The sequence below is a fragment of the Saccostrea echinata genome, unplaced genomic scaffold, assembly GCF_033153115.1.
Source record: "Saccostrea echinata isolate AGI-Se365-2 ecotype Australia unplaced genomic scaffold, CSIRO_AGI_Sech_v1 ptg000028l, whole genome shotgun sequence".
NCBI classification, from domain to species: Eukaryota; Metazoa; Mollusca; class Bivalvia; order Ostreida; family Ostreidae; genus Saccostrea; species Saccostrea echinata.
This window is the reverse complement of record NW_026889777.1, coordinates 10,386,487-10,458,575: the sequence shown is the minus strand read 5'-3', so window position 1 is coordinate 10,458,575 and position 72,089 is coordinate 10,386,487. Positions and strand designations below refer to the sequence as shown.

Genomic DNA, 72,089 nt, shown 5'->3' with positions numbered 1-72,089 from the left:
AGATCTAACTGCAAAATTATTCCAAAATGCACCTCCTATTTAGTAAAACCATCGAAATTTACTTTACACTATTACATATTTTGACCGTGTCATACATTTGGTATTCTACGATTTTTATGACGTAATCGACCGATTACATAGCTTTATTTGCGTTAGTACAATTAGGGCTTCGAAATATCTGACCTGTCGTGACATGTAGTGGTCAGGTGTTTGCTTCTTGATTGGAAGGACAGGTTCAGTTGAGTTTCCGGCGATGCATCAAACTGAAGACGTATAGAATATGTAGCCACTGTTCAATTGCCAATCACCTGGCATAAAAAAATACAAGTCTTGTCTTTCGAATGAGACATTAAAAACCGCAAGGTCCAGTGTCACGGTAGGCGGTACGATAAAGGTCACATTGAAGCAAATCTTTTCAATTGACCTCAAAAGAAGAAATCTGTGAAGAATCATTGGATGTGACAAAGGATATGATGCACGAAGTTCTAAAGGCGACAAGTGTTGCATTTACATTGTTCGCGAATTCATTTAGATTTTCATACCATATGAACAAATGAGGCCAGTATCATTGATATAAAACACCATTCTCTGTCAAAATGTTCATAATCTTGAATTTATCTTAAATAACAACACTCTGGTACATACGTCACTTACTTTATGTGAACTGCCCCAAATTTTGACCTACTCACGGCGTTAATTGTGGAATTTTTTGTTAAAATCCGAGAAGTCTTAGATGACAATCTATTATTGTTAGCCTTATATTTTCTTTCTATAAATATCTTTTCAAGTGAATAGTTCTAAATAGATCTTAACCATCTATTAGAAACGTGTTAGGAATTAACAAAAACCGTAAAATTAGCTTAAACCTGAATTTTTCGCACGTATTGATGGGCAGAAAGTTGTATATTTGAAATGAAGGTTAGCTCAGTGACAAGAAAGCGGGTTATGGAGACATTTTTATTGACTTAAGACTTTATTCTTAAATTTGGTTATTTTCTATGGAATAGGCCTCTAAGACCTTATAATCATTCGATCGACCTTGCCTATAACTAGCTCAGTTTCTATTTGGTCTGTTTTGTTTTAGCAATGTGCACATTTTTCAGAAACAAAGCTACTTTAAGAAAAAATTACAATGTGCTATTTCCTTTAAAAGATGAAATTGCCGACTAACAAACCATAACTTCAGCCTTCTTTAGCATCTCTGTCTGCATTTCATCATGCAAAAGTAATTTTTGGTCGAAATTGCAAAACGATTGCATGCTACAACCGCATAAAGGATAACAAGTCTTCTTAAAATAGACACGCATTATTTATAGCTCACGAATTATATAGGACTTTGATAATTTGTTTAAAAAAAAGAGAGATTATGCTGAGCTTGACATTTTAATCCATGAAACTTTAAACGAATTGTAGACTGATAGTTTAATATTCAGGTCTTTGGATCACTTCGATCCGACTGACAAACTGGTGGTATAAAAAAATAATGGTGTGGAACGTCTCAGATAGGGAAACTTCTCATGTCATGAAATCAAATGATTTTATATTCTATTTGTAACTATTTTCACATAAATAATCTTCATTACAACAAAAATTCACTCTGACATTGAGATGGACGTTAAACAATAAAAAAAAAAAAAAAAAAAAAAAAAAAAAAAAAAAAAAAAAATAAAAAAAAAAAAAAACCACTCCGAAATTTCATAAACATCCAAAGATATGCTGAGGTCAATTCCAAATTTAGCCCACTTTTTCCACCAATCTAGATTTGGGCTCTAATCATTTACACTATTTGTAAAGAGGGTACAACGAATTGAATTTTTCCCGGAATCTATTTGAAAATCTCTAACAATTTGATTATTAGCACTCAGTTTTTACAAATTTTATCTGATTTGATTGTTTAGTCTTATCAAATAAACAACATTTTAACGGTTTTTATCCTAATACTTAAAAAGAAGTTTTTAATACAATCTGGAAAAATTTCGTCCAATTGTAGGTCTTTTTTACATTACTAAACAACATGATGACCGCTGTTAAAGTTGTTCAAGCGGACGCTTTTTCTATATTTTTACACGAAAGGAATTTTTGGAAAGTAACAATTACGACTCGTGGTAAAAATCAATTTCAAAAACTTAAAAAAATTTGCACATACCGCGAAATTATTCCCTGTTGTTCAAACACAGTCTGTATACATGTGGATGACAAGAGACTAATGCTAATTTCGAGTGAAAAAAAATGGGTCAATTTTGGAATTTATTACAGAATATCTTGGGAAGCAAATGGAATTTCGGAAGGAACTTTGGTAGTAATGTTGATTAATGTTGAAGCGATCCAAAGGCCTGCATTTTATATAAAAAGCACCATCTTGTCTTCCTTCCGAATGGCTGCTCATAAAATGAAAAAGAATAAAATTGCAAAGCAAACACGTCCTTTATAATTTATCCATCTCTACCAGAGAACAGAAATTCGCTGACAAGAACAACCACACCTGCCAATTTAAAATGGAAAAATCGGAGGTCAGGGACGAGTTTTAGCAAAGAACTTCAACTAAAATCAAAATTTACTTTGCAATTTATCTAGTTTTACATTGATTAAATTGTGATTTCAATTTGAATGAGAAGAATTCGGAAATTTAAATTTATATGTGTAATCTGACAAAATTCTTAAGTAGTTGAAATTTTATAACCATTTAAAAATGTCTTGCACTTAATCGTAAATTCCTTTGTAAAACATTGCCCCTGGTTTCGGTTTTATGGTATTTTGATTATTTTCGTGAGACATTATGTTCACTGGAAAGGAAATTTGATTTCTCTAAAAATGAATTTATTTTTTTTTTTACTTTTATTGGGTACAAATGTCAACTTTTTATAATATCATTTCTAAGACTTCAAAGAACCTGAAATCATATTGAGATGCATAAAATGAAAATTATTGCAAGAAAATATTTCAATTTCAAGCTTCATTTTGAAACCTTTTTAATTAAATAATAGATTTAAAAGTTAACATTCCTAGCTGAGGATCGGATATCCTTAATGATAAATTGTATTTGCTGACAAGGCCATTGTATCGACCATAGATATGACGAATTTAAACGAGACTGCGGATATTCATGTTTAATCAACTTGTTTTTCAATAGCTTACCTCGTGAAAGAAATTGTAGAGCATTCTCTTGCGTATCAACTCAAATGAGAAAATATAAACCCCGTTTGCAAGTGATGAAGGTTTATTGCTGCATAAGTAAGGTTGACTTCAAAAAAGGATATAAAATCATACTGACTATAAATAAAAACCTAATTTCTAAATTTCATTTTAAAGTAGCGTTACAGAGCTAAGTAACTGAGAAAAAAATGGTATGTAGATGAGTAGGAAAAACAGATATAGTAATCTGAATTTTTTTTTCTAACATTGAAAAAAAAAAGATTCCTAGAGCATATTTATTTCTAATGATGGCTAAAAAATCAAACAAAACATTATTCAATTTGATTTTAAATATATAAGATGTTGAAATAAAACCAAAGAATCATGCATGATAAAGAAAATTATGAATCGATGTAATCAACTAATTAAGATAATCATCTTTCAATATCCTATTTTCCTTTGAACATTATTTTTTCATTCTGAATGATGGCACATAAAACGAACAATTAATTCTCATTAAATATCCATTTGAGAAACATTTACCCACTGAATGTCCATTGTATTAGAATATGGGACAAAGGGATCTAAATCTTATGTAAAATTACTGTTTTCAGAATCTAATTCCCCACAAATTTTAGTCCAAATTCTGTTTAAACCCAAATTAACACTTATAAGCATTATCTGATACAAATGACATGTTTTTTGCATGATCTAACTGGAAATAGTATTAAAATGTAAAACATAGAGATAACAGTCACCTGTTTAAAATATTCCTCTTATAAAGCTCGAGCTATAACTGTTAGTTCTGTTCATACAAAATGATTTCTTTAACCTCTACAAAAGTTTCCATACAGTCTGTTCTAGAAAAGCTAGCTTCTATGACATGATGAATCTTTTTTTTTTTCCTTTCCTTTCCTTTTCAACTGCAAGCTTTATTGGGCCATGAGCTTTGCTGAAATATCAATAACTGCAGATGAAGGTCTTTTGAAGTAAACATTTCAGTCTTTGGTGACAGAGGCAATACAATATGATTCTTATCCTGAAAAATAAATTTCATTTTAGTTTAAACCTGAATGGTAAGTGGACATGGAAAAGTAAAATTGTAAATATATAATACCTGTTCTATACATTACTATCTAACATTTTAATTTTTAATGATTTGACACCTTTCCAGTTAATTTATGAAATATGACTATTAGTCTAATTAGGCTTCAAAAAGTTATCTTTTTGAAAATTCTATATCATGCTAGCAAGTTAAAGGAAGGACCATTTGATTTTGAGGGCAGATTTTGGAAATAATCTTACCTAGAAGATGTTAAATAAAATAAATAATTGTTCTCCACTGGAAAGATTTTTTTCTTTTGTTTTTTTTTCCACTGAAAATAAAATAATAATCTTGCTGTCATAATTTGTCTTTGGTGAGCTAGGGAATAAATATTTTGTCATTATTGAAGGCTAGAAAATACCCCCCCCCCCCAACACCAGAATCGAATGCTATTATTTTTTATTTTTATAATCAAATAATTCATTTATTCCTACCTATTCCATTGGTTGCAACACAATAGAAATCTTTTAATGCATATGGATCCATAGGAACATGCTGCTAAGAGTTGATCAAATCAAGGTGGGAGAGGTTATCTACTGACATACATTGTATGTAAACTCTCTTGATATCTGTTTAAATAAAAATAAAAAATCAGTCATATAAATATATATTCAATTTACAAGTAAATTTTATAGATAGTCTTTGAATATGTACAATAAAAGTCAATTAGTTATTATAAATAAGAAGCTTGAGCATCATAATGAAAAGTCAGTGCCAAAATTCCAAAGCAACTCATGCTACATCTTTTACGATTTCAATAAATGTTAGCAAAACCAATTTGGTTGTTATTACTTTACTAACAAAATCGAGGTCAATTTGTATGTTGAGTAATATGAGATAAGATAAAATATGTTTTATTACCATTTATTCAGTGCCCATATAGGCATATAGGAATAAACTTAAGAAGGAAAAGGCTTAAAATATAGGTAATAAAGATCATTTACAGACATACTTACATAAACATGTACAAGTAGATATAGGACACTTGATTTATATATTGTGGTAGGGGGTATCAACATTATAAGGACAATATATGCATCGTTAAATCTTTTACATGCTTAAGAAGAGTATGAAAAATGACTAGTTTTAACATTAATATATGCTTTTCATATAACAGTTTCATCATTTGAAGCAATATAATTTTTCATCTGCTAAAGTTTATTTTAGTATAGATCCAAAGCAATAGGTCTAAGTTAAATTGTATGCAAATGATTGAATGGCAAAGAAGATATTTAATATTTAATCAGACCTTGTTTGTCATAATGCCCAGCAATCTTCCATAATCGGTAATCTCACATTGTTTTTGAATTAATCTCTCTCTAAAACATCTTCCTTCCTTTATCTAAATTGATATAATAAAAAGTGCTAATTATCATTTATTATAATTCCAAAATTCTAAAAGAAGACAGCATACAAGCATCCATAACAACAACAAAAGTTAATGAACAAATGTGTAGTCACCACAGTGTTCAAACTCACTCAAGAAAAGGAGTCCTGATTTTTTTTTTTTTTTTTTTTTTTTTTTTTTTTTGAAATAAGAATAAAATTGGTGAATTTGCTGTCTTAAGAAAATCTATGAACAGATTTTGATCATGTCTTTTTTCCACATTGCTTCATTTCTAAGACTAAGTACGAAACCCATCATTTTCTTAATAAGTCATATCTTGCATTGACCGTTCACGGTAGCTCAGTCGGTAGAGCGTTCGCTCCGTGATTGGGAGGTCGTGAGTTCGAATCTCGGCCGCGACAGACCTAAGTCGATAAAAAATAGGTAGCAACTGTTCCTTCGCCATGCTCTCGGCACTTTGAAGTGAAAGTTGCGGGTCCTTCGGATGAGACCTTAAAAACCGAGGCCCCGTGTCACGGCGGGCGTTGGCACGATAAAGATCCCTCACTGCTCAATGGCCCTGAGTGCCGAGTATAGGTCAAAATTTGAAGCCCTTCACCGGTATATGGTGACGTCTCTACATGAGTGAAAAATTCTCGAATGGGACGTAAAACAATATACAATCAATCAATCAATCATATCTTGCATTGCACAGACACACATCATACGGAATTGTTTATCATTAAGTTTGTCACTTGGTTAGTGAAGTGTAATTTGATAGTTTGTTACTAGTAAGCAAAAAGTAATTATATAATTTATCATAGATATGTCACTTCTAACAATATTATAGTTCCATATTCATAATTGAATGAAAATTTTGACCCCACTGAGTAAAGGCATTAAAGCAACCCCGAGAAAAAAATAATTTTTTATGACGTCACGTACGTTAACACAATACAAATGAATCTCGATGAATAAATGTTAAAAGTATTTTTTATACACACTAAAATACTTTGTTTATATTAAATAATGTAGAGATAAATAGATGTGAAACTTATTTCGTCATAATTACACTATCTGAATGTAGAATGATACCTAGCTTGATCTTGCTGTACTAATTGAGATGACGTGACTGCTGGCTAATTTGACACGCAGTTTCTCTTACTTGGGACGTGGATCAAGCTATTTTCCTATCTTGTAAACATAAGAATGGAAAAAAAGCGTGCTCTGACCGAAGTGGAGACATGTTCTTCAATGAATTAAAAGATATTTTATGGTCAAATTAAGTTGAAAATGTGTAGACCTTCTATAAACTCGTAGTAAGGCACACTTGTATAGGAACGTACTAGAATGACAGGTATAGCCACTCGAAAATCTCAAAAGTTTAACAATATCAGCCTCACTTTGAATTATGAGTTTTTAAACACGTGTAGCTATTATCCCTACTATTTTAAAAAGTGCCGGGAACTAGTTGTTCACTGCTGCTTTATTCCGTAATTTTACATTATTTCAATGTATACTACGTCCATGTAGGAAGTTTATCTAAAGACTGCTAAAGTGTATATAATTACCGCACATAAGGAAGTTGCTCCCAACACTTGTCTTGTTAAGGAATTTGTCTCAAAGAAAACACAATCAATTTCACAGCTAAAAGATATCCGTATATCATTGAATTTTTACGATATTTGTAGACGAACATATTTGTCATCTGAAAAACAGCTAATGTATGTGATTTCGAACTCAGCATATGCAGATAGCAGAATTCCAATTCATCAAATCCCATCCTGTTTAAAAGAATATCAACACTGTATTTATTTACTCGGAATATTTTAGGGTGTATTTCTTATGGGTGGTCTTATCCAAGTTCTTTTATTTTCCCTATAATGATACATTTCTCACAGGGGTTATAAATACTCCAAACTTCGAAGTCATGACTTTTTCATATTTCTTGAAGACGTCGCTGCCTACTAACAGATAATGGGTTTTAGAAATTGATTATGCATCTTAGATATATATTTTAAAATAGTATTAGAAAATTAAAGGACAACATGCGAACTATCTATCCATCCGATTTCAGTTGACCGCAAGTGATAAATGAATTAGAAAGACTACATGAAAAATACGTTTTAGTTTCAGCTGACAAAGCTTTTAACGATACAGTCTTTCTTTGTAAAGCTCATTATTACATGTACAACTACATTTTAGAAGAACTCGGTTTTAATTTCATATCTGGTTATGCAACCTGTACTAACATTTCCATTTCACAAGAATAAATCCTTCAAAAAAACCTTTCAGATTTAAATATTTTTAACATTCGAATCAGTTGAATTGAGTTTAATTTACTGTACCTATACTGTCTTCCAAACCTTCATAAAAATCCTAACAAAGATATATTGACGGGTCCAAAAAATGTTCAGCCAACCCTTATCCTTACTCCTCACCAAAATATTACCTGCTGTAATGGAGAAAGTTCAGACAAGGTTCTACAACATATTCAAGAAGTGATGTTTATCAAAGGTGGATTTTAAATAGCTCCCAAGAATTTGTGGAAAATTTAAAATCTGAAAACTTTCAAACTTCAATACCATCAAAACATGTAACTTTTTCTATTTTTAATCAACCATTTCTCGCCATAAATTTATAAGAGCAGGCTTTTTGACATCATGGACAACTGCATCCTCAATAAAAATGGAACTAGTAAATATACTTACCTTGTCATTGGGCTTTTGCAAAAAGTATTTTGTTTAAAGTTACTCCGAATCCACGTACAAGTACTCTGAAGTTGAAATTTAAAGATGCTGGTGTTCCTCATTGACAATATTTTTGTAGTGTTTTGAGATCATGATCAAGTCTTCAAACAATCTTTTGGAATTCAGAGAGATACTCACTGTACTCTTTTATTTTCCTAACAGTTATTTTTTATATTCCTATGTAGCAGAATTTATTCAAAAATCTTCTATACGAGAAGACGAAAACTTTTGCTGTGGCCTTCAATTCGATATTTAGATATATAGAACGAATTTTTATCAATTAGCAATTGTTATTCATTCATATGTCAACTCAATATACCTGTAGAACTCGTAATAGAAAAAAAACTATAAATTCTGCCACATTTGTTTCATATTCGAATGTTTTACCGGATATAGACGATAATAACCATCTCACAATTAAACTGTATGAATGAAAAATATGGAGATAACGAACAGTATTCAAGCTCAAAAGTCCATTCAAACAATACAAATCAAGAGCAGAGCAAACAAGGACCTCTCAAACATCAGAGATGAGATCAGGTTTCATGGAGGAGTGAACATCTCCTGGCGACCGGTCACACCCGCTGTCTGCTGCTCTTCATGATCTGGAAATAACGGGAAAATCCGTTGGCAATTTGATGTATAAATAATGGCCTAACAATAAGTATGGAAAACGTCAAACAGCATTTGACTTGTATTTGCTGACAAGGTCATTGTATCGACCATAGAACTTACGAAATGATGACTTTATACGAAACTGATAATATTCTTGTTTCATCAACTTGTTTGTCAATAACTTACTTTAGAAATTGTTCATACGTAGAGTATGCTCTTGTGTATCGAATCAACTGAGAGATATAAACCCCATATGCAGGTGATGAAGTTATATTGCTGCATAAGTAAGGGAAGTATGACAAAGGAGATGACTTCAGCTTAATTTTCTTTTGTTAACTCTCCGTATTTATGTAGTGATATTCCGCTATCACCTGCATACGATTTTAATGCCTCCCAAATAATTCCATACGCACGAGCATGTTCAGAGTATGATAATTTTTAAACCAAAACTGCTGAAAAATGAGTTGATGTTAAAAAGATTTCAACAACCCTATTGAAAGACGGCTTTTCTCAAATTCAACATTGTCTATTAATACAAGCTATAGGTGACATACCGATTGTAATTGTTTTATATTAAATTAAACTATGAAGTACTCCATAAACCTGATCAATATATTGAGCTCATCTCGGTTGTGACCGGTTGACAGGGAATGTTTACTTTTTCTAGGCACCTAATCACACCGCAGGTTTTCAAGGGATCTGTGTTTTTGCCCTGTTAAAAATTGTTTCAGTGAACTGGATTAAAGATTAGTCACTGTTCGTTTACATTATAAAAGATCTTCTCTTCGTAAATAAATTTAATAGCTTGAAAGGATCTTACCAAATGTATTCTAGCAATTCCTAGAGCATGCAGAGTTTTGGTAATCATCTAGTGCATTAATTGTCCCGTGATATACATTTATTACCATTTTATGTAGTTTGAACAATGTTAAAACGCACCCCTGTTTGTTTTTTTTTTTTTGTTTTTTTTTTTACTTATTATTAAGATCTCAGTACAATAGGAAATGTAAACATGTACTTCATTTCCTTCAGAAAACCGTTTGAGTATAAACTGCTAACCGGAGCCTACACGATACATGACAATTTCGATAACAGTAAGTTTATGTTAGATAATTCATCTAGTTATAAGTATATTCTAAATATCAAATCTTTTTTTTTTAATTATTTTTTATTATTATTCAACAATTGTAATATATATGAAACTAACGTACAAGCTCCGATATTTTACACTGAAATAAGACTGCAACAATATATGTACTTGTTGTATTTGTAAAGCATAAACAGAAAAGTCTAAAATGGATAAACCGGATACTTCTAAAGCATTGTGTGAGTACAAAGCTAGATTTATCACAGAGGGGGAACGGATGGCGAAAGATATCCTACCAGCAAAGTTTGTTGAACTGGATAATATTTACCACGAAATAAAAAATTTAAAGCTGTCCAAGACAAATACTGAAAGGAAAGAATTGAACATTGAAAGAGTTTTAATCAACAGTCTGGGAAACAATTCTACGAGAAGCAACTTCTCCTCACGATTGCATGCATCAGCAATCAATGAAAATGCTATAACCTCTAACCAGATTCTTTTGGAAGTAATCGAGAAACTTAAACCCCATATTGATGATCTGGTAGGTAGTTCGTGTGAAATAAAGATGTGGATTACTCTCCTGATTCCACGAATTCAAGACGGAAATAATTTTGGCGTGTCTGTTCAAGAGGCGGTGATGGAAGAAGCCTCTACTATTGAAATGAAAGCAAAGTCCCTCAAAGAATCTGGAACAGATTATTTTTTCTTCAGAGCAAAGATGATTTCTAAAATTATAAAATATCCAGAAATCACTGATTACAAAATGGCTGTGATGGAGTTTGATTCCAATGAATTGCAAAATCAGATAAACCTTTGTCGAGATATGAGAAATATGTATGCCAAACTTCACGATCTTGTGATTAAAAATTTACATAAAATACAGAATCCCCGATCAGATCATGCAGGGGATTTGTACTGAATAGCAATGCCAACAATTCAATACACTTTACCCCCTTCATATGTCTTTACAGAAAACAGTCCTCTCTTTTCTCAATCAAATGGAATTTTTTCTATAATCATAACAATGTTTTAAGATAGAATTTGAAGAAAATAGAATGAAAGTAAAGAAAATTTTGTATAGTAGATTTAGAGAAAAATGTTTTAAGACAGATGATAAAAACAAGGAAAAAAATGGATATACGAGGGGTGATCAAAAAGTTCGCGAACTAATTGAATTACTTCCATAAAAGAAATAAAATTAGGTTTCAGTGTTCATTATTTTTTAAAGTAGTCCTCTCCGATTTTAATGCACATCTACCACCGTTCTGCTCATACGCGAATCACGTGATCCAGGCGGTCACGTAACATGCTCTGTAGCGTTCTGTTCACAGAAGCTGAAATATTTTCCGAGTCTTATATTTCTTACTATGCAAGTTATTTTTTATAACAAGAACAGTCCATTTGTCAAAAATAACCAAATCTCGGCAATAGGATGGGTGGATAAGGATATCCTTCCCCAGAATGAGCATGGTGACCATCACAGCCCGAGTACTCTGTCTAGGAAGCGTCGTTTATCCAATGTGGATAAAGTATGGGCGCCTTCTATTTTATCATATCTGATATGTTTAAAGTCTAAAGTAAACGATAATTTAGGGATTCAATGATTATATTATTGTTAGGATATTCAACTATTTTTTTTACTGTAACTTGGCGATCTTTCATAACAAATTAGTCAACTAGAGACAAATCTCTTTCCCCGCTTGCTTTCACTGGGCAACAGAACAACTTCATTTTTAATCATCTCTCTTTCTTCACCAAAACAATCAATCCAATTAATGATTAAACTTCTGGCAAGTCTTTTGACTTCATTAACGTTGTACAAATTATTATATGCTACTACAAAGGAATTTCCAAGATACACGTTAAATTTTACAGCCCTTCGTTGCTCGAGTGCGACTGATTCAACCATCTTTTGTCATAAGTCACTCACATATTGACGTCATTTTCACATTGTGACGTCACAAACATGGAGCAAAACATAACATGACACCTACTATTTATAGAACATACAGGGTGTTTCAGAAAACTTGTCCCGACTTTGCAGATTCAATATAAAGTTAGACAGTATTAATGTAAGAAAATTTTTGCAAAAATGAAAACCACATAGCCAAACAATTTTATCAATATGAAAGATGGAGTGATGCTGAATCAATTATTTTTTTTAAAAGGCATTTTTAAAGTTTGAACTTCAGCAGCAGTTTTCAAAATAACTTCATTTTTTATGTGTTCAAAAAAGCCACGTTTTTAAGTCAGCATCCTCATTTTGTCTCTGTAGTCCTGTATGGCTTATATTTTGACATCATTTAGAAGTCTGTTTCCTAGAAAGATGGTTTTCATATGAGTACTTCTTTTTTTCAAAATATTATACACTAGTATTGGTGATTTGGAGATTTCCTTTTGTGTTGATTAGTTCAAAACATCCATAGATCCATTTTTGGAGGAAAAAAACCCTGACAACCTGATTTTTGAAGATGTAATCAAACTTCAATGGAAAAAATATAATGAAATTATTTTTATATTGTTTATATCACAATTATATTGCCGGAAAATGTGCTATAAAATACAGTTATAATTTTGTAAATATTTTATTATTGTGCAAAAATGTAGACATCAAAAGTCGGGACATGTTTGTTGAAACACCCTATGTATGACTATATGTGTGCCAAATTTCATTCTGATCTGAATCATGGTTTTTGTAAATATAGAGATAGTTCGCGAACTTTTTGATCACCCCTCGTATCTTTGGACCTATTTTGGTTGTAAACTATGCAAATGATAAATTTCTAAAATATTAAAAACATGTCAACTTTCTATGATGTTTAAAATGTTACCTTTCTGCAGCCATCCTTATTATTCTATACAATTTTTTTATCACTTATAATCCCATTATTGTTATACTTTGAATAAAAAATCAAAATTAAATTTATTCATTGTACATTTATAAATGTGACTTAAGTTGTTATTTTCAAGATTTTTGATAAAAGATCATTTTATAATCTGTTCTTAAGAAGAAGAATACGGGCAAATTATTTATCTTAGATTTTCTGGATTCACATTTTGATCTGTACAATTAAAGTTTTTAAACTTATTTCTTTTTTTAAAAGATTCACAAGTAATATATAGGTATACTATACATGAAGCCGTATAAAGAAGTAAATACCTTTCCTTACTTAAATTTTTAAATCTCTCATGATTAAAACGTTCAACAGATTTAAACTTATTTTTCCTGTATACATGCACATGTGGAAATATCAATGAAAGGTTATTTAAAATATGAAAATGTAAAAGTAAATAATATATCAATGTTGCTTTTAAAAATGCAATAAAATCCAATTTACTCTTACAATCACATGGCTTTCCAAATTACCAATAAAAAGGAGAAAATAAAATAGATATTTTTTCAAAAAAACGTTCTAATATTTCATATTATAGATGCTGAATTATTTTTTGCATGTAGTTAGCTTGATATTGATAGTAAGTTTAAAGCCTATAATTTGCAATATAAGATATTGACAAACACTTTGTGTTGTTGTAATGAATACAGTTTATTTTTTATCTCTTCACCCCCCCCCTTTTTTTTTTTTTTTTTTTTTTTTTTTTTTGCTGATAAAAGCAAACACTTAAGTATTAAGGGGATCTGATTTTCTGACAATACACATTGTATTTTTCCATTTCAAAATACTCTAACTTTATATTGTTTCGCTAATGCAAATGAAGTACACCCATATTGGAGGGTGACCTGGCCCTCAATACAAGTTGCAATGGGATTCAATGGACTCTACTTTTATACAAATTCCAATTGCGACAAGGGTCATATATACAAATGTAAAAAAAAAAATTGTATGAAATATAGAAATCTAGGAATTAATTACACAGGAATAATGCCAGATCTTTGATTTATTTATTTTTCTTTTGTCAATGCTTATTTCTTTTTGATTTGAATATATAAAATAGCTACATCATTTACAACACCCATCACTGCTTATTAAGTTAAAGCTTTTTACAGGCGATTGGGAATTATTAATGATATAAATTTTCGTGTTTAAAACCTGTGTATGAAATGATGGCAGTGTAAAAGATCCTCTGCAAACGATTTCAGAAATACAATGTGTGAAGTAAAGTTAAAATTATCGAACCTTTCATTTATATATTATATTATATGTATCATACTTATATAAATGAATAAATAAATAAAATAAAATGAATTTTGTGGCCCTAAACTTAAACCTAGAATTTCAACAAGTTTAATCTACTGAGCACTAATGCTCGATATCAAATTATAGAAGTTTGTTAATTAAAATAGAGTTGTTGTGCAGCCTTCATTGTCTTATTCATTCAAATCCTGACTATATAATAAAACAATTATGGACTCTTTCGGTGGTGAATATGGTTTGTTATTCACCAGAAAAATATCAATATTGACCTCAGCTTCGCCTCTGTCAATATTGATATTTTTCTGGGGAATAAAAAACCATATTCACCATCGAGAGAATCCATAATTGTATAGTATTCAATCTCAAAAGTCCAATGAAACGATACAAATTTGGAGCAGAGCAAGCACGGACCTCAAAATTTACTGGTGGGATCAGATGCTATGGAGGAGTAAGCATCCCCTGCCGACTGGTCACACCCGATATGTGCTCCTTGTCAGGACCGGGGGAAAAAACCAGAAATATCCGTAGACAGTTCAGTGTATAAATAATGGCCTCACAATTACTATGAAAAACTTCAGTCAGCATTCAATTTAATGATAAATTGCATTTGCTGACAAAGTCATTATAACTACCATAGAATTCCAAAATATTGACTTATATGGAAAAATAGACTGTCGATATCCCTGTTTAATCAACTTGTTTGTCATAAGCTTACCTTGCTTTAGGAATTGTTCGTACGTAGATAATGCTCTTGCGTATCGAACCTACTGGAAGACTTAAACTCCATGTATGCTAATATTTTAATCATTTGTTACTTAATTAGAGTCATCAGGGGCCAGCATGATATATCTTTGACTCTTTCGTATCTCCTAAAGGGGAAATAGTTTGAAAAGTACTAATCTGATATAGAAATATTTTTTAAGTTCGTATTTACTTTGTCAGAACGAGGAATTTTAAAATCTTCAAAAAAAAAAAAAAAATATTGAAATACAAAACAAACACCTTAAAATAAAATCAGCAGACTCCGTTGCAAAACGAACGTTCGCCTATGCAAAACCAATAATCATTTACTGAATTGACGCAAGACGGCGCAAAAAAGATGAATCCGGTCCACAATTAAAAGGTGAAGGTCAACAGGCGGAAATTCACATGCATTAATTTAGCTAGAATGGAAGTTAAATCTAAAACGTTTACTGTGATATACATTAAGGTGGATTTCATCTACAATGTATGCTTAGAAACGTGTCTGGAAATGGAAGGAATTTTCTTATGTTTAATTTTTTTAAGCTGGCTTAGTGCTATTCTGAGGACTTGACGCCAGAGGCTATAATTAATAAGAAGGGATCCGCCTTTGAACAATTGTTTTTGAATATGAATATTTAGCTGACATATGACTCTATCATGTGCCTTTTTCAAAAATTACAAGCTAAGTAAAACACATGTGTTTCACAATTTATTAGTCCATATATTTATTAATAATTATTAGTGGTCCGGGTCCTTCAGATGGCGCAAGAGTCTGTGAATTATGGAAAGCCATATATGTTTATGCATAATTTGTTTTTTTAAGGCTCCGGTCAGATAGTATGAGAGCCCCACCTCCATTTTTCCCAAAAATATTGTTTCACTATATATATCTAGTATATGAAAATGATCATTGAAAGGCCGATTGCCCTCCCCCCTTGTGGTTTATGTTTAAGTATTTTTTGAAAAAAAGATCTGGTTAAAAGAGTTTGAATCAACCCCCCCCCCCCTCCGTTACAAATAGGATTTTCGAGTTGGAAATCCTCTTCTTTTGCTTGCCAAAGACATTAAAAGTAAGTAGTCTTTTTTCTGTTGCCTTCCCACCCCTTTGAAAAACGATATTACAATTGTACGTCCCTAGTAGATATTGAGATATTTCTATAAAATATGGAGATAACGAACAGTAGTCCATTTAGACACTAAAAATCGGGAGCAGAGCATATTCGGACCTCCAAAACCATCAGAGGCGGAATCAGGTGCCATGGAGGAGTGAGCGTCCCCTGCCGACCGGTCACACCTGCCGTGTGCTCCTTGTCATGATGGGGAAAAACGGAAAATTCGTAGACAATTCAGTGTGTAAATAATTGCTTAACAATACGCATGAAAAACGGCAGTCAGTATTGACTTAATGATAGGTTGTATTTACGTGTACTGACAAGGTCATCGACCATAAAACGCGCCAAATAATGACTTCAAACGAGACTGATGATATCATTGTTTTAACAACTTGTTTGTCAATAGCTTGCCTCGTTTTAGAAATTGTTCGTACATAGATCATGCTCTTGCGTATCGAATCAACTGGGAGACAAAAACCCCATATGCAGGTGATAAGAGAAGTACGATTGAAAAAAAATTGAAGACATCACGATGTTGTTAGTTTACCATTAATTTTTTTTCTAGTAAAATATTTACGAAATGAATTTAATAGCTACCCAATTTATACGGTATAAAGTGGGTTGGGGCAGTTTACGCTTTTTAATCCGCGTAGCTATTAACTTCATTCCTTATGATTTAATTTTCATTCATTTAGTGTAAGAAAGAAGACGATTGCCCTTAAAAAAATGACTTCATATTGTACAAAATTTAAATGTAAGGTCAGACGGATCGATTCGTTTTTGACGTAAGTCATTGTGACGTAGGCAACCCAATTTATACGATATAAAGTAAATTTTTATCCAATCAAATACCGCGTTATAACCAGAATTAAATTATTACTTTTTCTAATTGAAGATAAGTACTTTACCTAATTAGGAAACATACTGAACTTTCTAATAATACAAAAAAGTATTAACACCTAACTCCAAGGATACAGCAGGTTGGGAACATTCGCTCATTCTTTATCTATATTATACTCACCTCTTTTCCCGTTAAGTGTGATTAATTTGGACTATAATTTTCATAAAATCTATATCTAAAACACAATAGAAAGGGAGATACAAATCATTTATCATATGTAGATATAATTAAAATATTACAGTTTTAGCCAGAACCAAATTATTAACATACTCCACCTTTGCTTTTCAAGGCTCTTGTTTTCTTCAATCAGAAAAAAAGAAAATTAACCTCAACTCGAAAATCCTATTTCGGGGGGGGGGGGGGGGGAGTATGGGTGAGGGGGCTCTTTTTCAAACTTTTCGGTCAAACTTTTTTTAAAGGCACTAATTTGCCAGAGTTCGACCAATTACTGCAAAAAATGTGCAGGGACCAAGCAGCCAATAAATGATTTTTTTACATTAAACTACAGCTTGCAATTGACTATTCTCCCATAAAGTGGGGTGGGTGCGCCTCCCCACTAGTACTACCGTCCTGTTTGAAAAGGCACTATAGTGAAACTTGGAAAGGCGTTATTTTATGTTGATAATTATATAAATGATATCAAAATATCAAAGTCATCTTTATTCATGCAATAAAAATATTCTCTATACTCCTGCACATCTCGCAGACAACTGTCTGCATTCATGGGTATATTTAAAAGAAGTTAACATTCGTGAAATCAAGGATTTAGACAGATGCGCCCTAAATTGGGTCTTTGCTGGTCATATATATTGAAAATTCTTTTCAAATATGAAAATCTTTTTTTAGCTCTTGGAAAAAAAAGTAGGCAAAATATTTGCATGGGTATAATGAGCAATTAGCCTTCAACCAAAATTGTGAAATCCATGACCATGGATAGAGCTACATGTGTAGGTGTCTGGCATCAGAAAATGGTTTAACGTTGAAAATATACATGTATAACACATTTAAAAATCCTTTTTCCTGGATATTAAGCTAGCTACAATCTGTTTAAAGATTTTTTTTTTTGAAAAATTAGCACTTTCATAATAAATTATGTAATTCATGCCCCAAGGGTCAGCATTTCAGCCCCCGGTGTGGGCTAAGTTTGTTCTGTATTGAAAAAAAAAGAGTAATATCGTCGTTTGAAAGGTGTAATAACGCCTTTATGAAAGGCGTAATGTCTTTTGATAGACGTGATAATGCCTTTTCCTTTTCAATTAAGAATTTTAAACTTTTATCGGGATGCAAATACGGGTTGGTCATGTGACCAAATGACCAAATCCCATAAAACCCTTCGGGCTTTATGGTAGATTTGATCGCATGCCAATCCGTATTAATTTTACTAAATCAGTCTCAAATATAAATATAAAGTATCATTTTAAAATTTTATCGGGATGATAGGTACTAAAGTTTTTAAACCCATAAAATGATTTTTTTTTCAAACCTCAACGCACAGGCACTTGTTTCGGTAATAAATTTTTAACCCATAGTATAATACTATGGGTTAAAAATTTATTACCGAAACAAGTGCCTGTGCCTCAACGGTACAAATTGAAAGTGTTGAACTCGTCAACCACTAATGACGTCACAGAGAAATTACGTCAATCGTTTATGACTGAACAATGAATTTATATAAAGACCCGTGACGCACCTATTTTTATACAGAATTAAATACGCATTGCTTAGATAGTGTCATATAAGGGAAAACATTTTCAAATGTAAATTTAAGGCGTTATGACGTCTTTTCAAAGGGCGTCATGACACCTTTTTCGCGTTATTACGCCTTATCGGAAAGCATTTAATATATACACCATTTTAATATTTTTTTTTCTCCTTAGATTGATCCTAATAGGTTTTCGTACTTTTAAATAACTTATCACGAATGAAAATGATTATTACAAGTTTTTCAGATAACATTGAAAATAAGAAAAAGTTGATTTATCATGAGGAAATAACATTATATCCTAGTCTAACCCCCCCCCCCCCCCCCATGTCTATCAGGTTAATATGTGAACTTTTTTATTTGCGTTTTATTAATTGTATTCTTATCATCATAACTGATGTTAATTTATTAATTGTCAGACTATCATTTAGAAATTTCACTTTTTATTTTGTTACTTATACCTTTACTAAATTATATGCCTTCTTGGCCTAAAATTGGAAATTACATGTACTTAATTCCGGTGTTTAGTATATCCCTTTTGATCAGGATCAAATGGGTGCTTGCGTGTTTACAAAACAAATCAGACGAAATCCGTTTCATATAGTAAATGGTAGACAGGTAAGTGCGCAACAAATTGACATTTTTGAGAAGAGAATATTTGTTAGAAAACATCCTAGCATATGTGTTAAAACACATAAACTATGATTCTTCTTTAAATAGAATATTCTCATTTGTTAATTTATTTATATTTCATGCTGATGTTTTTCTTCAAAGTTCATGTATATCAGCTGTATATGACATAAACGAAATTTTTCAGTCAATAAAATGGCATGTTACAACCAGAATTACTGCATTATAGAAGTAGAATTTTACAACCTATATATTTTAATATGACTTTAAACACTCATCTATTCTAATATTTTATAGAAAGCCAAAACATCTTTGAGGAATGACAGAATTTAATAATTGTGTGATCAACACAACTAACAGCCAAGGGAAGAGTTGTTTTGAAGCATTTAATACGAACTTTCTGAAATATCTGAAAGCTTATGAATGCAGAAGATAAAGGTTTAAGAAAGGACTAGTTTTGGACAAAAACTTTATCAAAAATATTTTCATCAATTTCCGGTGATACTTAAGCATGAGTAATTGTCATATAGCCCTCTTGGAGGCAGTTCACATGGGTGACAGCAGTCGTGTTGTGAACTTACTACATGAAGGATGTGAACAAGCAGTGATTGATTCAGCACTTTGTTGGGCAAGTCGATATGGAAATATAGAAATCTTGAGGCACCTGCTGAGGACAGGAGGGGACCCCAATGCCAGGGTGTGGGGAGGGTTCACTCCTCTACTATGGGCTGTAATGTACTCCTCAAATGCAGATGTAATTCAAATTCTCCTGCAGGCAGAGAGTAATGTTGACCACTCCTCATCCAGATATCGTCAGACTGCACTACATGCTGCAGTAATAAGAGGAAATGAGAAGTTTGCTAGCTTGCTCTTGGAAGCTGGGGCTAATCCTGATGTTCAAGACAGAATGTTCAAGACCCCCCTTCTCCACGCCGTCCAAAAGTATCAACCATCTTGTGTAGCACTGCTTATAAAATATAATTGTAATGTAGACTTATCAGGCTGGGTAACAGGTCTTAGTACTACACCACTGACTCTTGCGCTGATACAAGGAGATTTAGAGATAACAAAAATGCTGTTACTGGCAGGGGCCAAATTCAACAACCCAGCTGTTTATCACTCGTACACTATTGCACAGTACTACAAGACTGTGGAGGACAACCTTGATATAGAGGTCCGACCTGTGTATCTACAACAGCAGTGCCGTGTCTGTATAAGACAACTCCTCAAACCACACTTCCTGCAGAAACTAAGGGAGCTTACTCTTCCTCGTCCATTAAAAGGCTTCTTAGAAATATCAGAACTTGACAGTGTTAACGAATCCATGGCTTAATCCTTCATGTTTGTTTCAAATAATGCATTCATTATGAAACTATGAAATGATTTACATGTTAATTGTCAACATTACTTACAATTTAAAGAAAGTTTAAAGAGACTCAATTTTGTTGTAGTATAGTGGCCACATTGAAGTTACTGTAGCAATTAACCACATGTATATGATAAAAAATACAGACAAACTTCATGGATATACAAATTATTATCATTTTCACTGTAAATCAGAATTTAAAGTTATCTGCATAATATGTCATGCAATAAAATTATATTGCAATGTATTTTAAAGGTCAACCGTGTCACTCAGGAGATTTAATGCCATCTGTTTTTATCTGTCATCGTTAGCACACTTCCATATAGGTACTCAACTCATCTTGAAGATGTAATCTACATTTTTGAAGGTACCTGAAGCACTCTCCTAGAAAAGGGAACAAATTTATGATACTGTACTGGTTTGCAATTTTATAGAACACTGAGTCTAACAAAAACAGTTTCCCCAAACTAATTGGCATACCTTGAGCAAGCAAAATGCCAAATTTTACTCCTATATATGAATAAATCTCAAGACATCACAATGATTCAAAACCCATACCTGTGTTAGCACTAGCAGAGCTTGCAAGATAAGTATACTTAAGAACGTTTGTGAATCATGAATGTATTTAAGCTGACATGTTTTGTAATTTACTTTAAGTACTCTTGCCTTGATGAAATAGTGTTTTTTACTTTGATCACAAAGTAGCATATATTGATTGTAAAGAGCTTGTTATTGAAAGAACAGCTACAAGCCTGAAGGGTGGTGGCTAAAATTCTTACTTGACATTGTCTCTACTCTGCAATAAAAAGCATAATCAACCATAAAAAGAGCAAAGTATTCATTATACATGTAATTGTTTTATTTGTGGTTTCAAACAAAACTGTAAATGTGACATTTAAAACCTATCACAGATTCTGGTATATTGTATATTACAAACACTCCATATACAAAGTCCTCACTCCTGAAAGTATACAAACAGTACATAAAATGGCCGTAATTTAACGTACACAGCCATTTACTGTGACCACAAGAGTTCTCCTTCCTGAAAGTAAAGAGAAAATATTTATAAAACAGGTTTTAGGATAGATTTACTGGTGAACTTGATTATCAATTGCAGCTATTAAATATTTACATGAAAATATGAAATGTCGATAAGACTGCTTTCTAAAACACTTTTATTTTTACACTCCCATTCACATATGAATGTGCAAAATTGTAGCAATAAGCATGCAATTGATATATTTTTTTACAAGACAAGGTTTAGTTTCCAGAAAAAAAAGGATTATGTACAAAATGAATTATGTACAAATTCAAATAATTAAAAAAAAAAAAAGAATCTGTCATTTGTTTAAAAAAAAAATAGTTCTAGGATTACTTCCCCTGAAATCTGTTTTCAGAAATGCCAACATTTTAAAAATACATGCAGATATAAGAAAGTTTAGGGGAAATGTGTTAAAAACTTACCAGCAGAATTCCGATGTTCACATAGCCAGAGGCCTTGCCAGGTACCCAGATTAAACTTGCCATCAGTGATGGGAATACTAACACCTGTACCTATAAATGCTGCCTTCACATGGGCTGGCTAAATAAAAAGTAAAATTTAGGAGATGAGTCAAATGAATGGGAGAAATATTACTCAATAAAAAATTTTTTCTTGTGAATATTTGATATTAATTATATGAAAGCATGTTTTTAAATTTTGATAGCTAGTGCACTGTAAAACATGCAAGAAACTATTAAAAATACTGTCTGATTTTGTTTCCATCAGTTTTAAACAAGAGTGATTTTTCATTTTGAGCTGTGAACTTAAAGTATGACCCTGATCTGACACCATACAAAATTTGATAATATTCAGCATTTATTGATGTTTTTGTTGCTTTTAAACTGTTAATAGCTAACTGCAATGTATTTGCTGTTAATGTATTAATGTACACAAAGGTACATGTATTAAATTGGTCAGATATTGTAATCAACAGGTAAAGATATAATTAATAAAAGAGTATTGATTAACATACCATATCATCTGGACCTTCACAACTATGTTTAAAAGGTGTACTCTGAAAGAAATTGATAGTACATGTAACTAATTGATATTGGTAGTGACTTATTGATATTGATTAGTGACTTATTGATATAGATAGTAACTTATTGATATTGATAGTGACTTATTGGTAGTGACTTATTGATATTGATAGTGACTTATTGATATTGATAGTGACTTATTGATATTGATAGTGACTTATTGATATTGATTAGTGACTTATTGATATTGATAGTGACTTATTGATATTGATTAGTGACTTATTGATATAGATAGTAACTTATTGATATTGATAGTGACTTATTGGTAGTGACTTATTGATATTGATAGTGACTTATTGATATTGATAGTGACTTATTGATATTGATAGTGACTTATTGATATTGATTAGTGACTTATTGATATTGATAGTGACTTATTGATATTGATTAGTGACTTATTGATATAGATAGTAACTTATTGATATTGATAGTGACTTATTGGTAGTAACTTATTGATATAGATAGTAACTTATTGATATTGATTAGTGACTTATTGATATAGATAGTAACTTATTGATATTGATAGTGACTTATTGATATTGATTAGTGACTTATTGATATTGATTAGTGACTTATTGATATTGATTAGTGACTTATTGATATAGATAGTAACTTATTGATATTGATTAGTGACTTATTGATATTGATAGTGACTTACTGATATTGATTAGTGACTTATTGATATAGATAGTAACTTATTGATATTGATAGTGACTTATTGGTAGTAACTTATTGATATAGATAGTAACTTATTGATATTGATAGTGACTTAATGATATTGATAGTGACTTATTGATATAGATAGTAACTTATTGATAGTAACTTATTGATATTGATAGTAACTTATTGATAGTGACTTATGTCAATCATATAAGACAATATCTTTGCTATACTATAAATACAAGAGGCCCATGTTCTTCATTAGCAGATTCTTTTTCCTACACATTCTTATGTAAAACTTTGATCACATGTTATGGCCCCAACTTACCCCAGAGGGTATAATGATATGAAAAAACTTTAATGTACACTACATGACGATGCTTCCATATAAATATGACTATAATCATATATTTGCTGTTCTTCAGAAGAAGACTTTTAAAAATTTTCCCTATGTATAACTTTGATTGCCCATTGTGGCCCTGCCCTACTCCTGGAGGTCATGATTTGGACATATTTGAATCTACAGGAAATATGCAGATGCTTCAAATAAATATGACTAATCATGGTTTTGCTGTTCTTGGAAAAAAGATTTTTAAAAACTTCTATGATATAATTTGATATGTTAAACTTTGATCCCCAATTTCTGCATCTCCCTACACCCGTTTGATCAAATATGAATGTACACTACCTGAGGATGCTTCTGTATTACATGTAAATGACTAATAATGGCTTTATTATGTTATTGAGAAGATTTTCTCAAGATTTTTCTTATATATTCCCATGTAAAACTTGGATTCCCTGTTGTGGCCCCGTCATACCCCCCTGACATGATTTGTGCAAACTTCAATCTACACTATATGTCAGGTTGCTTCTACATATAAATGTTTCTTATAATGGCTTTGCTGTTCTTGAGGAGAAGACTTTCAATGATTTTTTTTCTCTACATGTTCCTAATATGTAGAACATTGACCCCTATTGTGGCCCCCCTTAAACCCCTGGGGTCATGATTTGAACAAACTCCAATCTACAATTTCTGAGAATGCTTCTGTATTAATATGACTAATAATGGCCTAGCTGATCTTGAGAAGAAGTTTTTTTAAAATATATTTCCTAGATACTTTGACACCTCCTGTTGGGCCACTACCCTACCCCAGGGGGTCTTGATTTGAATAAACTCCAATCTACACTACACGAGGATGCTTCTGTTTTAATATGACTAATAAAGGCTTAGCTGTTCTTGAGGAGAACATTTTTTTAAAGGATAATGTCCTATATATCCCTATGTAAAACTTTGACCCCTTGTTATGGCCCAACCCCAGGGGTCATGATTTAAAAAAAAACTTCAATCTACACTACCCGACAGTGCTTCTGTATCAAAATGACTAATAATGGCTTTAGCTGTTCTTGAGAAGAAGATTTTAAAAGATATTTCCTATATATTCCTATGTAAAACTTACAGCCCCAGTTGTGGCACTACCGTTGGGGTTCATGATCTGAATAAATTTTAATCTAAAAGTGCCAAACTGATTTTTTTCATTCATTAATTTGTCACTTAAACCTAAAGTACACATGCCAAACTCATTTTTTGTATTCATTTTTAACAGGAAAGGTAATGGACCAGGAATCGAACCTGGGAACCCTGCATTACTATAAACTTAGTCAGGTGCTCTACCGAGCTACCCAGGCCAACATCCACGGCCCAAACCATTACTTATTATTATCAATGAAAGAAAATCCATACCTCTGGAATCAATCTGTTCATCATCATCTCCATGTCAACTCTATTAAAACATAAAATAAATATTAATGACAGAAAAAGAGGAAGTGTTTTACAATTAAAAAAGATCTGTCCACATTATCTAAGATAATTTATTATTTATGTATTTTCTCTTACCTTACATCAGGATCCCAGTTCTACATAAAAAAAAAAATAAATTAAATTTACTGAAAAATAATTACAAAATCAGATTTCTTTTTTTAATTAAATGGGGTTAATTAGCATGAAATGTGTGTTTTTGTGGGACAAGAGGAGCTAGGGGAGAGAGAACTAATCGACATGATTTTGAACGTTTTGCAAACACTTAATATACCAGATCTTTGTTTTCATTATTCTTCAGACAACTATGGTTTTTATTTATATTCTGATATAACATGTATGATTTCTCATGTTTGCCCCTTTATCAAGTGGATTTTGCCCATTTTTGGTCTTTTGACAAAATTTTCTGATTCCACCCTTTGTATTTAATATGTAAAGAAATACATGTAAAAATTGAGAAAACTAAGGTAGGAGTATTAATTATTGAATTCACGAACTATATAAAAGATTCCATGTGAAATGCAATTTTAATTTATTTTACGGCAGTGTTTTTTTTATTGACATTATGCCACTTAAGGCAGTCAAGGGGAAAGCAGGAAGAGGTATAAATTTATATCCTTCTTATGGCGAGAAATTTTAAGAAAGTTCCTCTGAAGGGGATGAGGTAAGGAAAGATCTGATTAAAAAATATGAAGCAGTGAATTGATACAATATACTCTAGCTGCATGAGTGCATCAAGAAAAAGTAAGATGTGCTTTAAAAAAAAGCCTTAATTTTGATTCTCCATGGCCTAAAGGCTATGGTGCAAGGGTTTCCATGCCTCAAAAATATGCAAGTTGGACTTTGTCTGTGTTAAGGAGCAATGTCTCTCTCTGTTGGACTTTGTGTGTGTGTATGTGTGTGTTTAAGTGGTAATGTCTTAAATTTCTCTCTTGGTTCTTTTTTGTTTGTTTAGGGGGCAGTATCTTTTTTCTGTTGGACTTTTGTGTGTGTGTGTTTAGGGATATAGACAGAATAAAGGCAGAATTATGTAATTCTAACTACTGTATGATAGAATACAACTTCCTCTAACAATCATTTCAAACAAGAGGGCCATGGGCCACATTGCTCACCTGAGTCAATATGGCCCTGTTTTTCTTCATCAGCAGATTTTTTCCCTATATATTTTTATGTAAAACTTTGATCCCCCATTGTGGCCTGACCTTACATTCAGGGATCATGATTTGATTTGAACAAATTTGAAACTAGCCATACTACACTACCTTCATTTACTTCCATATAAATATGACCAATCATGACATTGATGTTCTTGAGAAGAAGATTTCTAAAGACTTTTGTCTATATACACTGTGTTCCTTTGTAAAACTTTGATCTTCAATTGTGGCCCCATCCTGCCCTATGGGGTCATGATTTGAATTGACATATATATTAAAATTGAAATTTTAATTTAAAAATGTTGTACATACCTCATTTAAGCATAGACTTGCTGATGTGTGCTTGACTGAAAAGTTAGAAAAAAAGCAAATATTATATTTCCTTTTACATGTAATAGTTTGATAAAATGTTTTGACTTATTACCATGTGCCAAGATATTACAATTTACTTTGTGCATTTGAACATTGAGCAATCCATGATTTTTATTTTCCAATGATAGTTCCATCCCTAAGCTATTCATTGAAACATTGACTAGCATTAATGACTACAAATTATAAAGCTGTACTTTTCAGGCATAATACGCTTTGGGTATTTTCTCTTGTTTTATATGCATTCCCTTGCTCAAATCATGGTATCCCTTGATCAATTTACTATACATATTTTACTTGTAATCTAGTGTTACTTTCTACACCTTTAAAATGTGGCCTAAATGTCGATTTAAAAAAAAAATCGTTTTGCAACATCCATTTGGGGGTAATGGTAAAATATGTATGTGGAAGAAAATATACCACATGCTGAGAAAATCTCTAAGTAAAAACTTTTTAAAAACCATTTATATCGTCTATAAAAGAAGACAACAAAATATTGAAAGAAAAAAAGAATTATACATATATAACACAGGCATGGATTCCATGGAATGCCTTTTTTAATAACTAAACATTCCTATTCCTCATAGGACTGTTTCAAACTGTTTATAGAGCCTGGTAATAAAGTCGAAGTGTGCGATAAAATAAGCAGCACCATAAATTAAAGCTATTTTTACAATGCTTAAATCTGTAGCTTTTTCTCTGGTTTGTCTGTAGAGAGCTCGATATGTTCTGCAGCTAGAAACATCACTGGAGTAAATCCCTGTACATCCTTGATTGAACCTAGATACATGTAGCTATTATAGGAAGTGCAGTGAAGCACCGCTCACTCTTATGTCAACATCTGGGGGAAGAGAAAATTCACACTTTGCACATTGATCCAAAAGAATTTTTTCCACAGTTACCCCTAGACCCGAAATTGTATCTCACCCCAAAGTAACTATATTCTCACAGTAACAAGAAAATTTCACAATAAAATGAACTCACCTTGATTTAATGGATATTGTAGATAAATAGTAGATTAAATGTTCCTTGTTAAAATTTGCATTTTTCAGACATCGCTATGGTAATGCAACTAGCATAAAAAGTCATGTGACATCAGTCTTTAAAAAGTGGTTCCCTAAGTCACATGCAGTTTGAAGAGGCAGATCTAAATAACTGAATAGGTATCTGCGCTTGCCCTAACGGTCGAACTGTCAACATGTTAATACTATACTAGGGTTATTGAACTTAATTATGTTGGTGAATATCGGCACGTCAGTTGGCTGTACAAATTCATGAGCTTGTGAGTGCATTTGTACAGCTAATGAGTGCCAATTATAATTCACCAATATAAGTTCAATAACACCTTTATTATGCTAAAACATCTCCCATTAATTTATATTAATTATTTCAACTAAATAACTCAAATTAATAAGAATTTTCAGTATTGGTATTTAAATTAATGTCTGTCCTGTAAGTGTTTTATATCGCATCATTCCAATGACCCTACCAAGCATTGTGATATGCTTATTAGGCCAGCTGCATCAGGGTTAGAAACTCCCTAAAATTACAACTCGCAAATAATTGCGAGTACCAAGAAAGTGAACTCGCAATTTTATAAGACTACTCGCAATTTTCATATAAAGTTAAATTTATATAAATTAAATACATGTAACTTAAGGAAAAAGTAACTACTGTAGAATACACAAAATACAACTACAGTGTGACTTTTATTTAAATTACTGATTTAAATCAAAAGCATTGTGTTCTGTCATATTATATAATTTTGCTACAGTTTCAGTGCAAAAAAAATCAACTCGCAAGTTTTTGCGAGTTACCTAATTTTTAACTCGCAATTTGGGAATTCTAACTCGCATTTTGCGAGTTGTATATAGTGAATTTCGAACCCTGCGCATGCACCCAGTGTTTATTGACTCAGAGGCTTAAATATGTACTAATTTATTAATAATTTCAATTTTGCATGAAAATAACCAAAAATAAATGCATCTTACCTAGCTGCCACTACCTATCATAAATTTGCCTCTGAGAGGTTGACCAGACAACATTTTTTTGTTTACAACGGGGCGTTCGATATTGAACACTTGTATTTGGAATTTTTCAGGCATACTACGTGCAGTGTTCAATAAAACACCAAATTACTGAATGCTAAAATTCTCTAGACTTTTTGTAATTTTTTCTTTAAAGGCTATATCATAATAATAAGACTTGCATTTCCAATGGTGTGTGATTGGATATGATTTCCATCCAATTCGCCAAAAGCTCAGAAATAGAAAACACACAAAGAGTTGGATAAAAATCTCATCCTATCATAAACCATGGGGGATCCTATACTTATGTATTACTACTAGCCACTATACTTTAAAAACTGCTAAACAGCTAAGCCACAGGAGTTCGCAATTTTATCAATAAAGTCAATAGAAATCACTGGATTGACCAATCCATGAGCTATGCGTTATCAATAAAGTCAATAGAAATCATTCGATTGACCAATCCATTACGCATAACTCATGGATTGGTCAATCGAGTGATTTCTATTGACTTTAATGATAAAATTGCGAACTCCTGTGGCTAAACAGAATTAGATCTATCAATTAATTAGCAGATACTGAAAATATTTTTTCAAATAAACGTACTATGTATATTTGCGACGCCTATTTTTATCTTCTTTATTTCTGGGACCTGATGGAGCACATCATCTGTAATTAAGTGACATCCCCGCTTCTTGGCAGAAATGGCGATCTCTCTTTGATACCATACACTGCCTTCTCCCGACTGAGACATTTCTGGCTAAATAAAGCGTCTTAGAGAGAAAGACAAAGGGACAACTAATAGAAGAAATCACGAGGAACTTAAGCATGTTAAGACACAAGATATTTATTAAATTAGAAATGTAGTTAAACGCATAGCCCATTCAGTGTATCATTTTCAGATTTTTTTCATTTTAATAAAATTAAAGGAATCATGTTGATCATCAGAAGCTCCTCCAAACCAGAGATAAAAATTATTCTATAAAAATATTCCTAGGAAAAAAAAAATTGCAAAAAATAACTACTGCATTAAAGACTATAACATATAAAATATGATGTCAATATGCCATCTTCAGATTGTTTATTTCTTTATCATATTAAGATATAAAGATATTTAATTTTTTTAATCCATCGTCTTTCACAGATTTTCAAGATCTGCTATAATTAGACAAACCCTTTGCAGCAGGGAAGGTATAATGCCCTGATAGTATAATGCCCTGATTGACCTGATTACATATAAATAATGAAATAAAGAGTTTTTATGTGCATAAACAATATTATTTTTATTGGAAACGATGAATATTATCATTTTCTATAAGAATCATGAAGAAAATGCAAAATAAAAGTTTTATTTGATAGAAAATAATGTCCTGATTTTGGGGTATAATGACCTGATGACCTGATTGTATAAAAACTGCTAATAAACCCAATTCAGCATAATTTTCATATTACAATTTGATTAAATATTTTTTTAGGATTATATATGAAAGTAGTTTAATTAAGTGTGGGGGAAAATATCTATCATATTTTGTTCAAAATCACTTTTGAAGTTTACAAAGGGTATAATATCCTGATTTATGAATGCTCTGATTGACCCGATTTACGTGTAAATGTGTGCGAATTCATGATTGAATTACTTGCTTCAATGAAAAGCTTAAGTTATATAACCTTACTGTAGATATTATTAAAAATAATATATTGAAAAACAATATATTTCTGAGAAAATGTTGACCTATACAAAGAAGCATTAATCATGTAAAACAATGCATGCATATGATAATAAATTAAATAATTATACAGAACAATCTTTAAAAACATGATGATAAAAATCACATATTATAACTTAAGCATTATATTTTATTTGGGGAATTATTGATAATGTATATTTGATGATTCTATACTAGTACTTACATACATGCACACTTTTAGCTTTTAGAGGATATGATTTCTTAGAATTTTTATTATAATAATAAAAAAAATGATGACCTAGCTGATATTTTGAAATGACCAGATACCTAATCTGATGACTTGATATTTTCTGCAGGTACAAATTATACTAATGATGTGTTTAGATATTAAACACTTCTGCTGTTATGTGTTTAGAATTTAAACGCTTGTGTTTATGTGTTTAGATATGTTTAATTTCTAAGCACACAAGTGTTTAAATTCTAAACACTTTCTAAGACATGTTTAGAAATTTTACATGACTGTTTAGGAATTAAACATATAAAAAAGGAGGTGACAAGAAAGTGTTTAGAAAAGTGTTTGAATTGCAAACACATTCTTTACAGTGTATATAATTGAGGATCTGATATTGTAAAAGAATTTGACTTTTTCTAACGGCCGGGTCTTTCAAATGACCCGGTATATATTTTTATACTTTGTTTTACGTGAATGAAACAAAAGTTAATGTGTCTAAGATATTTTCTCATAAATAATAAGATTTTAGTTTAACAACATATTTTACAGACATAAATTTTTATCTGATATATATAGCATTCAACATAGGAAACGTCATATTGTTTAAATAAGAACTGATATTTGTAAATGCATGATTACACCTGCTCACTTACAGATTTACCTCAAATATTTTCCTTTTTTTCACAAACAAGTTAAAACAATATTTAAATATGCATTAAATTAGAGAAACATTTTCAAAAAGTTTATTAGGCTGTTTAGCACCTAATAGTTTTAAGACAGATTCAAAAACTTCATTATATAAAGTATATATAAATTCAAATGTATATAAATATAATTAATAAATAATTTTGTCTTTTTATATAATGTGCAATAATTAAATCAGAAAAATTAGATTCTATCAGGTTTGTTTATGAAATATGCGGTCAGCAGAGCATGGTTGACTGGGATTACACAGGTGATAATTACAGAAGCCATATACGGGATATAGTACACAGGATATGTATGGTCTATGTCCCTTTGACACTATCAGACATAATAAACAAGCAGTGTATGATTATCCAAACAGTATATTGTTTGTTTTTCAATTGATCAATTTATTTTGTTCTACTGTCTGTACCTTGCAGTAAGAATTAAAGTTAAATATTGGCATATATATATATATACATGTTCAATTTTTTTTTTTATCCTTACTTAAAATTATTTCCACAAGAGACTTCATTCATTTTACATTTTTAATAGAAACACATCTGATCAACAAAACTGAAGATGTATATTTTTACTTAGTAAATTTTCCATCAGCACATAAGTGCTCGTAACTTTTAAAACAAAAAACAAATGAAAATAAACAAACAAACAAACAAAAAAAAAAAAAAAAAAAAAAATTATATCTTTTTCACAGTTTTAAAATATTAAGTTACCTCAGGCCATATATTTAAAATATCTGCATTATTTTTAGACTTTTTTTAAAAAATGGTTTGGCTAACACAGCCTGTGTATCAATATTTTGTTCATTTAAAAACATTTCTAATCAATCTCTCTAAAACTATCAAAGTTTACTACTAAGATTTTGGATTGTTTTGATGAATCATATAGCACAATATAATAAAATGAATGGCTAAGAATTCTACAATAAAATGCATGTATATTATGTTATTTTAACTTAAAAAAAAATAATAAAAGAATTAAATTAGAATGAAAATCAAAGTATAAAGGAATTATTCACATTTTCATTAGTTACAATGAATGAGTATATACATAAGTATTTAAATCAGGTCATTATTGAAAATCAGGGCATTCAAAAATCAGGGCATTATACCCCTGCTAACTTCCAGAGCGGCTTTTGAGCAATAGAAAATAGATATTTTCCCAAAATCTTTTTTGTAAAACTTTTATTTATCCTAATGAAAATAAATCAGACTGAAAAGTGAAACAAATATAATGAAAACTTGCTTTTATTATAGGTTTTCATATTATCATGTCATCAGGTCATTATACCCCAAAGTCAGGGCATTATACCCCTGTCAATTTTATCTGTCAAATAAACAAAATAAAAAATATATTTTTTAATTTTTTCTTTCATGAATCTTATTGACATTTAGTATCCTAATTATAAGCAGTTAAAAGAAACTTGTTTTGGCACTTTACTACTTCATATTTTAGAATTAAATGTGATCAGGTCAATCAGGGCATTATACTATCAGGACATTATACCTTCCCTTTGCAGCAGAAACTGGGGAGAGTGGAGGTAAGGATGTATGCAGAAATTTCTTGTTATTGCATCGTTCTGCTGGTCTTATGTTCCTTGAGCCTATTTCTGACATCTCATATGTTTATTTTCTCCCATAATTTCCACCGGTACGGCTTTAGTTGAAATTGTTGAAAGATAAAAAGTATTTTTGTAAGGAAAATCAATACGACAAATATATAGGCCTATTTGGACAGCTTTGGAATTAAAACAATACAATACGAAACAACAACACATGTGCTTGCTCCTGGAATGTAAAAGATATTAACAGCTGATTAATAAGGAAAAAAATCAAACATAAAATTGATATCATGACTTTAGCAGTGTATTTTTGGGTGAGTTTATTTAGTACATTGTTACCCGTAAATATTGCTAATTATAAAATATTTTATGGTAGGATCATTGGGGTGAGTGCAGTTGTGCCATCAGAAACCTTTACACAACTTACACAGGTAACTTTTATTTTCCTCTTCAAACTTCAAGCCGCACGGCATATTTAAATTCATGACATCTCTAGGTACATATAAGTTACACTTCTGTAACAATTTAGTTGAAATAGGCCAATTGCATTATTTTTTAACAAAATGCAATGGCATTGTAGAGAAGATGCAATTACAGTGTGTTTTTTTTGTTGTTGTTGATCCTTCTAAACTTTTTGCAAGTGTTGCAGTCAGTCGAGTTTGATCGCCAGACTGGCCATGCAGATAGCTCAGTTGGTAGAGCACCTGACTGGAGATTCAAGGGGCCAAGGTTCGAATCCCGGTCTGGTCCATCACATTTTTCTCCTCTCCCGTTACACAAGAACTAAATAGTCACGATAACTGTGGGCCAGTTATATTCCCCAGTAATGCAGGAAATGCTGGTAGTGAAGGCACTCTGGGAAGGTTTTACAAGAAAATTTGCTTGACAAATTATACAGTGTTTTAATTAAGTTTTCTCTTTTCTGATATGATAGTCTATTGAGCTCACTTCACAAATCACAAGTGAAGCTCTTCGATACTGTGCTGCTTAATTGCTATACTCAATATGAAATTATATTTACATTTTATGAGTTGATCATTTGGTATTTGCAACTAAATATGGTACATAAACTACTGACCATGTTAAACAGCTGTGGTTTAATGAAAGGATATCCTGAATTTTGAAATAAGGCCATTCAATGTTTTTTCTATGTTTATAGCATCGACATGTGTCATATGATTTACCGTTTTGTTGAACATGTTGAAACCATTGAATTCCTTAATTCAATATTTCTCTCTAAATTTGTGGAGAATTTGTCAAGTATTAAGGTATGTGTATATGCACTGGCTTGATTTTGCAAAGAAATGGATCTTTTTATGAGAAAAATAGGATATAATGAAATCAATTCTGAGTCTTTGAATTACATTATTTACATCATGTACTCCATGTACATGTATGTATCAAGGTTGATTCAGAGGTAGGATTAAAACTATGAGATAAACTTGTAAATAATTATATTGATAAGTAATCTGGTAATTGCACCTATTTTTTCAGTGTTTATTATGAGAATGATAACCTACATTGGAGAATATATGATAATTCTTGCATAAGCATACACATTATTAAGGCCCCAGTGTTGATCATGACCTATATACACTATTTCTTAATTAGGATTTACTGAATATACATCATAGATGTACATAATTATGAGATCTATGTGTTCATTTAATTTCCCTTCTCGTGTGTGAATCACATGAATACAGTCCCTGTGTTCTGCTAGCCCTTTAATTTTACCATTTGATTAGCATTTATTTGTTTACCATTTTGTAAAATGTTCCCTATAAGTCTATCCTTTTGCCTTAGATTGTCCTCTTGGATGTCCACAATGAATTGGTCTAGATCTGCATGTCTGTTTAAAATTTTTTCAGAGAAGAAAAATAAATTACCATATATATTCACTCTTATTATCCTCACAGTAAAAAAGAATGCAGCACTTTGTCACCCCCATCATATTATGATATCTAGGATATAGGTAAAAATTACAGAGTGAACAACGAATAAATGCTGTATAGGGGAAATGCTGTATAATACAACATTAGTGAATTAACAGTGAACCAGCAATCCTTCATTTAGCATTTCCTGAAATGTAATTAAAGTGCATTACATCATTGAAAATCTTAATTCTTATCTTATCTACTCATGTACATTTAGCAGGCAAACTATTTCCATGATTATAATGAAACACCTATAAACCTTTTAGTCGTTATTGTGAACTTCATCCCCTAGCTTACATGGCTTTGAAAATATTCACATATATTATATGGCCTTCAAAATTTTCAGTATCATGTTTACTGTATACAGGGTTATTTTCGCCCCATGTTATTTATACCCTTTCACATTTCCAAGCAATTTTGCCCCATTTTAAATTTGCCCAGTCACAGTTCTGTATGAGAAATTATACTTTGTTCTTTGAATTTGCCCTGTTTTAAATTTGCCCACCTGTGAGTAGGAAGAAAATAAAACGGCGTCTAAAATTTCTCTGTATACATGTACTCATGGACTGACCCCTCCATCTGAGCAGGCAAATTGTTTGCCTCATTAAAATGAGCAGTAAGCCCTCTACAAAAATTACAAAATGTATATTTTCGAGATCAGGCCCCAGGGTGGGACTAAGTTGGTCGTATAATGAAAATCTATGATACTTTGTTAATACATGTATCCTATTTCTTTACTAGACAAGTGAACTTTTTTTTGGAGATAAGCTGCATGAGTATGATAACTAAGGAATAAGGTATCATTTTTAAACTTTTATCGGGATGCAAAATATGGGTTGTTCATGTGATCAAATCCCATAAAGCCCAAATTGCTTATTACTTTATAACTTATATATATTTACATTTGAGACTGATTTAAAAGGTATTTTATGTAATCAAGTTTTAAACCCATTAAATGATTGAATTTTTTCAAACCTTAAGGGTATAAATTGAATGTGTTGAACTTGTCTACCACTTATGAAGTCACTGTGAAATTACGTCAATCGTTTATGACTGAACAATACATGAGTTTATATATATATAAGCCTAAAGGACACATGATGAACTTGTTTTCACCAGTTCACACAGAATTAAATACCCCTTGCTTAGATAGTGTTATATAAGGGAAAACATTTGCAAATGTAAATATCAATTATAAAGTCCTCATCAAACTAAATTTTTTTTCTCATATGAGGCCAGAATTCCAAGTGGGTAATTTAAAAATTATCATTGTAAAAAAATGTTCATAGCCTAAGAAACTTGTGATATTCAGGTGACTGTTAAGGCATATGGGCCTCTGTTTTTAATTTCTGGTAAATATATATCTCTTCACATTCTTGACACCTTTTCATGGTTTTTAATTTTATAAAAACAGATCTGGTTACTTACAAAAGGGTCAGAGTATGGAGAGCAATGGAAAGGTATGCAGATTGTCCTAGCTATTTAAATCTTATCTTTCCTGATCATGTTGTAGATTTAAATGAATGAAGAGTCAAAGATATTACGTTTTGTAATTTAAAAGGGTACCAATTGGACCGAAGAAAATGCGGTAACAAAAACGATATAACTGCGTTTGTAAGATCTCTGTAGAAAATGTAGAAAATTTGTGCATTTCGAAAACAGCTCACAGTAACGGTAGGTTGTATAAGATGAAGAAAAACAATAAAATTGCACATGCTCAGAAAATTTTCGGAAAGAATATATATATATATATATATATATATATATATATATATATATATATATATATATATATATTGACTTAAATTATTTCTTACAATGAAATACATATAGTAGCTGCAATATATTTAATTGCAAATAAAAAAAAAATGCAATAATAAACAAGACATATATTAACTGCATGATTGATTTTTGTAACACTGAAGTGCTAAATCATCTGAAAAATTTAATATACAATGTAATGATATTAATAAATGTATTAATTCACTTAATGAAATGTACATGCATGCAGGCTTTTAAAGCCCTTTAAGGACATAATATGATACAAACAAAACATGGATGCCAGTGGATTAGTATATATTTTTGGACCTCTTTTGATTGTAAATGATGGAAATAAAAAAAATTTCTAAAATATTAAGAATTTGTAAACTCTCTATGTCATGGTGTTAAAAATTCTACCATTAATCTGCACCTGTCCTTGTTAATGTGTACAATTTTTTTGTCACTTAAAATCACATTATTGTGAAACTTTGAATTAAAGATTAAAACCTATGCAGGTAAACTTATTCATTTTACTGATATTTAACATGATTAAAGTTGTTATTATCAAATTTTTTTGTAAAAGTTTGACTTTTGTATTATCTGCATGTCCTTTATGTATGCACAATTGCACATATATATACGTCATGTATATGTATAACATCAATTAATTCATGCATAGAATGTCAAGCAGCATGATCATTAGGTGGTTTGCATTTTGTATTACACAAATTGCAGTAAATAACCTGAAGACATTTTTACACTTAATGCTCTATTAACCTCTGAATAAACCTGAACCCTTAAATGTCTGCATGTTGACCTTGTATTGTACAAGGCTTTTATTTAGAAATGTGAAAACAGCTTGGACAGACTTGGTGGTCAGTTCATCGAGTGACCTATATTTTGACAGCTAGCTCTCTTGTACACATACATGTACATGTATGTATGTACTTTATGATGATCTGAAGTTAAATTACCTCCAACAATGTTTACTTAGAGGTGGAATATATTTTTAAAGGCTTATAAAAGATTATAATTACTAGAATGATTTTTCTGGAATACTCATTTATTGTGTAAGTTATATACCTGTGTGACTGTGTAAGTATAAAGTCTGCATTTCTTCAGGGCATTTGATCCTGTGTCTGAGCTATATAGATATAAATCCTGTAATGGCAATATTACTCAAGGACATTTCAAATTGTAGCATATTCCATAATGAGAAATGTGCCACAGTTTTATAGCTCAGTCTTGTGATATAAATTCTCATTGGACATACTGTAGGGAGTTACTTGTGTCAGACTGTAAAATATACTTAATGTCATAAGTACTGTTGAATGGGATTGCCTTTAATGAATGAGAAATATTAACCCAGTTTATATAGATGTACTACACTATTTATACTTCCAGGAAATTCATACCAGGCTCAAGGGGATAGTTATTAACATCAAATCTGTGTAGACAGTCTGAGTAGGAAAGTTATATATACCGGATAACGAGAACTCAGACTTCATAAAAGGTGGGTATATGTTAGAACAAAATGATTGTAACAGTTGGTTTATAAATGTGTTTTTAGAAGGCAAAGAATATTCCAAATGTGTTAATTAACAGTTCAACATGTTCTGTTGAAAGGGTTATTATCATGGTTAAGTTAATTAAGTCCCTAAAGCATATAAAGTTGTGGGGGTCGGGAAGGGGTGTTTATTTCAAGTGTCAGTATATTCCTCTATGAATAGGCCATATCATTTACTTCCATTTACTTAGGGTCTTTCAAAGATTATATTTAGTTAAAGCATAATTGTAGAGCTATGTCACAGTAGCCTTGTGGTACAGCATTCAGTTTGTGATTAGGAGGCTTAATTTGGTTCAATTCTCGATTGTCGGATTGCCGCGCCATGTCAAACCCGAGACACATTAACTGATAGTGACCATTCCTTCACCAGATGCTGGGGAGTAATTGACACACATGCACACCTCACAGACAGACAGAACTGTGATAGTCACAGGTCTTTTGGGTGAGACCTTACAAACTCCTGTTTCATCATAGCTGTTGGCATAATAAAGAACCCTCAATGCTCAAAGGCCTTTTCAATGAGTGCTAAGTCTAAATTTGAAGCCCTTCAGCGGTACTTGGTGAAATCTCTCTAAGAGTAAAAATTCTTGAATGACACAAAATAACAAACAAGAAATAAATCAAACAATGTTTTGTGGAACTTTGTGAATTTCACTTAAAGTTACACAATGAAGTATATAAAAATTAAAGCTTCCTGTGATATTTAAATGCATTTATATCATCTGACAATAATCTTATTACAGTAAAACTTGTCTAATACTGACACCATTGGTTCCAAAGAAATTGGCTGGATTAGACAACATTCCGGATAGTTGAATTTATTGAATGGGATTTAAAGTTTACATCGATTAGGCATGATTCAATAGGAATACACAACAACCAGATAGACAAGTTTCACAGTGAATGTACATGTTAGAAAGACTTTGAAATTCACGACAGTTTGAAATACTGTATGCAGGGTTATTTTTGCCCTGTGTTATTTTCCCCCCTAACATTCACACTTGCAAACAATTTTGTCCTGTTTTAAATTTGCCCAATCACAGTTCTGTTTAAGAAATTCTAGAGTGTGTTTTGAATTTGCCCCATATTAAATTCCCCCAATTCAGAGTAGCTAGGGCAAAAGGAGCAAAAATAGAATGGGGGCAAAAATTTCTCTGTATACATTATTCAGAAATGTTCTTTACTAAACGTGGTATCCACGACCTTTCTTTAATTTGCCATCTGTCATCTTCATTGAATGTGTGTCACGTATCGAATATCCACCTGTTTTATAAAAAGGAAAAATGTGGTGTGTCCGGTTGATCAAATGTTTGTCACTGACATATCTGATTTCTAAAGTTGAAAAGTTTATCGCATGAATTTAAAGAAAAACCTCATGCTATTGGTAAAATTAATATCCATAGGATAGATATTTAATCATTTTAAAGCATATATTGTAAAAAAAGATTTAAATACGAGTAAACAACTAACAAATATGGCTGTTTGGGACATGTACTGATATTGAAATTAGTATATATTTTTAAGGTCCTTGGTTTATCCAACATTATAATATCATCAGACTTGCATGTACTATCAAGAGCCTGATCAATCAGAAACATCCCATATTTATAAAAACAGACAGTTTATACAAAGTTGTTATGTTCTGTGTGATATGTCATGTACGTTTTACTAAGTGCTCATTTTGGAACAATAATTCTCCATCTTAGACAGGTACCCTGACATTATTGACAGCTATTGTCTGGCATCCATGTGTTCTTCTGTCTGTCTCTCTGTAACCTTTGAACTCCAATTTGTAAGTTTTCAAAAAGTTTCTTATTAATATACACTGCATTTTGTATCAGTGGTGGTGGTGGTGGTGGTGGTGGTGGGGGGGGGGGGGGGGGTTAATATGCAGTGTAATTGTAGGGTGTGTAATGGAAATATTGGTTACCCAGAATGTAAATAAAATAAATGTATTGAGAAAATTCAATAGAATGGGATGGTCTATAGACTATATGAATCTGCAAGCAATATTCTGCTTTTTAAGCCTTGCCTCCTTATATGTAACTTTAACTGAGCAGCGTCATGAATATTCATGATTTTATTTAGAACATATCAGAACTTTTCATATGACAAAATTGCGAGGTGTTCAGAAAAGGTTAAAGTATCAGCTAGTTCATCAAACTGTCAATGCACCCTTTTGCAGGGAATCAATTTTCTTACCTGATTTTCAGGGAATCGGCAAAATTAATATATTGATTTACTCGTATTTAGTGAAAAATCAGTAGAGGCGGTATATAATTTTTGTGTTATTACACTTGATACAAAATGTAATAAACAAAATGTAATAATTTCAGTTTATTACATGTTGCAACTTTATTACAATAAGGGTTGTAACACACTGCTATAACCTTACAGAACAATGACTATGAATTATATCATAATTACTGTTTATTAATTAAGTAACAGTTCATAAATTTTGTATGAAGGTATTAATATTATTATAAATTGATAGTTTAACACTTTAGGTGAGTTTATGTGTTGAATGTATGGAGGAAGTCGTAACTATTAACATATGATACAACATTCTAGTTTGTGAACCAAGTTATAAATAAACATATAAACCTTCTTGACAATAAATCACTGTTTGACATATTCATTCCAGATTTTAACCTCACTTTTTTCAATAATAGAAAATGATAAATTGCATCATTTCACCAATATACATATAATTGTATATTTTCCACCCGTACAACTTTTAGACTGGCTTTTCCTAAATATAGAATATAATTACAATTAGCAGATTGACTTATATACAGTTATCTATAATTACATGTATTATGAATTACTTATTGCATACAGTTTTCTATCTATTTGATTTTAAGGACGGCTGAAGACAATTCACATGTATATACACATGTATATCTTGAATAACTGCAGGTGTAAGTCATTTAAGTTATATAAAAGTGATTAATTCTTCTCTTTATTGTGATGATTTAAATATTTCTGTGAATCAGTCTTATTGTTATCTAAGCATCAAGGATCAACGTTTTGAAGGGGGGTCACAGGGCAGAGAGTGGTCACATGATATTTCGTTTTTAGGAAGGATATATTAAGGAAATGTCAAACCAATTGCATTTGCATCGGTCCACTTCGTCACCTTTCTTTTGTCACAAAAACTAACCTTCAAACATAAAAGAGCTGAGTTAAACTAGGGCAAAAGGCAGATTCATCTTTACACTGAAAGATGTTATACCCTCAGCTTGTTTAATTTAGTGAGCATATTTAAGTGTTTTGTATAATTTTTAAAACTGTACATAATGGTATATTCCATTAAAGAGTGAATATATGGAATTATTTCTCAGCAGATTAATAAAGATATTAATTGGGCATTATATTAGTGGGAATTTATTAAAATTTCCTAAAGGTAGGTTATTTTTTTCACTTCATGTACTGTCTGTGCACAGGTGCACATGTACAGGTCCCCAGGTACACGGCACCACAGATCAAGCTTCATTGAACACACTTCAGGGAAAGATTAAGTGGGCTTGATATTTATTCCCCTTTAATTTTTAATTTGGATTTTCTTTTTGTGTTCAGAAATTATAAATTGATTCAATATAATAATGCTACAGAAAGATGTTAAACACTGATCATGCTGATAGTAAAAGTTGTTAATGATTTTTTTCAAATGTTATTTAACTGATAGGTAAATTCACTGATGGCATGTTGGATTATGTGTTTAAATAAGGGGGAAAAATTGATTTAACATTTTATGACTTATGAATGTTAAGATTGTTCAATCTACTACACATGTGTCAGTCTTGTCATTTGTTCATCATTTGAAGATATGAAATGGAAAAGTGGAGATCTTATAATGTTATACATGTATTTGAAGAATTTAAGACCCTCTCGGCATTTATTTATCATTATTTTACAGGAATTGATCATCAAAGGAAGACCTTGGAGTAGTCTTGTGTCCCTGATAAAGAAGATTTATATGCTTTCATTTGTCTACCGTGGAATTTGTTATATCTAAAGAGGGAGGAAAATCAATCGATTCAAAGATTTTTAAAAAAGTGAAAATGAATTGTGATCAAGACTTTAAAAAATCTGCTATGTTTATAGAGGAAAATTTTGAAGAGGACCTCATACATTTTAAGAACAACTGATTTCATAGATTTAATTAAGAAAAATTTCCATCAATGTACATCTAAACTGTGTGTCAGTCAGTTTATGATGGAAAAGCAAGATACACAAATGTCTACATTGACAACCAAGGACGTCATCATGGACACTGAAAAAACGGTGAATTCCAATGGTTTGTCAATGCAAAATGGACATGCTAAAAATGGGCATCTAGAGAAGGGTATTCCTGAACCAGAGAGAGGCCAGAACAAAGTAACCATTAACCCTGATGTTGAGGTGAAGACAGTCAAAAAGAGCAGTGGGAAGGAGAAAACACAACACATTGGATTCTTTCAGCTGGTAGGTCTTAAATCATTGACACAAAACACGACCACCCTGATGAGAGCTACATTGATGCACAGTCACACAGAAGCAGTAAAATTATCAGTTAAATTGGAAAATTTTGAGCTTTCTTTTGAATGTCAACTGTTACATAACGATGTTAAAAAAAATTCAGAAAGAAGAAAATCATTTCTGTTGAATATTTTTAAACCCACAAAAATTTTGAGCTTTCTTTTGAATGTCAATTGTTACATAATGATGTAAAAAAAAAAATCAGAAAGGAGGAAATAGTTTTTGTTGAATATTTTTAAACCTGGACCCATAATCTTGCTAACCAGCAAGTGGGTTTTGCTGAAGTGAGGATTTTATGAAAATTGATATGGCTTGAGTGATGAAATTTCCAAAGTTTTTATCAAATTTCTTATTAAATAATACTGTAGAAGCACAAATTTTCATGGGGATAAAATTTTGTTGTTTTGTCGTCTAAGAAGGTTTCGTGGGCATTAAAATTCGTTGTTTCGAAAATAACCCTATTCTGTATATAATCATATAAGAATTTCGAGTTGGATTTAATTTCGTTGAAAATTGTTGACAATGAAATAAACAAAATTAAATCCCAAACGAATATTTCTGCTTTTACGGTATACAATTATGGACTTCAGTGTAGGTCAATATGTGGTTATCAGGACCCATATCAAATGATATTGATTGAAGACACAGAAAGTGATATCATCCAAGCTTGCGAGTTCGCTACCATTTTCTGTGAGGTCATTCACAGTCCATAATAGTTATATTATATAATCGCTCAAAGTGAATAATTTGACACAGTCTTAACTGAACAGACTTGGCTGTCATTAAGTCACAATGATAGAAACATGCTTCTTGTATTACAACGTCATGTTCTACGTAACTGGTGCATCAGCTGAACGATGAGTCATGCGATATCATATTCCGTGGATGCACTTTCCCATCTATATATCACAAAAGGATGAATATCGTGTGACATCCTTTCAGCCAATGAAAATATATACATATTGTAAACCCATGTATACATATTGGTTTAAGGAACAAAAGTGAATCAGGAATTTTTGATTTCTCAAAATTTTATTCATTCATTTAGATACATGTGTACACAGTGTATATATCCTTTAACATATACTGGCCATTTCTAAATATACAAAGTTGAACATGTTGAAAGCATATATTTTAGAAAGATATTTTGATCATGCAAAAAGGATCGATGTACAATGAAAAATTCTGTATTTGATTTCCTTTCTAGTTCCGATATGGCAGTGCCTTTGACAAGTTTATATTGGTCGTTGGGATTCTATGTGCCATGGGCGGTGGTTGTGCAACTCCTATCAACTTTTTTGTGTATGGAGAGCTAGCCAACACATTTATTCTGTATGATGTCGCTCATAAAATAAACTTCAGGTAAGAAACTCGGTCTGAATTGTAAACCATTCCCTGACAGTACTAACTGTGCGCTTTCTTAGCATATACACAAAATGTTTATGATAAATATTGAAAAATAAATGTGGTTTTAATGAAGAAGAAAAAGGGGATGAGCTGTTTTCATCATCTATGAGATCTGTTCAACTGCCCAGCTAGTATACATAATAAATTCAATTACATAAGTACTTTCATTCAACATTTTCAAGAATGCCTTTCATTATCAGTACATGTAAGACCATTTTATGTTTTTCAGATTGACCTGACATATTGAGTAAAATTCATCAGTTTTAGTTGATAAAATACATGTAAGGATACTAAAATTGAGTAAAATTGTAATTTATTCTTTTTTTTTAAACTTTTGTAGCAATACAAACCAGACTCTGTTATTTGATCGAGAAGCTCTACAAAACAGCCTGAATCTTCTAGACATAGCCAAGGAGTACGCTCTGTACTTCAGCCTTATTGCCATAGGTGCCTTTGTTTTAGGCTATTGCAGCATCTTTTGTTTCACGCTGTCAGCAGAGAGACAGATCCGAGTCATCAGAAAGCTTTTCTTTCGCTCTATAATGCGACAGGACATGGAGTGGTTTGATACACATGAGAGCAGTGAACTCAGTACAAGATTTTCAGAGTAAGCGTTGTATGTTTATTAATTAATACCATTACATCATAAAGACAGAGCTTAATTGATAAGTGCCTTTTGGGTCAGGGGCCTGTGCGCTTTTGTTTTGGAATTTTTACATAAAATTGTATGAAATTAGAAGACTGCATTAATTTCTAGTTTAATTTCTTATTAAATCATTAAAATGTATACTAAAATGATTCGTAAAATTAATGTAAGAATTTTAATCATTCAGAGACTCGATCATCAAATACAAAATTTAAATCCATTTACATGGTTTATGGAGCCACATTTACAAATGTAGGTAGGAAATGTCTGAAATTTGGGGTGAGGGTGGGAATTTCTGTAGTGGGATGGGTCGTAACTTTTACAGGAAAGAGATTTTAGGACATTAAATCCTAAAGAGGTCATAAATTTATTAGATTGATAAATATCAGTGTAGTATTTGTAATGGTATATTTACGTAATACATGTACATGTCCAGATGTCTGATCAGTACTTTAAATAACTACAATATTATGATCATGTACAGGCATCTACAGTTATGTGTTATATGGCAGTGTGTTTTTATTTGTTGATCATTCATCAGGTGCATTTATATAACAAATATCAATGTGATGTTTTATAACATGAAAATCTGTACACACTAAAAGAAAGAGGCTGTTTACCAATTTGATTACTAAACTAAGATTTTGTATAAAACAAAAGTTGATACAGTCTCTTTACAACTGTGAAATACATTGCATACATTGAATATAACATTTTTTCAATAACATTTAAGGGACATGCATCTAATCTATGATGGCATTGGAGATAAAGTGGCCACCTTTGTCCAGTGGACCACCACGTTCCTGATATCTTTTGTCATCGCTTTTGTGTCTGGTTGGAAACTGGCTCTGGCCACCGTGGCATTTTGTCCATTGGTTATTCTTGTAGGGGGGACTTTAACCAAGGTGAGAATATATGAACAATATGAATTAAGTTGGTGACTCTAGTGAACTTCGTAACTTTCATGAACATGAGGTCTTCCTTTTTGGGTGCATAACTTGTTTCTATGGAGGAAAGCTTTATTCTTTAATATTTACATTTTCAAGTGTTCTTCTCCCAGATAAAACTACAAATAAGGAAATAGCTTTATTTCTTCATAAACTAAGCCATTTGCTCATCACATTACAAAACTGCCTTCTCGCTGTTACTAATTACTTACAAACATTGATAAAATATATGAAACTATTATTTTCATTTAGTTCATATTTCAGTTTATTAATATGCAAGTTTTAATCACAAACAAAGCACAAATAGTTATATTTTATCAGATACCAAAAAGATACACACTCATACCCGAAGCACTAAAACGAAAAATCCTTGACGTTACTCGACGTCAAAAGCTAAATACATTTTTAAAAGTTTTCTCAACGTAGTCACCATTTAACTCAACACATTTCTTATATTGCTTCAACCAGTCATCAAAAATATGCACAAGCTGTTCTGGTTTCATACGTGAAATAATGTTTAACACTTCCTGTCTCAGATCCTGCAAATTACCAAACCTTTGTCCGCGTAAAACGACTGTATGTATGGAAATACGGCAAAGTCACGTTACGAACTTCATTTTTTACAGCACTACTACAATCTCGTGAAGATGGTCTTCCTTCACGCATGTCATCCATTAAACCGTCTCTTCCGTCCGAAAATATTCTGTGCAACTTAAACACTAAAGAATAGATTACTTTACTATGATTTCCCGACTGTTTAAGGAATTTATGGGTCTCTGTTGGTGTTTTTCCGATGTCTACACAAAATTTTATCACTACTCTCTGCTCCACCTTTTCCGAAAACGTCCCTTTTTCGAACAATGACGATCCTGTCTTAATAAACTCTGACCTCGATTTCTCTGCCATTTCGAAACTTTGAACGTTCAAATTTTACAGGCTTGACGTTATAACTTTTGTCAACCTTATAATGTAAAAGCCATCCAAATTTCTGCGGAATTTTACAAAATACAAATGAAATGTATAAAGTGATAAATAACTTTTTAATTGAAACTTTGTTGTGCTCCGAGTCACCATCCCAAGTCTAATAATGAAGTCATAATTGTAATTATCCACTTAAAATTGAGTAAAACTTTTCATTTTGTAATTCACATATAGTAAAGGATTATAAATATGCTAATAATAAATATCTATGATGCAACTTTTATTTATATTTTAGCTTGTCCACGAACTTTACGGACAACCCTCGTATAACCTTTTATAATCTTAACTGGTATACTCTCAAGGGCCCCAAATTGGTTTCAGTAAATATGTACACTGTAGAACCTCATTTTTCAGTTAGGGAATATCTTTAAATTTCATAATTACAGTTGCTGTTTCACACATTCTTCTTCATGTATATTTAAAATTTCATCTTAATTTTTTTTTTCTTTATCAAATTATCATTATTTTATTCATTCCTTAAACTGCACCCTTAGATGCATATCCATTTGCAGGGCTCTTGCTGATTGGTCAGTTTTCTAGTTATAATTTATTTCAATATGCATTTCAGTGGGTACGTAACTTGTCTATGGAGGAATCACAGGCGTACGCTAGCGCTGGCTCAGTGGCTGAGGAGGTCTTCTCTTCCATTCGAACTGTGACTGCCTTCAATGGTCAGGAAAAAGAGTGTAAACGGTAAACAGAAAGTTGAAGCAAAGCTTATAAATAGGGTCAGAACAATAGATTTGTCAGGAAATACAGTCAAACCTTGTTACATCGAACTTCACGGGACTAAGAAAATACTTTAAGATATCTGAGGATTCAAGATATCCAGTGTAAAATACTTAAGAAATAAGCGCTTGGGACTTCAAAATCATTCGACATATCCATGGAATTTGAGATATCCATGTTTGAGATAATGGAGTTCAACTGTAGCATACATTTCTGAGTCAGTAGTTTATACAAAGTTTATAGGTAAGAATTTTAAGGATCTAGAGTGATGAATATTGACTGCTTGTCATTGATTTATAAATTTGTGGTAAATACAAATGAATGTAGACTGATACTGTACTCAAAATTTTCTTAAAGGTAATGAATATTTTCAATAGATCAAGGATAAATTTGTGGTAAATACAATGTAGACTGGTACCGTACTTAAAATTTTCTTAAAGGTAATGAATATAATCAAACGATCAAAGCTAGGTTTCAAAAATGAATTTTGATAGAATACAAGAGTCAAATTTTATCTCAATTTGGTACTGAAAAAACATAATGATCTCATGGGATTCAAGATATTAAGGTTAAAATACATGAAGAAAAAGTTTTGTGGACTTCCAGTTCCCTTGATATATCCATGGTATTTGAGATACCAATGTTTGAAATACAGTTCATCTGTAGTTTTAAAAAGTAAGATATCAGAATTTGATGAGGGTTCGAGATTAAATTGTATAACTTAGACATTACGATTTTTTAGCTGGTAGTACATTAGAGAGAATTTAGAGTTCATGTTTATTGAATATGTCTTACAGAATAAGGTATAATTTTTAAAGTTAAAAGACTGACATTTTAAAATGGTTTATGACAGGTACAATTTGAACCTTATGGATGCCAAGAATAACTCTGCTAAGAAAGGTCTAGTCCTTGGGCTGGCAGTCAGTGCTTTTTGGTTCCTGATTTACAGCACCTTTAGTGTGGCATTCTACTATGGTGTCAAACTCATGCAAGACCCAGATGAAGGGTTTGATCCTGGCAAAACTTTAACAGTAAGTAAATGTGAATACATGTAAAACGTACCTACCCAGTATTTTGAAAATAAAAAAATATCTTGATGATGAAAGAAGCTCTGATTTAAGAATGACAATGAATTTGGAGGGGGAACAAAATCATTAATAAATGGTAATTTTGGAGGCTGCCTAAAAGGGGATGTCAATTTATAATCAGTAAAGCCATACCAGTTGACTCGACCGCTTTAAGTGGAAGTCTACCACTCTTTTTACTCAATCTCCTGCCTACCACTTTTATTGAAAAATCTGCACCTTTTCTACAAAATCCGTTTTGGTTCACTTGCACCAATGTTTACATGGATTTCAAGCATGTGTTTGACAACAACAAGGTGCACACATCTCTGTGATTACATTGGTTATGATAAATTTCGTCAAAATCCCCACCAACAAAAAGGTAGAGACAGTATTCTAGAACTTGGATGAAAACTTTTTACTTCATTATTAAAATATGTAACGTTTTGGGTTTTATAAGTGAATATAAATAAATTCGCTGCCACCAATTGTAACGTGTAATTTTACATCAACTCGGTACCTATGAGGCACGTTACAATAGTTGGGTTTGAAGGTACCTAGTTTTGATAAAGAAAAGAAGTATATAAAGCAGTGAATATATATATTTATTATAGCATCAGAGACAATAAATAAAGTTCAATAAATATTTAAAATGTCTATTCAATAATAAGTTTACTGCCGAACTTCCACTGAGCTCGGTGCTTCTCGGTGCTCGGGGCTACTTGAGTTCGGTGCAACTCGGTTTCCGGTCCTACAAGCCTACAAGGTTTCCAGTGCTACTAGGTGTTCTGTACTACTTCTCGGTTTCAGGAGCTTCAAGATGTTCGATGCTATCTGCTGCTACTGTGTATAACTATACAGGCTCAATCAGGAACTCTGATACTGTAATCAGAACTATATCTGAAATCCAAATTTCTACTTCTTAATAACAAAAAGTCCCCCCCCCCCCCCATCCTATGCTTAGGATGTCATGCGTAGATAGGAAAGTTCTTGTGCTAATGCCAACCATCAACTATAACCTATGCAACTTAGAATGGTCTAATATATACATACTAATCGGTGCTACTTGGTGCTCAGTGCGACCAGGTGCACGGTGCTACATTGTACCCGGTGCTCAGTGTCGCCGGTGCCAAACTGCACCGTAAATTATCTTTAGCTAAATTCTCAATAAAAATGAAATGAATTATTCTAAATTCACCATCGTAAACCTGCACAGTAGATAATAATAAATTTTTACTAATAAATTAAGAAACAAACTTTGGTTCAGAATCCCGCACCGAGTAGTCAATATTTGAATACTTTAAAACATATAAATTCTCAAATATTTCCTAAAGAATTCACATTTTAATTTGCTTTTTCTAAATAGGCTAAGAATTTCTAAAACTAATTTTCTAACTTATCTAAAATATGAAATTACCTTAATCTTGACTGGCACCGACTGACACCAATCTAGATGTTCTTTCTAAATTCTCTGCAAGGGATCTGACAGCGCTGCCTCAAGTTTGCTGCTTTTATACTGTGACGCAGTGATGCAGCGACTACATCATATGTAAAATGTAAAACTCCAAAAACAATACTTTTATCAATAAACTAGGATTATCCAACCTACTTATAATACTCCAAAAGATCTATTTTATATATCTATAATTTTATAATTATTTTAAGCTTATTATTTCTAGAGTTATATATCCAGAAACTGCTCGTCTGCTAACAATCCGGATATATTCATCTCTACCATACAGTTTCCGCAATTACTGAATCTTATGCATTTCCAGTTGTCATATAACGAAATCCCGGTAAGGACTAGGATCATCAAATCTTGTCAGTTGGTGCATCTAAGGACCTCATATCATGTTGACTCAAAAGTAGGTCACAGTGACATACTTTTTAAATTTTGCAGCCATTCTTTTTCAAAATGATTTAGAGTCATATTTTGAACAATTTAAGGCCTATGATCATCAAACTTTGTCAGTTGATGTATCTTGGGTCCTCAAAGTACGTCAACTGACCTACTTTTTGAACTTTATGGCTAATCTTTTTCAAAACGATTAAGGTCATTAATTCGAATACCGAGAGGTTTAGAATCATTAAATCTGATGATGCATCTTGGGGCCATAAAACATATTTATTAAAAAGTAGGTCACAGTGACCTACTTTTTTAACTTTGCAGGCATTCGATTTCAAAGTGTTTTAGACTTAGAGGCATAATTTGGACATTTAAAGGCCTATGATCATAAAACTTCGTAAGTTGATGCATCTTAGGTCCTCAAAAAAGGTCAACTGAAAAGAAGGTCACCGTGACCTACTTTTCAATTTGTATGCCTATAATTAAATATTTCAGGTACTAATTGGCTTAGAATCATCAAACTTTGTCAGTTGATGCATTTTGGGTCTTCGGAGTAGGTCGACTGAAAAGTAGGTCACCATGACCTACTTTTGAAAATTTATGGCTTTAATTAAATATTTTGGGTACTTATTGGTTTAGAATCATCAAACTTTGTCAGTTGATGCATCTTGGGTCTTTGGAGTAGATCAACTAAAAAGTAGGTCACAGTGACCTACTTTTGACAATTTATGGCTTTAATTCAAATATTTTGGTACTAATTGGCTTAGAGTCATCAAAGTTTGTCAGTTGATGCATCTTGGGTCCTCGGAGTACAACAACTGAAAAGTAGGTCACCGTGACCTACTTTTGAAAATTTATGACTTAAATTAAATATTTTAAATTTAAATATTTTGAGTACTTATTGGCTTAGAATCATCAATGTTTGTCAGTTGATGCATCTTGGGTCCTTGGAGTACGACAACTGAAAAGTAGGTCACAGTGACCTACTTTTGAAATTCTATGGCTGTATTTAATATTTTCGGGTACTATTTGGCTTAGAATCGTCAAAATTTGTCAGTTGATATATCTTGGGTCTTTGGAGTTGGTTGACTGAAAAGTAGGTCACTGTGACCTACTTTTGAAAATTTACAGCTCTAATTAAATATTTTGGGTACTAATTGGCTGAGAATCATCAAACTTTGTCAGTTGATGCATCTTGGGTCTTCGGAGTAGTTTGACTGAAAAGTAGGTCACTTTGACCTACTTATAAAATTTTATGGTTATAATTTTAAAAAAATATTTTAGGTAAATTGGCTTAGAATCATCAAACTTAGTTGATGGGTCCTCAGAGAATGACAAGTGATAAGTAGGTACCATGACCAACTCTCACGTACTAATTGGCTAAGAATCATCTTGGGTTCTCAGAGTGTGAATTGGAGTTTCAGGGGTTTATTTAAATATACAGGATGCTTAGAGGCTTCAAATAGAAGTGATAGGTTGTACAGATTATCAGAAGAGCGATTCAAGGCCCTTGGGCCTCTTGTTTTTATACGCCTGTCTTTAGACGGGATGTATTATGTTATGGCGTTCATGTCCGTCCATCCGTCTGTTAGCTTTTTTTGTGTTCATAACTTTAATACTATTAGGCCTAGGATTATCAAACTTTGTCAGCTGATACTTCTTGGGTAGAAGGTGTGTTGCACATTTAAAGTAGCTTGCTCTGACCTTTAATTAAGAGCTATAGCTAAATATGGAAAAATCCTGTCCGGCTCATAACTAAAAAAACTATTGGACTTAGAATCATCAAACTTGGCCAATTTATACATCTTAGGTAGAAGGTATGTTGCGACCTATTTCAAGGTCACTGTGACCTTTAATTTAAGTGAAATTAAAAAAAAAAAAACTGTCTTTTTACTATTAGATTACACAATCCCAAAAAATGCAAGAGTGTTGCAGTATCCTTATTAAAAAAATGGTAAATCAAGAAAATACTTATTTTTTACATTATATACTTTACAGCAATCTATAACAAATATAATGTTATAAGAGAAAATCCTCCTCTCCCTTGGGTGTAATTATCAAGCACTGGTCAAGGAGAATTTGATAACAGAAAATTGCATGTCAAATTAGAGAGAAATTAATGAGTTTAGCTGTGAGGAGATAACTGGTAGAGCATCTCTTATCAAGCAGGTGTTATCTATATCTCTTGGGAACTGGGCAAAAAGAATCAGCTGTGTTGGATTAAATAGTTGGCAAGCCTAACTTTTAAAATGAATTTGGTGAAAAGTAATTAGAACTTATTTGATATTGTATAATAAATTAATTTGATATTGTATAATAAACTAATTTGATATTGTATAATATAATTAAAACTAATTATACTCGGGGGGGGGGGGGGGGGGGGGGGGAGTGATATTGGAATCAGCATTACCGTTGTCCATATGAATTGCAGCTTAAAACCAGTCTGACATTAAATCTAAAAAAAATCAAGTATTAAAAAAAATGTTTTAAATATGGTAGATGGTCCCTACAAATCTAAGAGTAAATGCAGGAACCTTATTAAAAATGTTGCATCAAGATTACACAAGTTTTTTATTTGTTTCTTTTTATAAATCTTTGTAACAAATTGATAAAAAATCTTTGTTTTCAAATTTAATTTCAGAATGACATAAATATGCATTTTTATTGCACCACAAAGCAGATAGTATGGATCGATCCATTCAATGGTTGGGAGTACATGTAATGAGTGAACATTAATTAATAAGTTCAGTGTAGGGAGGCTAGCTGTCTCAATCATTTCTGAGGATCTCTGATCAAGCAGTTCTTATCTGTATCCTTTGGGAATTAGACAGAAGAAGTGCTTGTCAGTTTATAGCATATGTCATTTGATGGCCAGTCTTTTATTTTTAATATTAATTGATATAGATTAAAAGTTGTTAAGACTAAATTGATGTTGTTTAATATGATATCTTTATTTAATTTTTTGAAAATGTCGACTAATTCAGAGCATCATGTCTCACAAATCTGAAAGCTGGGGGGGGGGGGGGGGTTGCAGATGGGCATTTGTCAAGCTCTAACACAACCACCTGAGGATCTGTAATGTAATATTTGTATAATTAATGCCTACACCACAGGAGATGTATTTAAACAAATATTATTAGAAATGGAAAAATCCTTGAAATCCTTGTATCAAGGTTGACATGATTTTCTTGCACTCTAAACTGTTTATGACAATTGAACAATATTTGACTGGCATATCATGCTGTGGCGGGGCACTTTATTTTCATATCCCACTGCTGTGACGTCACAATGTGTTTTGCGTGAGAGTGATAAAGTAAAAATGTATATTGTTTTGACTCAATAAAAAAACAACTACCCTGTTAAATTAACTTACAAATATTATAACAACTGTGCATTTAAAATTGATTTGTTATTTTTTTTTCCTCACAATGTTCATTTGTGTTTTTTAACTTTCCACATCACAAACTGCTCTTACGTCTATTGAGCATACCAGTTCTGAAAGGCGCTAAATTCATAATGAAGATTAACAAAATTAATAATTGTGAGGAGAGAAAATTAGAAAATGTAAATATAAGCATTTAACAAAATAATATATGTCCTTGAACTAAAATACCAAGTGTGACAAAGTTTTGATTATGTAATGATTTTTATTTCTGCATGAATTTAATTTTTAAAAAAGCACTAATGTCTGACAGTTTTATGACATTAATTAACAGGTCTTTCTAGGAGTTATGATTGGCTCCATGTCCTTGGGTCATGCCTTTCCTACACTGGAGGTCATTGCTAATGCTCGAGGGGCAGCCACCAAAGTGTTCTCTATCATTGAGCAAAAATCAAAAATAAACTATGAAGTAAACGAGGGCAAGAAATTGGATGAAATGGAGGGAACTATATCACTCAAGAATGTACATTTCCGGTACCCAGCCAGACCAGACATTCCAGTATGTGCAAGAAAGTTTTCAATTTACAAAGATGTATAAACCCTATATGTATCTGAGTTATCAATTTGCTTATATTAATTAGGGCCCCACAATAATTTGCAGGTGCCCTATAGTAATCACTCTGTATGTCTGTCCGTCTGTCTGTCATTCTTATGTCCACAAATTTTCTGTTTTTTTCTAATAACTTTTTTAATAGTTGACCAATGAAGTTCAAATTTGGTATGTTGGTTGAATAGGCAGTAAGACATATTTTGAAGCTAATTTTGGTTCTCTATTTCATCCAGTTTGAGCTGGGGTGGTGGGGTAGATTCCTTACATTTACATTAGAATGAATGCCAGGGCAAGGAGAGATAACTGCTGAGATGTTTCTATTGTAATTTAAACTATGAAAGCTACAACTTGTCCCGTGGGATTAATTAACTTTCCTCTTGAACAAAATCCAAAGCATTATCTGTTTCTGTCAAAATGAAATTAACACTTCTGCAAATTAATGAAGTTTGTTTCGAAGTTAAGGTCAATTCTGAATGATGTTTACATTCTCTGAAATGTGGATTTAAATAATGTTCATACTTTATTTTGGTAAAATATACAATGAGTTATGATTTTATTGAATTCTAAAAACAAGATATACATAATGGTATCTTTTTAAATTTTGTTTTGTTTTGTTTTTTTTAATTAATTAATTTATTTTCTTGCTGCCTTATGTAAATTCAAGAACACTATTAATTTTAACAGGTTGTTGGATAATAACCTTATTCTATCTTTACTGAAAAGTTCTTTTGTAAACTTGGAAGAAAAGGATGAGAGAGCAGTACAATTTATAAATTAGTCCCTAGGGATTAATTATCTTGCCTAGTGCAGAATATTTTAGAGGCTTATCTTTCTTTGTCACTTTAAGATAAATTAACACCTTTGTCTACAACTGATGTTTGTTTTAAAGTTAAGGTCAAGCCTGGGTGATATTTGCATTCACTGAAGACTGGCATTTTATAAAACACATGCTTTATTTTTTATTTAAATATACATTTAATTGAGCTATTATAGATTTGGTGTTTTTTACTGCCTTGTGTAAATACAGGTATACTATTTAAAGGTTGTTGGATATTTAGGAATTATCTTGAAATTTTATAAACACAGTTGTTGTTGCTTATTCTTCTTCATATATTTTTAAATTTTTGTAATCAAGTAAAATTCTCATTCTGTAAGCTGCACCCTTATATTTCTACCCCTCGGCGGGGCCCTTGATGACTGGTCAGTTTTCTAGTTGTAAACTTTACATATGTGTAACAGATATATCTACATTAGATTGCATAAGGTCTTGATAATTATGAATGTTACAGATGTCTCTAACTTATGTTTTCTTATGACATACAAAAGTATGGTTTCAATTATTGCAGTAGTTAAGATATTTGTGAAATATTACATCAAGATGAAATGTATTTATTCCCCCAGATTTTACGTGGTGTGAATTTAGAGGTCCAGCGAGGACAGACAGTGGCTCTGGTGGGGTCTTCGGGTTGTGGTAAAAGTACCATTATACAACTAGTACAGAGGTTCTACGACCCAGAGGAGGGGCAGGTATCTCTCACAAAAATGCACCATTATATAATTAGAACAGAGTTCTGCAACACAGAGAAAAGGCAGGTAACTCTCACAAAAGTACCATAATGATTATACAACTAGTACAGATGTGTTCGACCCAGAGAAAATTCAAGATATTTAGGGTAGAATACTTAAAGAAAAAGTGCTTGAGCCTTCTTAAATACTTTGACATACCCATGGTATTCAAGATATCGAAGTTTGAGATACCAAAATTGTACTGTAATTATGTCTACCTTTAAATCTTTACCTGTAGATTTCATTTAAATTGTATTTCTGCATTGTTATCCTACCGTATCTAGCTGTTGAATGTTAATCTCTTAATGAAAAAAAACCTTCTGTTTATATTCTAGGAATACAGTACATTTTGTCTGATCATCTTTCTTTAGGTATGTGTAGATGGATGTGATGTTCGGGACATGAATGTGAACTGGCTCCGTCAACAGATCGGAGTTGTTAGTCAGGAACCAGTTCTGTTTGCTACAACCATTGCTGAAAATATCCGTTATGGTCGAATGGATGTCACGCAGGGTGAAATCGAGCAGGCAGCTAAAGAGGCTAATGCTGAAACATTTATCAAAGAACTTCCTCAGGTCAGGGTCTGCTTTACTTAGGTTCTTGTCTATTTGATTTTTATGCATGAATTGAAAAATGATTTTTGGGGGAAAAATGTTCGCTGATTACTTAAATCATTGAATTTTATAAAAAATGTATTGTCAGACATAACTATTTGAGTCGAATAGATGAGTATAATGTCTAAATACTATAGAAGTTGTATATTGAATGTAAACATTATCAAGTAAATGAAAATTTCTACTACCACAATCAAGTATTTATCAAAATTTTATCTGTTTCTGTGAACGAAATTTATACCAATGTTCAGTTGTAGAGTGAAACATTTGGGAAATAAATGAAAATCTCTTTGTTTATTAAAAAATAAGGAGAGAGAGCTTAAATCTGCAATACAACATCTCATTCCTTGTTTAAAAAAAAAGTACTTCTCTGCAGTAGAAATTACTATTAAATATTGAGTACTAGCTGCTCTGATGTTGAAATTTGTCTTCCAGGGATATGAGACATTGGTTGGAGACCGAGGGGCCCAGCTCAGTGGGGGACAGAAGCAGAGGATCGCAATAGCCAGGGCCCTCGTTAGGAATCCCAAAATCTTACTGTTAGATGAAGCCACGTCAGCGCTGGATAATGAAAGCGAGGCTGTGGTACAGAAGGCCCTCGAAAAGGTTATGTTTGTTAATAACACATGAATTTATTGGATAATTTATATTTAAGGCAGGGTTGTGGATAAGCACTCGCCCACTCGCAAATGCAAGTAAAATTTGCTGTGGGTGATTAGATATTAAAAATCTAGTCGCCCACATGGCGAACGATTTTTTTCCAGAACATAATCACATTTCATTTTTATGTTTTATGTACTTTCAGTTTTTAAGAAAACGCTCTATTAACCTAGATTTTTTGTGTTGCTTACAAGCATATTATTCAAACATATACGTAACTGTGATCAAACGTGGCGATTTATCGAAGCGGTTAAATCTTCATTGATACAAGAGCAAATGTTTGAGATTGTTCAAACAGAAATATTGTAACAATCGGCTATGGTTGCCACACACTCCATCAGGACTAGTTATTCACAGATAGAATTTGAATTACCGCTTCAAATACATACAATAAAAGATCGCAATCAAACTTCATCACAGGTTGTATGTAATTTATTATTTTATGTGCCCTTGTTAAACCATAGATGCTTCAGTTTATAAGTTAAACACTACTAAATGTAATGAACATATTATCGGATCAAAGTTTTTAGAATAGAGAAAACGTGACAAATATTCATATACTGCGAACATATCAATACTATGAATAAAAAAAATCAATTAGAAAAATTTAGGATTTTTGTTGTTATTTTAAATTAATAAATAATGTGGGTCCGTGGATAACAGTGTGGGCACATAAAATTTGAAAAGTTAGGAGCCCACATGGCCCCTCAGGTTTCAAAAGTTAACCACAACCCTGTAAAGGCAGAGGAGAGTTGAACACAAGTGAAAGAAAATAAAATGTTTGATTTGAATACGGGATTGCAATTGTTATAAGTACATGTATTAGACCATTCTTAACAGATTTGAAGTATAAATATAATTTTATTAATATGCATGTTTATAATACATGAAGTTACATTGTATTATGAAATAATTAGTCACCTCATATCTAGTAAATTGTTCAAAGGATTGTTGATAGTGCATTATGAACTTAATTAAAACAGTAATACCTAATTTCTTCATGTTGTGTTGTCTTGCATCTGTTATTAATCCTGTTGTTGATGTATCCTTCAGACAGAAGATGGCAGGACAACACTAGCTAGTTGTTTATTTCTTTATGTTGCATTGTCTTGCACCTGTTAATAATGTAAATATATCCTTCAGACAGAAGTAGGCAGGACAACAATTGTTGTTGATTTCTTTATGTTTTGTTGTCTTGCTCAGAGTTGCTCCTGTTAATGATGTAAATATGTCCTTTAGGCAGAAGTAGGTAGGACAACAATGGTTGTCGATTTCTCTATGTTTTGTTGTCTTGCTCCTGGTTATAATGTAATCATTTCCTTCAGACAGAAGTAGGCAGGACAACCATAGTTGTTGATTTCTTTATGTTTTGTTGTTTTGCTCGGAGTTGCTCCTTTTAATAATGTAGTCATTTCCTTCAGACAGAAGAAGGCAAGACAACAATAGTTGTTGATTTCTGATTTATGTTTTGTTGTCTTGCTCCTGATTAATTATGATATAATCATTTTCTTCAGGCAGAAGTAGGCAGGACAACTATAGTTGTAGCTCATCGTCTGACAACAGTGAGGAACGCTGATGTTATCTTCAGTATGGCTGACGGTCAAATACAAGAGAGGGGAAATCACCAAGAATTAATGGACAGAAAGGGACTGTATTACACACTGGTCAACTTACAGGTCAGTTTAAATTCCTATACAAGTACTTTTTTTCCATATGGTATTAATTTACACTATGTACATGGCCACAATTTTTATACCCCACGCAACAAGTCAGTCTGTCAGTCCTGTTTTTTTGTCAGCGCAACTCCTCATAAACCGCAGCACAGAATTACGTCAGACTTTGCAGATATTTAGGACACGATGTGTAGATGTGCATATAAGCAGGAAATTCTGATTCCTTCATTTTTTCTGGGAATTTCGGCACTTTTCAACTTAGATTTTTGGCCAAGATGAACAGTTTGTCAGCGCAACTCCTCTTAAACCGCTGCACAGAATTTGGTCAAACTTTGCAGATATTTAGGACACAGTGTGTAGATGTGCATATTACCAGGAAATTCCAATTCCTTTATTTTTCTGGGAATTTCGGCACTTTTCAACTTAGATTTTTGGCCATATCTTGCATATAGAGATGAACAGTTTGTCAGCGCAACTCCTCTTAAACCGCTGCACAGAATTTGGTCAAACTTTGCAGATATTTAGTACACAATGTGTAGATGTGCATATTACCAGGAAATTCTAATTCCTTTATTTTCTGTGGGAATTTTGGCACTTTTCTATTTAGATATTTGGCCATATCTTGAATATAGAGATGAACAGTTTGTCAGCGCAACTCCTCTTAAACCGCTGCACAGAATTTGGTTAAATTTTGCAGATATTTAGTACACAGTGTGTAGATGTGCATATTACCAGGAAATTCTAATTCCTTTATTTTCTGTGGGAATTTTGGCACTTTTCTATTTAGATATTTGGCCATATCTTGAATATAGAGATGAACAGTTTATCAGCGCAACTCCTCTTAAACCGCTGCACAGAATTTGGTTAAATTTTGCAGATATTTAGTACACAGTGTGTAGATGTGCATATTACCAGGAAATTCCGATTCCATCATTTTTGCTTTAAGAGTTTTGCCTATTATTGAAGAAACTTTCCAGCTAGGTAATAAGGAAATCCACTGGAATCAGCTTTTGAAATGAAATTTTATGTGAAATATTTTATGACTTTAAAAGACTCCTATTGATTTTGAGATCAAAATATTATTGGTCTAACACACACACACACAAAACACACACCCGAAATCTTGGATAGTTCTCCCTCCCCCCCCCCCCCCCCCCAAATTTGTCCTTTGCTTTAAATAATTTCATAAGTACAGTTTATAAACAAATTCATATGACTACATCTTAATTTTGTTTCCATCAATTATTTAAATGTGTAAATTGTCATGTGTTTTCTTACAGTCTCAAAGTCACGAAGAGGCAGAAGAAGGTATGAGAAATGTTATCTTTAATTTTCACATTTTAATTCATAATCTTCACAAATATTTCATTGATCTCACTTCTCTCTTGTAAAATATGACAAATATTCATTCACATTGGTCATTGATTTTCCTCTTTTAAGTGAAATTTGTTGGTAATTGGGTAGGCTTACTAACTAGATTTCCTATCTTTTTATTACATGTATGTGTAAAAAGTTTGCAAAGTGTTTTAAAATAGAGAACTTTTATTTGTGTCGTAAAACTTGTCATGGCTGGAGCAAGGAAATACCTGATGCATTGTTCGAAATGGCTGCAAATATGCACCAAATGCACAGTCAACATTTTTTTTGAAAGTTCAGTTGTGTCATGAAGACTTAATTCATTCTTCCAGTGTAGTGCATTTTTTTTTATCTAGGATTTCTACCAAATGGTCTGACATTTATATAAATTTAAAGCACAATAAAAAAAAGTATAATTATGCAAGCCATATGTTTCAATCCACTAAAATCAAACATTTATAGGACTGAGATGGATTAAACCAGGCATTGCAATAATGCTGTAAAGATCATAAAATACTTTAGACAAAATACTTTAAATTTGAACCTCCTTTGTTAGACTTTTTCTAAACTTCATTTTGAATTTCTGATTAGTTGCAATTTCATTGGGGAAAAGTTCACCTAAAGCTAGTTTGTTTCACAATCTGGCCTGGGTGAACACAGAACGAGGTAAGTGTTCATACATTATGTTTCTTGTTGTAGCTTGTGATGGCATGATGGCTGGGTATGATATAGTTTAAATAAAATCTTCAAGAAAGCTTGTTAGTGTGGAAAATTGTTAGAGATGTCTGTGTAATTAGAAAATTAGTACATGTACCAATAAAATATTCTTGATAATTGTTTTAACTCAAATTGTCGATTGAAATAAATTCAAGAAATTGCACAATAAAGTTTTTTGATAGAATTTTTTAAAAAAAATATTTACCTTAGATATCACAACATCTTATGCATTCAACATGCAATTCCTTGAAAAGTTAAACTAAAAAATATGCGTTAGTTAGATCGGTCTTTGGAGAAGTTGAAAAATCAATTGTATTGAAGCAGAGGACTTAAATCTCTAGAATTGATTTACTTCTGACAATTTTCCATATTAAATGTATTGTATATAGAGAACCTCCTGTTGTGCTTTATGTTGACGATCCCCTGCTATATGTGTTGTAGCAATATGAATCTGCATGTCAAGTTAAATTTACTGTGCCGAAAGTTGGCATGAACAATAGTTCTCTCATTGTACTTTGAAGATGATGTGGTATATGTTGGTCTAGCATGTGGAAATGGTTATTAAGGGCAAAAATGTTGATTGATGAGGCAAAGTAATTAAGCAGGGATATGTTGCATGAAAATTGGAATATTTTGCATCCATCCACTTATACAATTAAAGTACACACAATCGGTATATTGAATGATGTTTCTTGCATTGTAGGTAGAATTTTGCATTTGATAACTTTAAAGAATTTTTACTTCAGCAATATATCTTTAGTTTTCTTAAAGTGAATGATTATAGAAGATTCACTTGTGCAGTCATATATTCTACATGATGTTTGCATTTGCATGTTGTAGAAATAATTAAATCTTGACACAGCTGTCCCTGTCACAGCAAACATCTGCAGCACTTCAATAAAGAATCTAGTACAAGAAATTACCTGGAGTAATAGAGGCACTTCATTTTAGAAGCCAGTGCACTTAGATTACTAGCAATTGACAATTAAGCATGAGATTTAAGTTTGTGATAGAGAAATCAGCACAAGTATTTTGATCCTAATAAATAAAGGTTAATTGAATTTGAAAAGTTTTTTTTTTGAAGATTATTTCTAGGCAACCAGCAATCTTGTAAAGTTTGATTGTGAAAGTATTTGAAAAAAATATTGATCAGACTTATTTTTGCTTTCTAAAGATGGTAAGTTACAAAGGGAATTCAAAGTGTAATTGATCTTGAACATATTCAACATGTACATGTAAGTTGGATTAATATGACCATGAATGGTAAACCAAAGACCTTATTTTAAAACTTTCGATAATTCTTATTTTTTCCATGGAGTCTCTTCATCATATTGACCAAACTTGCCCTTAATCATCTTTGGGTGAATCGGATTCAAAAGAAAATATTCTCCCACAATGTTACCCAGAAGGGGCAATTCAAAATCTTTCAGATATAGGAAAAAGTTGTAGGACCACAATGAATCAAGATTTTTTCATGTCTATAAGTTTATCCTAAATCGAAAATGTCATAATGATTTTCGTCTTTTTATATTGAACAGTGGTTGAGGAACTGGAGCATGAAATGTTTGATGAAGGGGAACCAGACGAACATGCTGCTTTGATGCAGAAGGTCAAAGGTCAGAATGGTCTGCCATATGATAGACAGATGTCATCAGTTAGCGGTCACAGTGCCATCAGTCATCATGACGTCACGGACGGAAAAGCTGAAGGGGAGGAGGCAAGTTATTTTTAGCTCACCTGAGGCACTTTTTCTGATAGATATTTGTCAGTTTTTTTTATAGTTGTGTATTATCATTTGCTGTTTAAAATTTCACATTTAAGTCTTCTTTTCTGGAATTAACTTGTAAAGAACCCTGCACAGAGCAAATTCCATGCAGCTTTCACTGGTTATCGAACAGTTCTAAAGTAGTAGTAGGGTTTTAAAAAGACAAAAATCCCAGATTTCAACAAGTATGATTGAAATGTTCAAATGTTTGAAACTTTAGAATCTATATACATTGTTGATAACTACATTAATAAACACATTAATTTTGCATTTATATATATGTGATGTTATTTTTTTACTCACTGACAGGAGGAAGCAGAAAATGATATACCTCTTGTTCCGATAGGAAAAATCATGAAGATGAACTCGCCTGAGTGGTTATACATTACATTAGGCAGTATAAGTTCTGTGATAGTGGGGGCTATTCAGCCAGCATTTGCATTTCTGATGGCAGAATTCCTGAAAGTAAGACATGCTGTAGAATGGTTTTAATTTGTGTTGGTCAATGTTTTGAGGTAGTGAAAATATATGTACAGTAAAACACGCTTATAATGAAGTGCCAGGGATGAACAATTTTGCTTTGTTATATGTGTAATTTGTTATATCCGTTAAGTGTTTAATATATTTTAAAGTCAAGGTGAATGAAAATCACTTCGCTATAAATGTCAATTCATTATAAGTGTGTTCGCTATAAGCATGTTTTACTGTATCATGTTTTTAGTGATCATTATAGAAAAGAAAGAAATTCAATACAGAATTTGTTTTATGTGTTTATATTCAGTCATTCACTATTCATTGAGTGTTTGTAATTTTTCAGGTTTTTTCAATGACTGTAGATGAACAGAATGAAATCATTGGCGTATTAGTTGGCGTCGTCATGGGTGTAGCTGTCTTTACTGCATTACTCAGACTTACTTTGGTAATAAATAAATAATACTTAATTCAAGTATTTTTTATAAAAATGATTTCCTTTTGAATAAAGAAAAACGGAAGAGTTTTAATTATATAGTGATAACAGGAACAAAGGGGAGTCATAGAACAGAATAATAACTGGTTAGAAATGAAATAAAGGAGGCTATGAACCAGGGATTAGGAAAGAATTGAGGGTCTGATTAAGGAAGGATATAAAAAGAGGGTACAAGGATAGAAGTTTGAAAGGATAATATGGCAAGGAACATAGATTGGAGGAAAGTTGCAAGGAGTAGGGTCATGTGGGCAGGCAGGGATAGACTGGGAGGGACCATCATGGGGAAGAGGGCATATTACGTGGGACAAAAATGTTGGAAAGGATAATGGATCAGGTAATTGGGAAGGATAGAAAATAGCCAAGTGACAGAAGACAAGTGACACCTGATCTCGCCTGTGGTGTTTCCAGGGGGTCATTTGTTCCTGATTTATTTTGTGTACTGGATGTATGAGATTGATCACTGTGATCTTCACCTTTTACAATCCTAAATATAGAGAAAGGAATGAAGGAGGAGGGGATGGGAAGGGGTAGAGTGGGTTTAATTAAGTGTTATGTGATGGGGAAATATGAGAAATCTAATTACATGTACTTGTAGTAAAGTTTGATAATGTGGCATATAGAATTATTGGGAAGGGTAGAAGGGATATAGGTGCTAGTAGATGTAGGTAAGCCTGACTGTATATCCACAAGTAAGTAGATATTTTCTTTATGGAAAACTTATTTCTAGCAACTATGTCCACCATAAGAGCTCTTCTGTATTTTCATGAATGTAATTTAAGTTTTTTTCAAAACAGGTTCAATCTATGATTAATAAATGAAATAGATTCTAATTGTAAGCTTATATTTCTTTCTCTCTTTTGCAGTCCATTTGCTTTGTGAAAGCTGGTTCTGATTTAACATTGAGGATGAGAAAATTGGCATTCAAATCCATAGTGTGGCAGGTATGAAAAACTGTTACTACTTCTACATGTATATATTAAATACGACTGTCTATAGAAACAAAGACAAATTTTTGTTCAAACCTGGGGCGAATGCCATCAGTATAATTCAGTTTTAGTCTCTGGCAAAATGACTCGCTGAAAAATTGGAACCCATTGTAAAAAAAAAAAAAAAATTATGAGATAAGTTGAATTTTATGAAGCAACGGGTTGTGTTTGTTATTTAATTATTATTGTTGTTGAGACCCATAGGTTTTCATTTGCTCCCACTGCTACAAGTCTGGTTTGTAGAATTGGGACCAGATCAAAACCAATGAAGCTAACATAAATCATTGGGTAAAATCTGTGAAACTCAATAAAGTAAATAAACTACATGTTCTTGAATAATTTTATATGTACAAGGAGTATGTCTGCAGAACTTAAGAAAATTTTATTTTCTTTTGAAGGATATAGGCTTCTTTGATAGCCATGAGAATCGTGTTGGTGCCCTGACCACAAGACTAGCTAGTGATGCTGCTCTTGTTCAAGGGGTAGGTCATTTTTCTATATGAAATGAAAACTTAGATATAACCAAGAATTAACCCCAAGAGTAAACTCCAAGGTTTTTCATCATATTGAATATTTCTTTATAGACAGTCAACCTCATAATCTCAAACTCAATAGGACCAAGAAAAAACATTGAGATCATAACAGAAGGTTCTAGATGTTGAAGTTAAAATTCAATATGAAAATAGTAGTTGGGACTTCCAATTCACTTTGACATATTCATGGTAATCAAGATTTAAGAGTTTGAGATCTGAAGTTCATTCTACTGTATTATTGAAATGATTGTACCTTATAGAATATGAAATTGCATTTTTAAATCCTGATTTTTCTAATTGTTCTTTGGTAGTTAAATTCTTCAATGAATAGTCAAGTCTCTAGACATAAGAGCTTGGCTCACCTTACTCAGTCATAAGGCCATTATTACTTTACAGAATTGCTTTGCCTGCAAGTCAATTTCCCAACTATTTGTCAGTGAATGAAATGATGTTGTTTTTTTTTTTTTTTTGATTGTAGGCCACAGGAACAAAAATAGGCCAGGTATTGGAATCTATTGCTGTCATCACCACTGCCCTTATAGTGGCCTTTATATACAGCTGGAACCTTACCCTGGTCATACTAGCCTTCATGCCCCTGATGATGGGGGTAGGGGTCATGCAGTCTAAACTTGTGGCTGGTTTTGCCAAGGGGGATAAAAAAGCTATGGAAGAAGCTGGAAAGGTGAGAAAGATTGACCTAATTTAAATATTGTGGATGGGCAAATTTTCTTAACACTGGATATTTTTTTGGTATTAATGTTGAAGATAAAATAGCTCACAAATTTTGGTTATTGTAACAGTTTTTACATTATCTTTAATTATACAAATGTCCACAGATACAATATTTTCTTGAGCAGACAGTCAGACTGTCTTGCATAATTACAGAAAAATAAAGGTCAACTGCAAGTGAATAAAAGATGATTTAAAGTATTTTCCTAAATTCATGTAAAACAATTTGTCCTGAAGCATTTATAATAACTTCTGTGACTAACAGTACGCCATTATTCGTAAGTCTTTATAATTGAACAGGTGTGTACAGAAGCCATAGACAATGTGAGAACTGTCGTATCACTCACAAGGGAGAAAACTTTTGTTGACGAGTACTCTGCTCATGTTGACAGCATTTATAAGTAAGTTAAGGAAAAAATAAAATAAAATTGTAGTTTGTTTTACATAAGCTGTTTACATTATTTATTGGAATTATGCTGTACATGTATCAGTAAAACTCTGAACTTTGTACTTGAAGGAAATTAAAAAAATTCAAGTATTTAATTCAAAGAAACTTTTTTTGTTTCTCTCTCTTTGAATATTTGGCATATATGTATGCTTTGTTATCAATAGATCAGGTATAAAGCGAGCTGCTTTGTTTGGTCTTGTGTTTGCCACTTCCCAGAGTATTATCTACTTCTCCTATGCAGCATCGTTTGCCTATGGTGCCTATTTAGTGACTCAGGGACTAGCATTCCAGGATGTGTTCAGGTAAAGACCTCCTTCTGTTCTCACCTTGAAGTGCTATACTCCACAGGAAGAGACGAGGAACTTGTTTTGATTGCAGTGTAGTGTTTCTTTGTTTTATTGTATCTGGAATTTTTGTCTCTGTTTAGGGTATTTGGTGCTATCATATTCGGTGGGATGCATGTTGGAAGAACCGGTTCCAGTGCACCAGATTTTACAAAGGGAAGGCGAGCAGCAACCAGATTGTTTTCTATCATTGAAAGGGAACCAGTCATTGATGCCAAAAAAGAAGAAGGGGAAAAACCAGTAAGGGATTTCTTGAGAAAACAACAAAAAGTACTTGGATATTAAATGCTAATTTAAAAATGATTTTTATTTGTTTCCTCTCATCATTTGTAAAGTCCAGAAATGATGACTGATTAGTTTACCTCAGGTAAATTATAAGTATGAGGTGGAGCTTAATTGAACCTGGAGTGAAGCTTTAAGAAAAGTTGTACTTTCCATTTTTTTAACTGAATGAAAACAAAATTTCAATGATGTACAATGTATGTACACATCACAGTTCCTCAGTTCAGTCATGCAAATCATTTTACATGGCATTTATTTAATCATAACCCATTGTCTGCTAATTTTAAATTTTACATTTTCAAATTGAAATTATCTTTGATGTCTTCATTTTCAAAGATGTAACATTTTTTTAAAGGAATCCTTCACTGGAGCAATCGAGCTGAACGATGTCCACTTTACCTATCCCTCTCGGCCTGATGTGAAAGTTTTAGAGGGCTTAAGTCTGTCTGTGAAACCGGGCGAAACCTTTGCTCTTGTTGGCACAAGTGGTTGTGGTAAAAGCACCACTGTTCAACTGGTAGAACGGTTTTATGATCCAAGCAGTGGCTCAGTGGTGAGTGGTGGGCCAAAAAAATGCTGCTTTGCAAAAAATTTTTTTTTTCTGTGAAACCTACTAGAGAGGTTGAGATTTCATACGTGTACCTGTACGGGTACGTCTAGTAGGGGAATTCCATAAATGTCTTGCATATTACGTCATCAGTTTTTTTGTTAAGTTTTCTACACGTTCCTACAAATTGTAAAAAAGCATCTACCACTAGGTGTAAACGTGTAGCTTTTTCAATAAAAACTTGTCAGTTTGTGTGTGAAACTGTTATTGTTAATTATTTAGGATGTTAAGTTTCATGAACACTTATTTTAACCATGTTTTGTTCATTAACTAAAGTCAAACTAATGTCACAAAACTACAAAATAGTTGAAACAGAGACAACAATTACAGTCTACACGTTCATGTTACACGTCATTTAATCTCAACAGACAAATTTCAAACAATGTGTACGTGAACGTCAAAGTTTGTACACACGTACACGTACAAGTTTAAAATCTCAACCTCTCTACTTTAAGGGGGATTGCTTGTAGAAAAAGTAAAAAAAAAAACACTAGCATCTGGAAATAATTAGGTTAACGAATTATTTAGTATTCCACTTCATACATGCAAGCTAAAATTATCTTGTTGAGATTTAGTTCACTGTAAAAGCAGAAGCAATTTTACAAACAAAAGAACCATAAGATTCCAGGTACCCTTAAATTTAATGTTTGAAGTTGATTTTCAGATGGTGGACAATTTTGACCTAAAATCACTGAATCTTAACTGGTTAAGGTCACAAATAGGAATTGTTTCACAAGAACCCATGTTGTTCGACACCAGTATTGCAGAGAACATAGCATATGGGGATAACTCCAGAGAGGTTCCTATGGATGAAATCATCAGCTCTGCCAGAAATGCGAACATCCATGGCTTTATTAAAAGCTTACCTCATGTGAGTTTGGTTTTAATTTTGAGAATCATAAAACTATATGTACACAGCGTTTCTGTCAATGCAAATATCTGCATAATATACGCATAAAAATTACTTATTACCCCTAAAACATCGACAAAAGGGTAGTTATCATCATGACACTGAAGAAATACAAAATCAAATTTTTAAAATGTTCTCTAATGGAGCCAGTTTAAATAATCTGCATTTGAAGTTTCTAGGAATAAGTCGTCGGTTTAATTTCCAAGAGGCATTGATTGCAAAAAGCATATCAATGTCAACAATCTATTAAAATTTTCGAACAAGCTAACTTATTCTTAACAAAATGAGAATTCAGAATTAAAAAAAGTTTATCTGACATTGGCTTATCTATTTCAATTTGGCTTGGTCAAAAAGGCTGAAGATTGTAATAAAAAGGTCAGCGAAGTTCAGATAAATTAATGAACCGTTTTACAAAATGTTCAAACAACTTTCAGATGTTGCCTTTTGAGTGACATTAATCTGAGATTCTTCTGACTCTAACCCCTGCTTTTATATTTTGAAATGTGCACATGTCACAATACAAAAGCAGGGGTTAGAGTCGGAGGAATCTCAGATTAGAATGACGTGTGTACTCCAAGAAACCCAAATCCATAGAATGTGTAAATAAAACAAAAGTTTACTTCAATAGAGACAAAATGACCCTTGGTTTTCAAAATTTGAAACACTGGTACATTGTACATGACAGCATGGGACTACTCTGGCTTTTGTTCGTCTTTGTAAAAATTGATGTTTCTGTTTTTGTTTTCATACATGTGTATAATTGCTTAAATGCAAAAATTATCAAATGTGTACAATAAAACTTGTTTCGTAGGAACATGGATATATAGCAAAGGTCTATGTATGGTAAACACTTTTTTTGCCCCCATAAGATCCAATTTTTGAAAAAAAAAGAACAAATATATTTAAGATCTTAGAATTTGAAATATTTTCTAAAGCACCTTTTTTTTCTTAATGAAGATGTAACTTAAACAGAAAACTTTATTTCTTTAAGATATCACATGTATTTAATACTTCCCTGAACAAAGTCTGAAGTCACAAGAAAAGTTTGAAGAAAAATGTGTATCCATCTGAATTGTAAATTTGCTACATATACTTAAATGAATTCGCTATACATATAAAAACAAGTTACTGGTATACTGTAGCTACTAAATTTTAGCGACACCTTATTTTCGCGATGTAGACATTTACTCTTTATTAGTGAGACAAAATTTTCACAAATTGTGGTTACTGCTGTATATAATAATATACACGAGAATGATATTTTCGTGAAGCACATTGATTCGCGTAATTGTGCGAAAATAGAGTTTTTGCAAAGAAAAAGTGATTAAGAGTAGCAAAGGTTTTACTGTATAATTAATTAATTTTAATTTTTTATATTGTCATTTGTATTGTAGGGTTATGAAACAAATGTTGGAGATAAGGGCACACAACTCTCAGGGGGTCAGAAACAGCGAATTGCTATTGCACGAGCACTTATCAGAAATCCAAAAATTTTACTCCTGGATGAAGCCACATCAGCATTAGATACTGAGAGTGAAAGGGTAACAATCTAAGCATATTAATTTTTTTTATTTTTTATATTTTTCTCTTGATTTAATATCAGGTAACTGGATGAACAATTTTGAGATATATGTAACATGTACAAGGTATAAACAAAGAGAATGTATGTGACAATCCGGGCATTAAATATATGTCATACAACCTCAGATATGTACATCTTAATAACAGTGTAAATGTTCACATATTTATTCAGAGAATACAGAGGTTTATAAATTTCCCAGTTGATGTGTTGTACCAAGCTGATCTCTGATAATTTGACTTCATCAAACAACTGTTTCATCCCGAGAACCTATAATTTTGTGAAAAAGTGTACCGTATTCAAAACAAGAACACCGTCTTCTTTCAGATTGTTCAAGAGGCCTTAGATAAAGCTAGAGAGGGCCGAACATGTGTTGTGATCGCACATAGACTGTCTACGATTCAGAATGCTGATAAGATCGCCATTATACATAAAGGACATGTTGTAGAACTAGGGAGCCACTCAGAATTATTAACAAAGAAAGGTGTCTACTGGAAACTCTGCCAGCATAATGTGAAGAAAAGCTGAATCAATCATTGTACTTAATTGTTGACAGAATGTTTTGATGAGTTAAATGACTGTGTATAATGATAATGCCACCCTATACTGAGTTATTATGGAAGATGTAGGAATTTTTGTGATAAATATAAGAACCATAATATATACCAATATTTAAATGACCAACATTTTTTTTCAATCAAAACTCTATTTCATTATCATTCTGATATGTTTGCAAATTAAGATTTGAGTTTCATTGATCTTGTTATGTACAATGTATGTCATTTTGAACAAAACCTATTTGTTTTATTCCGTCTGTTGTGCTGGACACATGAACCTATTGTCATTTTCGTTTTGTATGTTTGTTTTGTCTTTTTATATAATTTAATCAAATTTTTTTTTACCAGATCATTTAGTTGACATTGAAAGCACTTTAATCTGTTCTCTCTTTTCTGCTAAATTGCCATTAAACCTAAAAAAAAAAAATAAATAAAATCCCTTAATTTTTTTCTTTAGAATTGCACAGAATTGCAAAATTTAAAAACAAATCTAAAACCTCAATGTAAAAACTAAATGGAAAAAAAATTCAAAGTGTATGAATTTCCAGTATAAGGTGTTTTCTCTTTAAACATTAATTTTAAAATTTTAAAATGAAAATTTTGATGTTGATTGAGATACATGTATGAGTGAGTACATCTATTTATGTCGGATGCCTTTTGCAGAGTGAAAGCTGGCTTTAAGACTTGGCCTCTTAATGTTTAACAGAATGAATCCTATATGTAGTTTGTTATGTGATAAGACTTTTTTGTTAAAATCTTTTTATTACATGTATATGCTTCTTTTTTTTTTTCCACACAGGTTTGGTACTGTTTCCATGTCCAGTATTGATTACTATACAGAATGTATTTTGAATAATTTATGTAAATTGTATACCCGGTATTTTTTTTAAAATGTCTTAAACTGTTTAGTACATGTACACAGAATTCCTGCAAGTCTTTTTAGCATGCAGTTTTCCCTTTCAGCAGGTACATTCAATATCTGAGAGTTAAAAAGTTTTAAAGTTAATCACATGTTAGAAGCACTGTATGATTTTTTTAAAAATTTGTTTATTTAATACATTTATTTTATTTTGTTTTTAAATGTATAGGAACGTATTTCCTCAATTGATTAGTTATTCAAAGTTTATCTAATTGATGGCTTTGATTGCCAGGGATACACTGTAAATGTATTATATTTAGCATGTACAATTATTTGGCGGAAATTGATTTTTGAACAAGTTAGCATAGATCTGATTTAGTGCATTTCTAAATGTATATATGTGCAAGACATTAAGCGATGTACTTGAAATAGCGGAAGATTCTTTCCACCGAAAGCACCAAAAAGAATACGCAGCCAAATGTAATATGTTTACAGTATAAGTTTTAAAAAGCTTAGTTATAATTATCTCCTCTAATGGCAGGAAACATCATAACCAAGCTGTGAAATTGTCTGTGTACTGATAAAATTATTTTTTTTTTGAAACAGAAGCAAACTGCTCCATG

The 72,089-nt window shown here is 32.0% G+C and overlaps 4 protein-coding genes across 4 annotated transcripts; 3 read left to right on the top strand and 1 right to left on the bottom strand.

Moving 5' to 3' along the window:
- The first annotated feature begins 10,224 nt into the window (after positions 1 to 10,224).
- Positions 10,225 to 10,935, top strand: LOC133193510 (proteasome activator complex subunit 3-like). Its single transcript, XM_061329474.1, has one exon. It carries the CDS (start codon positions 10,225 to 10,227, stop codon positions 10,933 to 10,935), a length of 711 nt encoding a protein of 236 aa, XP_061185458.1.
- An 8,273-nt stretch (positions 10,936 to 19,208) lies between these two features.
- Positions 19,209 to 20,906, top strand: LOC133193736 (ankyrin repeat and SOCS box protein 11-like). Its single transcript, XM_061329677.1, has 2 exons — positions 19,209 to 19,247; positions 19,557 to 20,906. The coding sequence occupies exon 2, from the start codon at positions 19,771 to 19,773 to the stop codon at positions 20,590 to 20,592; it is 822 nt and encodes a 273-aa protein (XP_061185661.1). The 5' UTR covers positions 19,209 to 19,247; positions 19,557 to 19,770; the 3' UTR covers positions 20,593 to 20,906.
- A 560-nt stretch (positions 20,907 to 21,466) lies between these two features.
- On the bottom strand, positions 21,467 to 29,497 carry LOC133193737 (UPF0047 protein YjbQ-like). Its single transcript, XM_061329678.1, has 7 exons — positions 29,340 to 29,497; positions 26,650 to 26,684; positions 25,262 to 25,281; positions 25,109 to 25,148; positions 22,641 to 22,682; positions 22,090 to 22,207; positions 21,467 to 21,667 (listed from the first exon to the last, which is right to left on the bottom strand). The coding sequence occupies exons 1-7, from the start codon at positions 29,485 to 29,487 to the stop codon at positions 21,624 to 21,626; spliced, it is 447 nt and encodes a 148-aa protein (XP_061185662.1). The 5' UTR covers positions 29,488 to 29,497; the 3' UTR covers positions 21,467 to 21,623.
- Positions 29,498 to 38,022: 8,525 nt separating this feature from the next.
- LOC133194113 (ATP-dependent translocase ABCB1-like) lies at positions 38,023 to 70,983 on the top strand. Its single transcript, XM_061330086.1, has 26 exons — positions 38,023 to 38,127; positions 42,101 to 42,648; positions 43,910 to 44,064; positions 44,450 to 44,716; positions 45,489 to 45,660; positions 47,252 to 47,376; positions 48,266 to 48,443; positions 54,039 to 54,263; positions 55,716 to 55,841; positions 56,252 to 56,455; positions 56,930 to 57,100; positions 58,669 to 58,830; positions 60,108 to 60,135; positions 62,439 to 62,617; positions 62,975 to 63,130; positions 63,483 to 63,584; positions 64,496 to 64,573; positions 65,017 to 65,100; positions 65,630 to 65,833; positions 66,181 to 66,281; positions 66,493 to 66,630; positions 66,756 to 66,912; positions 67,310 to 67,507; positions 68,226 to 68,432; positions 69,866 to 70,012; positions 70,378 to 70,983. Exons 2-26 carry the CDS (start codon positions 42,397 to 42,399, stop codon positions 70,576 to 70,578), a joined length of 4,017 nt encoding a protein of 1,338 aa, XP_061186070.1. The 5' UTR covers positions 38,023 to 38,127; positions 42,101 to 42,396; the 3' UTR covers positions 70,579 to 70,983.
- The last annotated feature ends 1,106 nt before the right edge of the window (positions 70,984 to 72,089 follow it).

Coding starts and splice junctions, on each gene's coding strand:
- LOC133193737 (XM_061329678.1), bottom strand. CDS start 29,487: ATGTCTCAGTCGGGAGAAGGCAGTGTATGGTATCAAAGAGAGATCGCC. Junction 25,282..26,649: donor CAAGTCTATGCTTAAATGAG/GTATGTACAACA, acceptor TTTTTTATGTAG/AACTGGGATCCTGATGTAAG. Junction 22,683..25,108: donor TGAACAGATTGATTCCAGAG/GTATGGATTTTC, acceptor AATTTCTTTCAG/AGTACACCTTTTAAACATAG.
- LOC133193510 (XM_061329474.1), top strand. CDS start 10,225: ATGGATAAACCGGATACTTCTAAAGCATTGTGTGAGTACAAAGCTAGA.
- LOC133193736 (XM_061329677.1), top strand. CDS start 19,771: ATGAGTAATTGTCATATAGCCCTCTTGGAGGCAGTTCACATGGGTGAC.
- LOC133194113 (XM_061330086.1), top strand. CDS start 42,397: ATGATGGAAAAGCAAGATACACAAATGTCTACATTGACAACCAAGGAC. Junction 44,065..44,449: donor GCTCATAAAATAAACTTCAG/GTAAGAAACTCG, acceptor AAACTTTTGTAG/CAATACAAACCAGACTCTGT. Junction 63,585..64,495: donor CATTACTCAGACTTACTTTG/GTAATAAATAAA, acceptor TCTCTTTTGCAG/TCCATTTGCTTTGTGAAAGC.